The 68,220-nt window shown below is 42.0% G+C and overlaps 1 protein-coding gene across 2 annotated transcripts; it reads right to left on the reverse strand.

Moving 5' to 3' along the window:
- Positions 1 to 19,316: 19,316 nt before the first annotated feature.
- Positions 19,317 to 60,162, reverse strand: CDC42 (cell division cycle 42). Of its 2 annotated transcripts, none has more exons than XM_082858107.1 (6): positions 60,054 to 60,162; positions 37,904 to 38,058; positions 35,411 to 35,483; positions 25,199 to 25,308; positions 24,879 to 25,076; positions 19,317 to 20,276 (listed from the first exon to the last, which is right to left on the reverse strand). In XM_082858107.1, exons 2-6 carry the CDS (start codon positions 38,006 to 38,008, stop codon positions 20,187 to 20,189), a joined length of 576 nt encoding a protein of 191 aa, XP_082714233.1. In that variant the 5' UTR covers positions 38,009 to 38,058; positions 60,054 to 60,162; the 3' UTR covers positions 19,317 to 20,186. The 2 variants fall into 2 exon arrangements, with proteins under 2 accessions (XP_082714233.1, XP_082714234.1); XM_082858108.1 differs by lacking the exon at positions 60,054 to 60,162 and adding an exon at positions 59,083 to 59,533.
- Between the last annotated feature and the right edge of the window lie 8,058 nt (positions 60,163 to 68,220).

Raw genomic sequence — 68,220 nt, forward strand, 5'->3', positions numbered from 1 at the left:
CAAAGCTGACCCTCCCGGCGTTCTGAAGGGTGTAGCCTCGGTGAAGCAGACTAGATTCTAGGAACCTCTGCCCAGCCCTACCACCACTGCCACCAGCACCCCAAAGGCCAAAGGGATCCACAGCTGCAGGAAGAAGGAGCTTCCTTGGACACACCCAGCTCTAAACTGTCCAGCAGAACAGTTTAAAGAGGAACCAGCACAGGACTGACATAGCCACGCATCCTGGAAGCTGGCCAGAGGGTTCAAGCCCTGCCTGAAACCCTCTCCACTGGTCTTACCGCAAGGCAAAGGTGCCCTCGGAGGCCTTGGGCTGGACAAGCCCCAGCTCTGGATGCTGCTACCCCCTCTGCTGCCCCCACCTCGTCCCGATTTTTATACTAGGCTCCTTGCCTTTGTGACATCCCCATGAAATAGTCTGGTGCACGATAAAATGATTATTTCTTTATCTTGCAATTGTGGCAGTGACTTTTTTGTAGAAGAGGGAGAAGAGCGACTTGGGGAAGGACATGGGAAAAGCAGATAAACATTATCAAATTCTAGAAATGGGGACACCCTTTGACCCCTCTCCTTCTGAATATCTAGTTTGAATTCACCTTTAACACCCAGAGGCTGTATCCGCATTTCACTGAGCCATGCATGATCAGCTGTTCAAACCTTGGCCTAATCCAAGGTCTCAGAACGCTTCTTGGGCATTGATTTGGAAAGGAGGGGCAGATACGATGACAGAGGAGGGTGTGGTAAAGTGGATGTCGATTGAGGAAGTGGGGGACAAATAGAAAAGAGTTTAGTTCCTGCCCAAGGACACAAGGATTCAAGGCCTGTGACTAAAAGTAAACTCCAAGATTGGAGCCCAGTCAGAATGAGGAGTCTGGATGGAAAACTCCATATAACTCAAGTCACAGCTGCTGGGGAGACCCAAAGTGGCTTCTCAGGAACCTCAGTCTAGTGGAATGAAGTCCTCAGCCTTACCAAGGGGGCCATGGTCCCACACCCACACTCCGCCCCTACTGCAGTAAACCCACACCAGCCTAGGAACAGTTAGGCTACTATGTGCTTGGCTTTCCAAAAATTAAATGGGGTGTAAAAGGGCCAAAGCAAAGTGCTTTCAGGATAGCAGTGGTACACACAAATTTGTGAAGCATTGGGGAAGGGATGGAGTCTAGAGCATGGGAGGATAGAAAAGGACACATCTGCAAATCAGGGTCAAACGCAGAGAGAAAGAGACTGGTGATATAGAGGGTCCAAGATGGTAGAGCAAAGAGGTGGGGATGTCCGTGCCCAACCACCTTCCAGAACTGGGAAAAGGACCTAGGCTTTGCAATCAAACCGACCTGGGTTGGAATCCCAGCACTGCCACTTCTTCACTATATGGAACCTTGAACAACTCTTTGTCCCTCTCTGGAACTCATTTTCTTCATTTGTAATATGGGGCTGCTCCCCCTGCCCCAACTCCATTCATAATTTGGGGTTAAATAATAATAGAATCTATTTCTTGGGGATGTTAAATAAAACGTGTGAAGCTCAACAAATGGCAGCTATTACTATAAATATTATTTTTCCCTTTTCAGGAGTGCAGTGGGCAGTTAAGGGAGCTCTAAGATTCAGGGGATCCGAGGGAGGATGAGACGAGGAGGAAAGCAGACAGTGTGGGATAGGTTAGGGGCTGAAGGCAGGTGGGCCCCAAGACTGTGGTCCTACTTTGGCCCCATCCCAGAGATCAGAAGCAGGCGGATGTCTCAGGGCAGAGATCTCCAGGCACGAAACCGAGAATCCAAGGGATCGGGGTACCCAGGGAGCAAAGCAATGGCAAAGCTGCCCCTAGGCACCAACAGGAGAGGCTGAATCCAGGCTCCAATGTGGGTGAGAGGCAGGACTAGGACAGAGAGTGGGGGTGAAGGAGGCCATAGTCAGAAGTAGAGGTGGGTGAGTCGGAGCTGTGGGAAGCTTATGCAGTGGGGCCCAGGGGCTCCGCCTGTGAGGGTGGAAGGTTTCCAGGGCTCCCAGGCCAGGTCTGCTCGCAGAGAGGCTGTGTCCAGATCCATCCTTGACAATGCCCTCAGACTCAGGCCTGAAGGTCTTTGAGAAGGTTGTGAAACCGTGTGATAATAAAGTGGACCTCCTTCTCAGCTCCTTTGTGATAGCCAGTACTCCAAGGAAGTCTTGGGGAGACCAGAGGCAGGGTTTAAAGTGGATCTTGGGCCAAGAAAGGGCCAGAGAACACAGGAAAGTGAAGGGTAGAAGGAAGTATAGGGAGAGTTCTGGGCAACTGACAGGGGCTAAGAAAGGCTGAGTGAGGAAAAGGCAGCGGGTAGGAGGGCAGACACAGAAACAGAAAGATACCAGAAGAAAGAGAGGAAGGTGCTGAGGGACCAGAAGGCATCCGGGCAGAGGAGCCCAGCAGCTTCCTAGCAAGAGGAAGAAAACGCTGAGCTTCAGGAGAAGGCATCTGACTCGAGAAGGTCTAAGGGATGGGGGGAGGGGGCGGAGTGTGGCCTGGCCTGGCCTGGCCCAGGCGATGACTTCATAGGCATCTCCCCCCATTCCTTCCTGAGCCGCCAGCCCTGCTGACCCCCTGCCCGCATCTCAAGGGTCTAGGCCAAGCAGGCGCTGACAGGGGAGAGAAGGGGCCCTTCTGGGCCAGGTCCCCAAGCCTGGCATAGTGCCTGCTGGGGAGGAGGGGCCTAGAGGCCCAGCCCTTGTCAGCATCCCGGCCGGCACTTTGGAGGCAATTAGCAGCCCAGCTGAGCTAATCCCCCGCCTGGCGAGGCCAACACAAACAGGCCCAGGCCGGGTACACACTCGCCTCCCTGTTTGCTGAGGGGCCCGGTGGTCTGCCAAGAACAACACCAATAACCTGGGGCCTTCTCGAGGTTAAGAGGAGGACCGGGGCTCGCTGAAGAGCGGACAGTGCCTGACAGAGCATACTCTGGCCAGGTGCCCTGGCTGCCCCAGAAAGGCAGCCACTGTTCCCAAGCCTTTGGCCAGCCAGGAAGAGGAAGCTGGACACAAGGAGCCATATACTCTGATTCAGTGCCCACCCCCACCCCCAGCCCTGCCACCTGTGAGCGAGAAGGGCCAGCCCGGGCTTGTGCTGCCTCAGCCAGCCCCACAACTGAGGCCGGCAGGGGCCGGGCCCTCTAAGCAGGACTCGAGGATTACATGCTCCACGCTGGACACGGGAACCCAGAGGCAATTCAGACCTGGACCCTGCCCTCAGGGGCTCACAGTCTAGCGAGAGAACAGACTGCGTAGGACCCTGCAGCAGGGCCAGTCTCTAGCCGCACTGGCCACTTCCCCAACTTGGAAACGCCATGGCAGAACTCCCACAACTGAGAAGGCAAAGGCGGACCCAGAAGAAACAAACTGAGGCCCAGAAATTGATAAATGGGGAGACAGGAGGGATCCAGAACCAACTTTGGCACAGACTGGTCCCGGTTCAAGCCAGCAACCACTGAGCGAGCCCAGAGACAAGGCCCTGCTCTGCATCCCCGCTTCTCGAGTCCAGCCCAATTTCACCTTCATCAGCCCGTGGCCTGGGAGCATCTCTGTTCTGAGCCAAACCCTCTATCCTCAGTTTGGTTCCTCACCCCCACAGGTATGCATGGACTTCGCAGCAACATCAGGAGCCACAGCCCCTTTGAAGGGTCTACTTGGGAAAGCGACATGGCCTCCTGCCTGGCCAGGCCCCTTGCGACACTGCTGATCATCAATAGCCAACACTATCACCGTTTACTGAGCATCTACTGGCTGCGGGGTCCGACCCACACCAACACTGCCTACCAGCACTATCCCGTGTCATGGTCACAAGCGAATAATGGAACAGGAACACTTCCTGTCGGATAAATCAGCTGGGAGGCAGGTGCACGATTTACCCCCACGTTACAAATAAGGACACTGAGGCCCACAGAAGGGAAGACTTGCCTACAGCCAGAGCCCAGACCTCCAGGCTCCTGGTCAGGATGTAGTGTGTCACCAGGCTCCACCCACAAGCCTCTTCATTTTTCTTCACCCCACCCTGGCCTAGACCCTTCCGGGTCAAAAAGCCTCAAGAGTCTTGAGCCCACCCCTCCCCATAAAAATAGCATTATCTGTCTCTGGCTGGGCTATGCTCAACTCTGTCACTCTGCTGGGAACCTACACATGGCTATGTAGACAGCTTCCTCTAGGGCAGAGGGTGAGGAAGGCTGGAGTCACTCTGCTAAGGTGGACAAAGCCACATCTGGAAACAGCAGCCCTGCCTACTACCCCCTGCCCTGGCTGGTGTGGCAGAAGACTAGGTCTGGTTCCAAGCCTGCCAGACAGGCTGTCAGGATCCTGCCCACCACAGGAAGGGGCTGACATTCATGATGTGAGCTCCCTTTGGGCTGCTCCCATACCTGGCTCTAGAGCATCTAGCCTTGGACCAAGGTATAGATGAATAGATGAGTCCTTTTCCCCTTCAGTTCAGCCAAAAGGGGAGGGATTTTTCAAAAAGATCTTTTACTAGGAAATTGAAGGAAAACAAGTAGATTATAAGTACACAGAAACAAGCAGATTCCTAAGCAGGACTTTAACCAGCACCTAACCAGAGCCCTGTGGACGCCACTTCTCCCTTCTCTCCTCATGAAGCCTCCTTCTAGACACCGGGACACGGGGGTGGGGGTGGGGTGTCATTCTAGCTCCACTGCTGGCAGCCTGTGGAATCTGAAGCAAGTTAGTAAACTCTAAATCTCATCGGTAAAAGAGAGATGAAGATAACGACAGAGCCAGGACTGAGCTCGCTTCTGACTCCAAAGCTTCTATTCTGCACAGCCTCCCCACCCTGCCCCCACCACTATGGCTTTCAGAGGACCACACAAAACACTGAATGGGGAAGTGCCTTGTGGACTGGGAAGGGCTGTAAAGGACATTGACGGTTGTCATAAGCCAGCACCCTGGCTCTTTAAGAATGAGGGAAAGCGTTCTATGGGGGTGTGGGGATGGCATCGTAGGTTCCCGTCCCATGAGGTTTAGATGACAGGAGAATTTTTGGGGTCTCTCTTCTCCTGGGAGTCTTCCCACCCCTCCTCCTCCCTCCTTTCAGCACCTCTGGCAGCCTGCGCCTCCTGCTCACCCCCTTCTTGGACCTGTGGCTGGAGCCACCTGGGAAACTTCAAAAATAGCTGACGGTTATCACAGCCAGGACAGGGCGAGCTGCTGCCCCTCTGATTCATCACAGAGCTGGAGTGGATCCAGAGAAGTGACCAAGAGGATGCAGGGCTGCTGCTATGAATTCAGACTGCTTCAGTCCACAGAGAGCGGCAGAGGGCTCATTCAAATCATAAGTGGATAAGGAAAGGGGACTCTGGAACTGTTCTTCAAAAGAACAGGCACGCGGGGTGCCGGAAGAAGCCTGAGCTGCAGTTGCACAGATCCGGGACTGAACCTCTTCTGGGCCTCTCGCTAGCAGGGTGACCTCGGATACGTTAACCCCTGTGAGTCTCAGCTTCCCCATCTATGCCAACTCAGAGGCTACTGTGGGAACTGGACCATAATGTAGGTGGCTGTCCAGTAAAAAGTTCTCTGTCCCAGTCCCTTCACTTCGACCTGGGACACGTGTTCCCCCCTTCTCCCTTCCCACCTAGCCAGGTACCAAAGCCACCAGCCACGCATACCCCAGCCCTCTCCTCTCAGCACCAGGGGAAGCTCAACGTGCCATATGATTCCTAGGCCCCGTGCTGCTCGGGTTCCCGTCTGCAAGCCCCGCAGGGTTCAGTTAGATAGCAGGCCCCCAGCTCGGTGAGGAGAAAGGCAGGTTATTCCCCTCCAACTTGCCCTCAAGGGTAAGAGCTCCGTCCAGTTCACCCAGCAGAGGCTTCAGCTCATTAGCAAGAAAGGGGTTCTCAACCTTTAACCTATGCCCCCTGCCTTTGAGCAACAAAACCCTTGCTTTGTTAGTTCTATGTGACATTTCAAAATAAATCTTGTGACTGAAACAAGCACTTCAAATCACATACACCATTTGTCCCCTGGCTATTCTGTTGATAATACTTCCCTCAAGGGAAGTGTAGTGGTCAAAAGCTCTGGAGTCAGATAATCCCAGCTCTACCATGTCCTAGCTGTGTACCTTGGGTAAGTCATTTAACCTGTTTCCTCAGTTATAAATTGAGCTACCGTGAAGATAAAGCACATAAAGCACTTAGCACGTTGCCAGTCACACAGCTGGTGCTCAGCCATTAGCCATCACTACTGCTGTTAACAGCAGAGGAGGCTCCCGTTGCTGAGCCAGATGCGTCACGGTGCGCTCCCCAGACTTCAGCTGGCAGAAGATACACTGCACAGAAAAATGGGTGGGTGCTCCCCTGAAGTACCTGTCACACTGTGCCACACACACTGTTGCTTCTAATGTTCACATGCTCCTCCTCAGACTGTGAGCTCCTTCAGGGTGGGATCTGCATCTTCTGTTTTACATGGCAGGGAGCAGGGGAGTGTCAGGAAGCATTGAATAAATGTCAAATGACCCGAGGCATGCACTCTAGAAGAAAATGCAATGCAGCCATCTGCCAAGCACTAGATGGCACAAGGTGAGCTATTGGACCGATAAAGGGCAGCAGAGGAGTGGGCTCGAATCCTTGAAAGCTCTAAAACACTACAGCTGTATGGCTGCTACTCTAGATTCCTTCTCTAGAACAACGGAGTCAGGAGAGTAAACTATCTCCATCCACTACTACCCCTGGATTACAGGACCCCACAGCTCTTTCAAGGCCCCGGAGAAAAGCCCGGCCTGAGCCCACAAGCCCTGGTCCCTGTGCAAGGCCCCCCGGAGAGCCAGCTCACATGGCTTTATTATAAATGATGCCCTGACAGCCATCTGACCCACTGTCTCCTGGTCTCCCCATCTCCAAGTTCCTGAAGCCTCAGCCAAAGACAACAGTGAGGACTCTTTTCTTCAGGGCCCAGAGTGGAAGGCTCCCCAGCACCTGGGAGCAGCTGGAAGTTGGAACTCAAGGACTCATCGCTGCTGGTCTCTCCATCTCGAGCCAAACACATCTGTAAACAAACCTTCTCAGTGGCTCCCTGCAGCTGCTCCCCAGGAGTCAAAAGGGAGAGAAGCAGGCTAGAATCAGGGCGGCCCAAGGCTTACAAGTGAGAACTGAACCAGGCGGGGCCTGGTCTGAAAGAAGGCCCCTTGGTATGGCCAGGCCTGCGCTGGTGGCCTTGTGCCCAGATCCTTGGATGGGTTCACCACTGCCCAGGACTGCTGCCCTGTGCCAGGCTGCTGGGACCCCAAGAGGCATAGGATCTGTGTCACACTGCTGTAGGTCCCACTGTTTTACAAGCTGGCAGAGAGAAAGAACTTGCTGGGGCGGAGATGCCTGGATGCTGGGCTGTTGTGCGTGATCCTGTTTGCTATAAAACAGCCAGACATTCCTAGGACCTGGAATCGCGCCGAGGCCATGGAGCTAGCCTTCCCGACCATATATCTCCAGGCGGGGGACAGGCCTGAGACATCTGAGATAATAAAGACATGATTGTCTCAGCCCTGGGGCTTGTCTCCCCTTTGTCCCAGGGCCCAGCAGCCAGCAAGAAGTTTAAAGACATCCACCCCCTTCTCCTGGGAAAGTACAAATGCATCAGATTCTATAGCCCCTGGGGTGAGCTTCCCAAGAACCAGGCCTGGGATTCCTGCTCTCAGCTCACCAGAGCAGAAGACAATCCAGGGTCCATCCCGTGGCAGCACACAACTAAGTGGAACGTACAGCACTCATTTGGGGACTAGGCCATTCTCTGTGCATACATCTCAATCTTCACCAGCCCTACAACAGAGGAACTCTTCAATTTTAGGGATGAAGAAACTGAAGCTGAGAGGGGTTAATGCACTTGTCCACAGTCACAGGTATTCAAAAGCAGATGGTTTCAAACCTAGATCTGTTTTACTCCAAAGCCTGCAACCTCCGTGTTAACTCTAAAACTCCTCCACAACCCCAGACTTCTTTTTAATGCTCCTTCTTCCCTAATGTCCAATTGCTCAATTCCAAAGCAAGAAGGTTTACCCTTTAACATCTGAAGGGAAAAATTCATGAAGGAAGCAAAACCCAGACTCCGAATCTAGAAGCCAAAACAGCAGTTGCCGGCCTGGCTTCCCCGAGTCATTTCTACCTCAATCTGACCAAGTGACAGCCACCTCCTATCCCAAGGGAGGGTGGCTTCACCAGGGAAAACAGACGTGAAGAGGTGCCGAGGATGAGCCCCAGCCGTTTTGTGAATCAGTGGAACGCCAGTCCTAGCTTTCCTGACCACAGGACCCACTGAGTGGAAAGGGGGCATCATCCACACGGAAGGGTGGGCTCACGGAGAGGGAGCACTGGACGCAGAACCAAAAGACTCTGATTCGATCTATGAATCTTACAGACGCTCAACTCTAAGCCAGTTTTCCCATTTGTAAAATAAACACCTGTTCTACTTGCCTCACAGGCTTTTCTGAAGATGAACACAAAAGCATTTTATCAACAGCTTTACAAATAGATGGTATTATGACCCATGCGTGGTTTCTTCCCCTGTTGGTTTCTTTTGCATTCCTGGCTCCCCACTCTTCTTGCTGCCTTTCTCCCGATCAAACATCTGAACTCACTATGTGCTTATTAACACCATGCTGGATACAAGGATACAAGGAGAGGCTCACACACAGGGTAAGAAAAGATGACAGAGACATAAGATCAGACAGTGTGAGACCACAGCCAACTGGCTCCCAACAAACTGAAGAGCCAGGCCCGCTGAGGAATGGCCAGGGTCTTCTTAAGCCTCAGGCCTGCCCAAGGTCCTCTCAGCCTGGCTGTGGGGCCCTAGGACTAAAAGTTTAGCTTTCCCCTAATTCAGACCTTCATCTGCCCACAGGCAAGGATACAGACATGATCTTTCAAGGATACTTCCAGCCCCAGGATCCCACCAATCTGCCACTAAGTCCTCGATTTCTCCATCCTCTATTCATGGGCCTTACCAAATTAAAGAGCCTCAACTCTATTAGATATAAACTTCCCTCCTTGGGAGCAAAAGGGCACTAGGCAAAACCAAGCAGTAGGAAATCTTTCAGAATGCCCCCAGGGAAAAGCTGAAAATCCCCCTTACCCACCCATTTTGGCCATCTAGGCTCAGAACTCTTAAGATGACGTGGAGGTCATCTCATCTGATGGTCCCAGTGTACACCCTTCAGGAGTTCTCTGCTTACACACATTCCAACCAAGCCCAACAGCCCTGAAATAAACCAATTCCCTCCAACTCCCATGCCACACACAGATGTTTCACTCTTCTCTGGCAGCCCAAATTCGATGCTGCTGCTTGTAGGGACAGAACATATCTGTCTATACAGAACATGTCTGTCTATACATGTCTGCAAGGTCCCCAAAGACAGCCTGCACAAAGGCTTGGTTCATGATCCAATTTAAAGAAAATACTTAGGGAGAATGAAGACCTGATGCTTGGCTGAAGGTTAACTGAAGGATATTCAGTTATTTGAGAAATGAGAGGCAAGATCATTGGCTCTGGAGGGTAGTAATGGGTCTCAGAATTGAAGTACAGGCTGCAGGTATGGATGACAAGACACTGCGGGCAGTGGGCTCTTTTCCCAGCAGTTTGAGAATTTGTACTCTCTTCCCAGGGGCAATGAGAAAGGCAGAAACTCAAGAAACCTTGCTAAGTCTCAGGTGCACAACCAGCCAGACTCTTCTTGCTGTTCCTCTGCCATCTAGTGGCTCCTCTGGAGCACTACAGGTCCACCTTGTGGCCATTTCCCTCAGCCCCTCCAATATCTTCCTAAATAATGGTACCACTTAGACAGCCAGGCATTATGCTGATGCTGTATCTACATTACTCCTGGTCTTCATAACACTGCAAGGTGGGTATTGATTCCACTTTTCAAACAGGAAAACCCAGGCTTACCAAAGTCAAGTCACTTGTCCAGGGTTACACTGAGAGTCAGTGGAAAATATGATGGCCGTCCTCATGCCTCCAACCCACCTGGAGGAACAGAAGGCCCCAGAACTAAAAATAATCTCAGTTCTTCCATAAATCCCTACATGCTCCAACTTCCTCAGAGTTAGTTACCATCCTGGTCAAGTAGATGGTACCACAGCCTCCTCCAGCCCCAGGATACATGGGGCACAGCACTGGGAATTGAGCAAATCACCCCACTTAATCTGTCTGCAAACTGAGAGGCCACACAAAAACATCTACAGAAATGCTCACAGGATCGTGACACATAATAGCCAAAAGGCAGAAACAACTCAGGAGTCCATCAAGTGATGGATGAATTAATTAGACAAAATGTTATCCATACAATGGAATATTAGCCACAAAAGGGAATGAATTCCTGATACATGCTAAAATATGGATGAACCTTGAAAACATTGTTAAATGAAAGAAACTAATCATAAAAGACCACAACATCGTATGATTCCATTTACATGAAATGCCCAGAATAGGCAAATCTATAGGAACAGAAAGTAGTATCAGTGGTTGCTTAGGGATGGAGGAACTGGGGGTGGGGGGAGGAGGGTTTAGGAGGTGATAGCTAAGGGGTACAGGGTTTCTTTCTGAGGTAAAGAAAATGTTTTAGGGACTTCCCCAGCAGTCCAGTGGTTAAAACTCCATACTTCCACTGCAGGCTGCGTGGATTCGATCCCTGGTCAGGGAACTAAGATCCCACATGCCATGCAGCACAGCCGAAAAAAAAAAAAAGAAAATGTTCTAAAATGTATCATGGTCATAGTTGCACAACTGAGTGAATATATAAAAACCACTGAAACTTCCAGTTATAAGATAAATAAGTACTAGGGATGTAATGTACAACATGATAAATATAATTAACACTGCTGTATGGTATATATGAAAGTTGCTGAGAGTACATCACAAGGGAGAAATTTTTTTCTATTTAATTTTATATCTACATGAGATGATGTTCACTAAACTTATTGTGATAATCATTTCATGCTGCATGTAAGTCAAATCATTACACTGTACACCTTAAATTTATACAGTGCTGCATGTCAATTATATCTCAAAACTGGAAGAGGAAAAAAAACACTGAACTGTACCCCTTAAATAAGTAAATTGTATAGTATGTGAATTATATCTCAATTGTTGCACCACCACCACCTCCCCAGAGTAAGAGGGCTGGTCTAAATAACCTCTGAAGGCCTTTCCAGTTGTCATTTAGGGGACAGAATCATCTATCACTGTCAGTCCAGCACTGATTACTTGGCCTGAACAGATGCAACCTAGTATTACCACCAGTCCCATCAAAGGCCACCACAATAACTTTGCTTCATGCCCTCCTCCCAAGCCCTGAGCAGCCTCTGCCTCCAAAAGGTGGATGCCTTCTCTTCCTACCTTAAGGAACCCAAACCTTAAGACATCTACACACTCACTGACTCTAGGAAAGAAAAACAGGGCAGATGCGGCCCACCTCAAGCTCTGGTCCTTTCTCTTTTTACAGAGGTCCTCCAAAGGTGTGGCTCCATTTTGAGCTCAACCTTTCTGAGAATGTTCATTCACACTTGGAGGAGGCAAGCATGTTTTGTAGGAAACACACTGGCTTTGGATCAGATAGCTCTGAAGCTGAATCATGGTTTCACTATTTTGAAGCTTCATCTTGGGCAACTTACTTAGCTACTCTGAGCCTAAATTTTCTGTCAGATGGTTCTGAATATTAGCTCCCACTACTGTTATGGAAGTAGCATGTATATCACTTGAGGATATCATTCCATAAGCCATGTACACTGTACAAGACATCAGGAACACCCTCTCCTGTAAGCCTTGGCTCAAACACTCTACCCTCTGAGAATTCCTACATGACAGCCCCACCTCACTCATTATCCCCCTGGCTTTCAATGGTGCTATTCTAAAGGCCCTTCTGTGAGTTGGTCAAGAGAAAAGAGGAAGGGTACCAGGTTTCAGAATTGGCACTCCCATCATCCCCCCACTGGCCTTGGATACTCACTAAGGTCCAGCTTTCTCATCAACACACCCTGCTGTGCCAACCCACAGGGATGCTATGATGAAAAAACGAGTCTCTACAGTTGAGCAGAGACTACAGGCAGACTATCGAGATTCAAAGGCACCTCAAGATCCTCTAAATCTACGCAAAGGAAAAGGGTATCATTCTCTCATGCTACAACTGTTCCTAAGGTCACCTTCCCCAAAAAGGTCCTACCCAATTAAGCTGCCAGTGTAGAGGAAGGCTTTTATACAGCTATGCTTGCCCTCAGCATTATACCATGCTTAAACTGTACTTTTCAGCTTTGTACTTCGTCACATACATTTTATTTTCACAACAAGATACATATGGATAAGCACACAGGTTCCAGAATCAGACCTGAGTTCCAATTCTGGTTGGAGATATTAAGCAATCATGAAGTCTCAGAGTCCTTATCTATAAACAAAGTTACTTGTAGCATAAATCCCACAGGGCTGTTTTGAGTACTAAATGTGATAATACTGTGGGTTCAACACAGTGCAAAGCACACAGAAAGTACTCAATAAACAGAGCCATTCTTTTACCAAAGAATATGCTCCTTTCTTCTATGAACCTCAATAATTAGAGCTGAGCCCTCCCTGAGTGTGGTTAACGTTCCCTCTTTAACTCACTCATTTGTTTATGGGGGTCCCTAAGAGCTATCTTTCTTCATACTACACCTATCCCTCAACAGGGCTCCTGACTACTCCCCGAACACACCAGGTATCTCTCATCTTTGTTCACTTTCCAGCCACCCAGACATCCATACTCATCCACCTGACCCCACCTCCACCCCTATATATCTCCGCATGTCTAAATCAGACCCACCTTTCACCTTTTTCAAGAAGCCTTTCCTGATTTACTTTCACCACCCTCCCTTCCTCTCACCAACAACATACACACACAGCTAAATGTGACTTTCCTTCCTGGTATGTTCTGTTACCCTCCCTTACTTTCATTCTTATTAGAACCATTCTCATCCACCTTGCTATCTAACAGAGGACCTCTTAGTACTAAATAAACATGTAAAATTGACATTGCACAAAACAAAAGCAGTGGAGAGATTTGTGGTTCTTAACATAATAATGTTTTCTGAACAGTTCTTATCCCTTGATGTTCACAAACTGGCTCGGACCAGCAAGATCCTCATGCTAGCTTCAGGGGTTTGGCCAACCTGAGACAACAGTCCTGGTAATTCTGGGACACAGGGGAAACTGCACAGCTGACCTGATCGTCAGAGGGTTTTTTTGTTTCCCTGCCTCCCAGGGGTTCTGGAAAGAAAGCAATTTCAGAGATGAAGCATCTAAAGCTCTTTGGATACAACGTACTATGCACATGAAGTACTTCTATGCAATTAAAAAGCTTGGGAGAAACCCCATCTCTGGGTCTTGGGTTCTTCTTAAAGAAAGCTCTGAATTACCTTGAGCTCCACCATCCTAGCTCTATAAATAGTGAATCTGTACTCCTATAATTACTAAAACACAAAATCTCCAAATACACCCAGTAGCATGTCACAATGATGTTAGTAAGTACTTCCTCACACAAACCTAAATTCTTCCCATTGCAAAGCAAATCTGGTAGCTGTTAATATTTGCATTGCACTTCTTTGTTTACAAAACATGTTCACACATATGATATCATTTAATCCTCACACTCACCCCCAAGACGTAGAAATTAGCATTATTCCTATTTACAGATGAAGCAAGTGTAGCTTAGGGACATTCACTGACTTATCCAAGATCACACAGCTAATAAAGCCAGAGTTATAACTTGGGGCAATTATTTCCCTACAGCACATTGGATTTTTATATTTTGACTGACTACAAATTCTCTGACTGACTCTTAACCTCTCCTAGATAATTCAGAAATCCCCCTAGTCCACAAGTGAATTTGCTCAGCCAATATTCCTTTCTCCCTACCCTCTGCCATCAAGACCCCACATAGGAAATCCCCTGGCAGTCCAGTGGTTAGGGCTCCACGCTTCCACTGCAGGGGGCACGGGTTTGATCCCCGGTCAGGGAACTAAGATCCCCCATGCTGCACAGTGCGGCCAAAAAAAAAAAAAAAAAAACCCACAACAAATAAATAAATAAAACAAAAACATACGAACGAAACACCCACATAAAGAGTGGTGTTCAGATATTAGATAAAGAGCACCCCGGAGTCAACTGGCAGTTCTAACTTAGACTCACCACTAGGTGGAGGTAATCTCAACAGTCCAAGAAGTTCATGGGCTAGCTCACTGGGAAAGAGAGAACAGTGGGGCCGGATTTCAAACTAGCTCAATACTGCGCTCTAGAGCCGGCGACCACCACTGCTGAGCCCGCATGCCACAACTACTGAACCCGTGCTCTGCAACAAGAGAAGCCACTGCAATGAGAAGCCCGTGCACAGCAACGAAGAGTAGCCCCTGCTCGCCACAACTTGAGAAAGCCCGTGCACAGCAATGAAGACCCAACGCAGCCAAAAATAAATTATAAAATATAGAAATTTATTTTTTAAAAAAAGTAGCTCAATAAACTGTTTAAAAGAAGAAAGAGATAGCTCGATACAGGCACAAGTTTGCCCACTTTTGTGAGGGTATGCCCCAATACCCAATAGCCCATTATCAGGGAATTAAGAATTTCCAGTTCAGAGCTTATGGCTCAAAAGCACTGAACATTTGCAAAACCACACAGGTCCTCTGCTCCAGTTCCTGCCTCTGAGAAGACTGGTCACATGACTGCATCAACTACAGCTAAACCACAAACCAAGACACAGAAACTAAGACCCCATCCAATCAAATATTAATGCATCAGTATGAGGCTAATACAACGAAGCAACTCTCTGTTTAGTCAGACTTCAAAAAAAAAAATCAATCCACCTGGAACTATACTCACTGGCGAGAAAGAGGAGGAAATAAAGCCACGTGACACTGGCTCACACCCTGCCCAAAGGTCTCAAAAATAACCAGGGTGTGTGTGGCGTTGGGGATCTGCAGCAGAGAAACAAAGTGACCTTGTTTTTAACTTAGCAAGAGATTTCATCTCCTAGAAGTCCAATTTAGTCTGTTGGAATAACTTCAATTTCATACTCATTTCTAGCACTAACTTACACTTTGGAATTTGGACCTGTGTACTCTCTGCAGATGAATTAGAATATTCCTGGGACGAGTGAAGAGGATATCCATCTCCAGTGAAATCTGTATAGTACACTTGTCTTGAAGTTATCAGGGAAATACAGCCTTCCTCTACATTCTAGCTTTGACTTAGAAAACCTTAGCTGAACTCAACAACTCAAATACCTGCCCCCTTCTCAAATTGCTAAGTAATTTAATTACTTAGGTGACTGCCCAAACTATCTCAGTGCCAGTCCAGTAAAACCATATGACTATGAATTTTGTAAACCCTCTTTCTGATTAAGGGTAAGAACTGAATGCTGGTTTGGAAAACCTCCTCCTCAAAGGAAAAATGCTGTAAAGATTTGTAGCCCAAAATTACTCTAAAATTCATGTCAGACATAAATGAAACCTTAAGAGATCATGTAGTGCCACAGTTTTCAAACCTGGGGGTATATTAAAATATCTGATGAGCTTTAAAGAAGTGATGCTCTGGGCTTCCCTGGTGGTGCAGTGGTTGGGAGTCCGCCTGCCGATGCAGGGGACGCGGGTTCGTGCCCCGGTCTGGGAAGATCCCACATGCCGCGGAGCGGCTGGGCCCGTAGGCCATGGCCGCTGAGCCTGTGCACCGCAATGGGAGAGGCCACAACAGTGAGAGGCCCGGGTAACACATACACACACACACACACACACACACACACAAAAAAGAAGTGATGCTCCTACAAAAAAAAATTTGAAAAAAATTGTGATGCCCAGACCCTATCTCCATTATTTTCCTTTTTTTTTTTTTTTTTGGCGGTACGCTGGCCTCTCACTGTTGTGGCCTCTCCCGTTGCGGAGCACAGGCTCCGGACTCGCAGGCTCAGCGGCCACGGCTCACGGGCCCAGCCGCTCCACAGCATGTGGGATCTTCCCGGACCGGGGCACGAACCCGCGTCCCCTGCATCGGCAGGCGGACTCTCAACCACTGCGCCACCAGGGAAGCCCTATTTTCCTTTTTTAAAATGAGCTCAAACCTATTTTTGAATTTACTAAATATGAGGGAATGAATATATGAGTGGCAGACTTTGGGCTTGGCTATGTGGAATCCTCTGGGCAATGGAACGTGAGAAATTTCAAATGTGCTTGACCTTGTACCCTCTTTGGCTCACCACATGAAGTCCTCTCAGGAAGGCACTGCTCTCTGGAGCCAGGCTCCAGAATGAGAAACATGAAGCCAACCTGAGCCTAATCTGAAGCCTGGAGGCAAAGCCCAACTGACCCCTCAGCAAGAAAAATAAATGCTTGTTGGAGTAAGCCGCTTGAGTGTTAGGGTGGTTTGTAACGCAACATTACTGTAGCAATAGCTAATAAAATGTTTTTTAAAAAGAGGAGGGGCTCTTCAGAAAAAACTCAAAGTAATACATAAAGTATTGTAACAGCCCTGGAAAGAAAATATTAAGATGAGGTCTTCTGTTGAGCTATGTAGTTAAATCACCATGCTCTGAAGTTCGGGGAACCTGGGTAAGTCTTACAGAAAACAATGAGAGCTAAATTAGGAATGTGATTTAAAGATACTCCCCTCACATATTATTCAGATACACTAACCATGAAGAGCTCAGCCCTTTCTGAAAGATAATGGAGTTGCTACTTCTTGGTGAAATACCGTCCCTTCCCCAGACTGTTATATACCAAATTTGTAGTGTATGTTAGCTGTACCCAGCGGAGGCTAAGTTCCAAACCTCAAGAAGCAGGGTCCTCGTATACCAGTTTCTTAGCACTCAGCACCCCAATAACCACTAACAACATCAAAATGGGAGAAGGAAAAAAAGAAAATAGTCCAAACCTAATAATGAAGAAAAAGTATTATTTTATCCATTCTATGAAGGTATTATGAAGATACCAATAAGACACCAATGATTTAACAACAGTTTTTCGGAACCAAAAAAAAAAAGCACCACTACATTAAATGTATACACAAATTTTAAGAGGTATTCTGATCATACTATGAAAATGAGCCCCCCAAGAAAGGAAAAATACACCTCAGAATAAAGGAAATATTGCAATCATTTCTTAGATTCCACAATCAATCCTTTCTTCCCCTTAGAATATATTCCCTCTACTGGCATAAAATCCAACTGAAAGGGAATTCCCTGATAGTCCAGCGGTTAGAACCCGGCTCTTTCACTGTTGGGGGCCTGGGTTTGATCCCTGGTCGGGGAACTAAGATCCCACAATCCACATGGCACAGCCAAAAAGAAAAAAAAAAAAAAAAAAATCCAGCTCAAAGGATGCCTATTTCTAAGACCTTCAGTAAAACATGGGTATTTTAGAAAAACAGTGATGTACTGGCGTTGTATTAGCCTAGATACTGTAAATTTTGCCATAAGCTAAATCTGCTAAGGCCTGTTTCAAAATAGCGCTTTTCCAATCCCTAGATCACACTCCCTGGGCAGTATCACTCACTAAGCCAAAGATAACAGACAAGTCTGTTAAGTCAAATAGAAAACAATATTTAAACAGAAAACAATGTTAGCTTCATCCATTTGCCACCCATGTTCATCTGATATGTGTAAATCAAATTGAAAATATTTAATTAGAAAACAATGTTAGCTTCAATCAATCCTCTTGTCACCACTGCTCTTCTGACGTGTGGATAATTCATCAACACAACCATGTAACCTGCTTTATTTCATTTATTCATTCTTGAAAACATGTACCCATCCAATGACTATTTTTAGAGTCATTTCTTATGTGTCAAACACTGCTCTAGGCCAGGGCTACAGCAATAATCAGGATGGACCTATATGCCACTGTACTAAGAACTAGGGATACACATACACAGTTTCTGCTCCCCTCAGTCTCATAACATGATCCAGGTGTCTCTCCCTGGTATGGTCAACAAGGAATAAGATACATTCGTTAAAACAGCAAAGCTTAGATTTGCCTCTTCCTAACCCATTCCCGATCAGCCCAGCTTAGTTCTAGCACAGTATGGAATCAAGTCAAACATGACTCCATATAGAAAACTAACAAAATGAGGCTACACATTGTATCAACCTTATTAACTGGATTAACAGTCCTTAGTTTCTAAGACTCTCATACAGATCAGTATAATGCCCTTAAGGGAAATGAATCATTCTTGTCACCTACAGAAAATGTGTCCCATATTCAGATTCAAAGCACAGAATCTGGAATCTTTTAGAAGCAGTTTGAGGTTAACAACCTAGGAGCAGTGGTTCTCAAACTTGGCTGCATAATGTAAATACCTGGAAAGCTTTTAAATAACCCACTGCTCAAGCTCCACTCTACTAAAGCAGCAAAGTTTGAAAACCACTGATACAGAAAACTTGGAGAAAAATGGCTGCTTTCCAACTGATGGATGGATTTGGAAGTATGCTGCCATTTCCTTCCAAAAATATGAGCAGTGAGCTTCCAGAACATTTCTTCACTAAGAACTGTTATGAACCCACTTGGTATTAAAGAGGAGTCTGCAGGCTACCTGCCAAACTTAGGGGAGAAGGCACAAACCTGAATGTGAGGGGAAAAAAAATCTCAAACTGAATTCCACAAAACAAAGTACATTAAACCTTTGTGCTCTAAATCTTTATCTTGAAATCTGTTAGAAATTGATATCAATAAGAGTCAAGTTCCCATTCCTAAATATCTAAAAATTAAGAGGCGGAGGGAAAATAACAACCCCCAGGCTGACTTGTAATGGGTTTTTTTGTTTGTTTGTTTAATACATCTGAAAAGAATGCATATACAAAGAATTCAGACATGAGAAAGCATTGGTTCAACACTAATGAAATCTACAAGAAGTAGGATTTGGGGAAGGTGGGGAAGATTACCTAACATTTTTAAGACTTGGAAACTGCAACCAAAATAAGCTGATAAAATCCCTATTAACACTTATGAAGAGTCTTCATAAGACTCTCCCCAGGATTTTTCTTAAACTAGAGAGCCTCACCTGGCTGCTCTAGCATTCCTCATATGCAAAACAGAAATAAGGGGATTTCCCTGACTGGTCCCCATGTTGTTAAATGTTCTCCCCACCCCCACCCTACCCCACCCCACCCCCAGCTTCTTAATGAAGCAGGTCTCCATCCTCATAACTTGAAAGAGGATGTGAATCATCCCATAGACATCTGTCTTCTAGCACCACCCCTCAGATTTCCTCTATATACCAGGTCTTCAGCTGTGTTCTAGGAACACTGTATCATACACTATTAAGCTGCACATCTATGCTAAGCATATTAAGACAATGACTGACAGGGAAAAAAAATGTTTTTTAATTACGTACTCAATCCATTTGGTGTATTTCAAAAGGTGCAATACTTTTCTTCATTTATCAGTGAAAGAAGTTAGAAATTAACTTCAAAAAAAATCAGCAAATGGCAAACAAATTTCCTTGAGAGTCACAGTCACATATATAGTGCATCCTAGAAAAGAGGAGGGGCAAGACAGGTTCCACCCACTTTCATGAGTTTCATCAAATACTGGACCTACTCAAGGGTGGAGAGAAAAGGCAACTTTCAAAAAGGAGTATATTATTAAATGAGGCGTTTACTATACTCCTTCCTAAGAGCACCAGGTGGGGAACACGTTTTCTAAACTAGATCTAGGAAGTGGAATGTGGAATCAATCTATCCTCCTCCCCTTAAGGGCTGTCCAATGGTTAATGAATTTAAAAAACATGACTAAATAAAAACAAATCCCACACACACTCCCCCGCCCCCCAAAAAAAAGAAAAGAAAAAAGAAAACTAGATATCCCAGATTACTCGCCAGAGTGGAACCCGGAAACAGCTTCAACAACCAAATTAGTCTGTTACAGAGTCATCACAAGCATGCCTTGCTTTTAAACAAAAAAAAATAATAATAATTTTTTTGAAACAACAAAACAAAAACTAGTACTGATCACTTTTCTGACAATACACAATTACTCAAAATTAACTAGTACTGAGAGGGGGAAGGGGGCCATACCTATGGGCCTTGTCTCACACGAGTGCATGTGGGTAGGTGCAGGGCATTTGTCATTATTGCAAAAACGAATTTTAATTTTTAATCTTTAGTTTGATTTAAACATTGCTTTTAGTATGATGCCGACACCAGCTGTGCAGAAAGGGCTCTGGAGAGACGTTCATAGCAGCACACACCTGCGGCTCTTCTTCGGTTCTGGAGGCTCCAGGGCAGCCAATATTGCTTCATCAAATACATTCTTTAGGCCTTTCTGAAAAGGGGTAGAAAGAAAAAAAATGGGCAGTCTGATATTCAGTATAATACAGTTAAGGATCAAATTTAAAACATTCAAACCCCCAGGAGTTGGCAAATAACGAAACATTAAAAACAACCCTGAATCTCAACACAATCATCTCACTTCACCAAGTTTTGTCCAGGCAGGGCACTGGAAGGATCCAGCAATTCAGGAGGAGAGGAGCAGATATTCATGAGTGAGACAGTGGTCCTTTGAGAAAGCTTTCTGCAGACCAATGTATGTCACAAGAAGCAAACAAGCACATGTCATTTGCTCATTCAATATGAGTTTTGTAGTATGCTGCTGGAACATTTTACATAAAAACAAGTAAGCAGCTCTGCATTCGAATGAAACAGCTGGATATGGAACAGGACTGAGAGGCTGGGCACCGGGCAGTGGCATCCTTATCATATGGAAGGCGCAGGCAAAGATGGAGAGAGTGATTACAGTAGCTGCATCAAAAATAGTCACTCTAAACTCCCTTTATCCCACCAATTAGAGCCAAGGGGATTCAAGGAAGCAAAAATGTGGGTACCTGATACATATGTAAAACTAAAGCCAGTCAGTGCAACAGGAATAAAGTTTCATCAGGCATTTATACAAACAATTGTATATTTTTAATTTCAAAATTTGAAGGTAACCATAATTGTATGTTTCCCTCACAACAATAAAATCAGAAGCAGGAAAATATAAAGATGGCAGCTTTACATCTCAACATTAACAAACCTTAAGTCAACTGTTAAAATGGATGCTACTCTTAAAAGATAATGTAACAAATGATCTCATAAAGCAGTAGCAGGTACATCAATTATCTTTCCCACCCAGACTGACAAATACTCCACTACAGCACAGACAGCCAAAGCAATAGCAACACAAAGTTTCACTACACAAAGGAAAACCAGAAAAGAATCCTCCCTTCCCCATTACACTGTACTAGCAGGTCACCCTTTTTCCATAAATTTTGTCATGCAATTACAATTAACAATTGATCGTAAGAGTAAAATGATGTTTGTGTTATTTTCTCCATCTAGAACTAAGATCTAGAAGTGTTAAACTCTTCTTATTTTCTCCAAGAGGACATTCTTAATGCCAGACCAAGTTCCCTTTTGCAATAGTAATCCAAACCAAACAGCTCTGAGCATCAGGCAACTCAAGCAGCAGAAAGTTAAACAAGTCCAACTTGACTACTGATCACAAAAAATATTCTATAAGATATTGCATTCTTGATCAAAAACTAATACAGAGGTTGCTCTAAGGTGGTGAGTAAAAAGACGCAGAGGCTTTCAAACAGGATGGTTTTATTCCTTTGTTTTTAAACGATCTTTCTACAGTAGTGGGACAGGAAGCAGCAGCAAAGAGGGGAAGGAGAAAACAGTTTAGAATATACAGCACTTCCTTTTGGGTTGAGTTTCCGGAGGCTCGAGGGCAGCTAGGATAGCCTCATCAAACACATTCTTCAGACCTCTCTACAAGACAGAGGGGAGGAGAGAGAATAGCAGCCAGGTTAGAGGATTAGAAAGACCAGCAGATACAACAGCAGTCTGGATTAACTGGGCTGAATTCACAGAAGCAATGTGCCTTAAGAAAAATAACTGCCAGAAAGCTAGATCTTAAGCCCATTAGCAAGACAGTAAATAACAGAACAAATTTCTTACCTCAAAAAAGGTTAACTGAGCAAGAAAGCAATTTTTGTGAAAATGCCATATGTTGACTTCTATAACAATCACACTTTGAAATCTAAATTACAACATTTTAATGAAAATAATGCCAGAGAAGAGGAACGGATATGTAAGCACAAGATACATGCAGTGAATAATTAGGCCTTGCAGAATTCCCTAGTACTTCTAATGACAAGAATGGCACACACATTTTGGAACTACACCTACTACAACTTCAGGCTTCTGTGAATTCATCCCCTGAATAACTGAAGGACACAAATAGCAGGCTAACAGGCATGCTACATGTTTCTAGATCCAATGACATACCTGGATGGGATTAATCAGGATTTCAGAGTAAACCAGTTTCCCAGAACAAAAGGTTCAGACACTTAGAAAAAGTGTTAATTGTTCAGCAGTACCAACTGGGCAAAGTTTAAACAACAGACTCTAGAAACAGCATACACCTCAGTTATTCAGTAATGTTATCAGAGCAAGTAACCACCACCCAATAGGAAAACAAAGAACAGGGTCCTAGAATGAATTTTAGCAAGCAGTCCAATGCTTTTAGATGTCCGCATGGTTATCAGAGCATAAAGCATGGAGTGAAAAACAAAGAATATTCTCAGATCTACAGGGATTAAGATGCAGAAATACACTTACACCTCAGCCAGAACTCCAGCGTGACAGTGCGACTCAGTAGTACTGGTACCAGGTCTACAGACTCACCTAAACTCACCTAAATCTGAAGCCACAGGTATACCTCCCAAAGAAGTTCCACATATTCTTTAGGTCAGTTGGATCCCAAGTAAAACCATTCCCCAAAGCCCCAGAGCACGGCTCCGAAAAGGAGCGCCAGGCCCAGATTACCCCAGCCGCCCCCACCTTGCCCTCCCCCCACCACAGAAGCCTCGAGAACTGGCACTCACACATTCCACTAGGGACAAAATAAATGAGAAATAACAGTAAGCACTTGGAAAGAGGCAAAGAGGTTAAAAAGTTTCCTTCCTTCTGTGTCTTTTACAAAGTAGAAATGATGAAAGTTAAAGTTCCTCTGAAATTCTTTCTACACATCTAGGAGCAAACTCTGGTTGTCAAACATAAAAGGAAGGAGGGAAGATAGAAAGAAAAATAAATTTTATAAGGGAAAAAAGAGGAGGACGACAATCAGAAACCAGGGCATCCCTTAATAAGAAGCAAATAGTTTCTTGCTTATTGACAAAGATCAATTAATCCCCTACAAGACAAAACTAACCCCTGCTTTAATCACACTATCTGATTATATTAAAAGCTCAGTTTTAAAGGAACCAACAAACAGAATCTGGAATCCTAAAAAATTATAGCTCCCAAACAGTACCCAGGGACCCCATTTTCTATCTTCTCTTTTGATTTCTCCAAACTTCAAAATCTGGTAAGAAAAATGTAGTTGCTAAGACCTTTTCAAATTTCTGTTCTCTGGAAAGTGACTTACTATATAAACCTGTTCAATACTGTAAAAAACTTTATATGGAAGCATCCAATTCTCTAAAATAAGCTTCACTAGTGACCTAAAATTGGATCCACATGGCCTACTTGCCTCCATTTCCCCCCAAAGCAACCTGTATTTAGAGAATGGGGATATGTAACAGTTATCTGACTCAAATGTTCCACACACATCCTTCTTCAATACACACACACACACACACACACACACACACACACTTTTCTGGGGATGGTATCAAAACACAAAAGCATCAGGCATTTAAAAAAATCTCAGTTAGTGCTACATGTGAGAAGATGTAAAATCTTCTCAACTTTTACATATCTGCAATAGCAATACAACAGGACTAAACTGCCAAGGAAAACTGGGTTTGGGAGAAGAAATTAGCCCTTGAAGTCATCCTGTGAAATATCCAGCTAAGAAAAAAAATTTTATCTTTGCACATCCAACCCAGGGCTAAACTGGAGATTATTAAATTATGTCTACATGCTACATACTATATACTTAGTACATGTTTTTTTTCAAACTTCATAAAAAAGAAAAATTACCTGAAAAAGTAGCATGAGAAATATGTGAATTTCATGTAATTATAAGAAATCTCCACCCTTCAGTCTTGCCTTATTTTAATTAGGCGTGTTTGCTCATTGTTCAAATGTCAAAGTAGAATAAAAGAGTTCTGTGCTAATTATTTACATAATATTTTCCTTTGGTCCCCAGAACAGTACTCAGAGGGGAGAACTGGTTGGTGATACCATGAAGGTAGAGAAAATGAAATCACACAGGTCACTTATAACTCTCACTCTAAATACCCTAACACTGCTCCCTGTCCTCAGAATCTGAAGTTTCCCATCAAACTATGAGAAGAGTTCCAATTAAATCGTTCAGAAAGAAAAGAGGACTGCATAAAGAAGGAATGCCTCCAAAAACATAAGAATAGTGACACTATATAAAGGCATGCTTGAGAAATGGCCTAGGTAGCTTTCTCTGACATGAAAGTCTCAATGATTACAACCAATTCCCTATCCCAGTTGAATTACCCCAGAAACAGTATACCATCAATTGTCAGTACTGATAAAAAATCAGATTTATTTAGATGAGATTTTAAGTTGGGGGGGGAGGGAGGGGAATCATTCACAGACTCTTGTAAGTGTGTGCTAATCTGGACCTTTCCGTTAATTTTTGTTTTTAACACAATCCCTGACCACTACAAATGATTCAGTAAAACGTGGGAACTCACCAACACAAGAGCTTTATTTAGAAACTAATAATTTTCTCCATAAAAACAGAGACCTCTAACAAAAGAATATATACTGTGAAGCTGGTCACAGTCTTCCTGGGCAGCTTTCTTGAGCACTGCAGACCGCTGTCAGAAATAAGCCCTGAATCCTACTGCTGCTCGAAACCACTCCACTGTAAATAAACGTGGGGTTCCACAGTCCTCACCTGTGTAAGTGCAGAACACTCCACATACTTGACAGCCTTCAGGTCACGGGCCAGTTTTTCAGCAGTCTCTGGGGTGATAGGCTTCTGTTTATTCTTGGCAAGTTTCTCAATAGTAGAGGGGTCATCTCTGAGATCAATCTGGGTCCCAACAAGCAAGAAAGGAGTCTTTGGACAGTGGTGAGTTATCTCAGGCACCCACTAGAGAAAAGATATTTTAAAAAATACACCTGCATTAATCCACAAGCCTCCAAAGCTATTTACAATCAACAGAAGTTCTATGACAACCTTTTTTTCAGGACAAGAATATCTGACTAACTCACCTTTTCTTTCACATTTTCGAATGAGGATGGAGAGACCACTGAAAAACAGACTAGAAATACATCTGTTTGTGGATAACTCAGCGGTCGTAATCTGTCATAATCCTCTTGCCCTAAGGGGAAAAAAAACTGGAGAAATCAGCAACTGAATCTTGGTGCCCTCAAGGCATTAAAATCACAAATCAGTCAACAGACTAAGCATGCAGCTAACAGCACACTTATCATTAATAAGAAGGCAACTTATTTAACAAAATATATGGCTTTGTAATAGAATATTTGAGCAATATTCTCACTCAGCTAATTCTAGTTAAAAGGTACAAACTATCAGTTATAAAATAAATAAGTCACAGGGATGTAATGTACAGCACAGGGAATACAGTCAATAATATTATAATAACTTTGTATGATGTGTAATATATAAAAATATCAAATAACTGTTATACAGCTGAAACTAATATAATATTGTAAGTCAACTACACATCAGTAAAGAAAAGCAAAACCAAAAACCAAAAAAAAATTTCAGGTCCTTAGAACAGCAATGAATTTGTTATGTATTAATTATTTGCTTTGTTACTGATTTGTAGTTTTCAATCTTTGTGTCTACTAGCAACCAAACAATAATGTAACAAAAATAAACTGTTGCTACAGAAATAGTTAAAAATCAAATCTACTCCGATCTGATTAAGAAACAATCACAGTGAAACTATCTAAGGGAAGAAAAATCTCAATGAAACCCAGCTGACAAAATCCACTGCCCATGACTACCAAAGCAGATTCACATGTTTAGTTAATGTGTACATGTAAGACCACTACCTGAAACTGAAAACACACAGAAAAAAATTCAACAAGAATCAATGGATGCTAAATCAATATGGAGGAAACTCTGGTGAAAAGGAGAATATTTGTATGGTCTTAAAGATTATTAATAAACCACAAGGGGAAGAACATAACTACATTGTGAAGAAACAACATCACCTTGACTGAGTGATCTAGATTGCCATCACCAATGAGTGGCAGATGAGTATCATATGCCTCTACATTTATATCCTGAGAAAGACATCACTAAGGTAGTATTCCAACCAAAATAGCATAACTTGTATCTAATCATGAGGAAACAGACCAAACCCAAAATGAAGAACATTTTTATAAGGGGAAGAGGGAGAGAGGATTCCTGGGCCTGTATTCAATAAAAACATCATGAAAGACCAAAAAAAAAAGGGGGGGGGGGCAGGAGAGCTGAAGAACTGATCCAAATTATAAGAAACTAAAGAGACATGACAATTAAATGCAATACATGGTCCTATGCTAAAAGCAGAAAAAACTGGACTTGGATCAACTGATAAAACTGGAATATAGATGTTAGATTAGAGTATGGTATCAATGCTAAATTACCTTAAGTTGATTACCATTACACAAAAATGTCTCTGCTCTTAGGAAATACATACTTATTCAAGGCTAAATGGCAACTTACTCTCAAATAGTTCAGGGGGAAAAAATTATGTATAAATATGTTGAAAGAGAAAAATACAGCAAATAGGGTAAAACATTAACAACTGGTAAATTTGGTTAAAGGATGTATGTGGGCTCCTGATACTATTTTTGCAACCGTTCTGTAGGTTTGAAATTATTGCCAGATAAAAAGTGTTTTAAAATATCCATACACATTTCCAGAACTGTGAAGGGAAGGGAAGAGTCACAGAGGAAGGATTTAACAGTCCAATTTCAAAAGTGAGCTACAACAATCCTATGTATTAAAAGAATAGCCCTAAAAAACAAACAAACAAACAGAAAAAAAACAAAAAGGGAATTCCCTGGTGGTCCAGTGGTTGGGACTCTGCACTTTCACTGCAGAGGGCACAGGTTCAATCCCTGGTAAGGGAACTAGGATCCCACATGTCACACAGCCAAAAAAAAAAAAAACCAAAAAACAAACAAATAAAAGAATAGGTAAGTAATTAATGACACTGAACCGTATGCTAAAAATGGTTAAAATGGTAAATTTTATGTTATATTATTTTACCACAATAAAAAAAAAACTTTAAGGGGAAAAAAGGAAAGTTAAATATTTTGTATGCCAGTGATTTTTTTTGTTTTGTTTTGTTTTTGCCAGCATTGAGAGAGAATACAAGAATTTAGGGTAGCTATCAAAACATGATAATTAAAGATGTCATTCTTATTGCCACCTAAATAATACAACATAAGTAGACAATAAAGGTACTGTCAGGATAATACTCTATGGAAAGTGAATAAAGGTTGAAGGAGAAGTCCAAACAGCAGATATTACAAAATAATAAAACCACCATCAGTACCTCTAGCATTTACTGAATACTTACTATAGCAATATGCTAGGGTTAGAATCAAAGGAATTCAAAGGTATGCACTAAGATGTGTAATTCTCACTTCTTAAATTATTAATATAATGTATAACTGTAGACATAGAAGGGATTTGGAAAAGAAAGAATGGGGAAAACAAAATCAGCCAAACTCTAACAATTGTCTCAAACTGCCTGAGCTCTAACGCTAGCTGGAGCTTTGAGGCATCACAACCAAAGCTCCAATAAAACAACAAAACAAAAAGTAAATGTAGAAAATAAGACAACAAAACAGTTAACCAAGCTGTGTAAAAAGTACAGACATTCACATACCTTTTCTTAGCCCTAGACCCTATTCAAATGGAATATATTTCACAAAAATTAAGTCTGGCATACTAGAAAAGGCTTCATTTTTAGTCATTCAGCCCCTGCAACAAAAACAGATCCAAGTCTGTATTCCTGAGCACCACTAGGGGCATCTAAATAAATGCCCAATGTTTTACATGCAACCAACCTTCTATTCAGATGGACTGGTGACAGAAAACAAATACAGTCATTCTTTTTTTTTTTTTTTTGCAGTACGCGGGCCTTTCACTGCTGTGGCCTCTCGCATTTCAGAGCACAGGCTCCGGACGCGCAGGCTCAGCGGCCATGGCTCAAGGGCCCAGCCGCTCCGCGGCATGTTGGATCTTCCCGGACCGGGGCACGAACCCGTGGTCCCCTGCATCAGCAGGCGGACTCTCAACCACTGCGCCACCAGGGAAGCCCCAGCCATTCTTTCTTAACACTAGATCCAAAGCTGTACTGGTCTGTCCATTTACTTGCAATGAACAAGCCCTCAAAGCTATAAATCTTTTCCTTTCCCAAGGAGAAAAAAATTAAAATTGTTCGATAAACAAAAAGTAGGCTACCTTACATCTACATTTGCTACAATTGCTACATTTAAGGAAACAGAATGAGTACGATCCCTTAGATGAGCAAGATTCTTCAATATCCAAGCATAATTTATCCAGCTAAAATCTATCCTCTAAGTATGAGGCAGCACTATCATTTAACATACTTTAAGGTACACAACATGATCAAGAAATTTTCACTCTACTGCGTAAGACAGGTTTTGACTACAAGTCTTAAATTATATCTACTCTAACAGTACACCAGCTCATCACTTAACTTCTAATACTTGACAAAAAGCAAGGATACATCTCATGAGTTGCTGGTTTTTTTCCTTCCTCCATATTCAGAATTTGAATTCAAGAGGAACTAAGTCAGTTTGAACTGAGGGCTCTGGTCCATATGAAAAATCTGAAGTGATCTCATGGTATGAAAAATAAGAATACTGCTAAAAAACAACACTTTCAGAGAATTCCAGTAGGACATTGTAAACCCAAGAAGACAAATTAAAGATTTCACAAAATTTACCGCTACAAATTAAAACCTAAACATTTTTTCTACAACCAAGTACTCAAAATTTAATGGCCCTTAGTGATCTCTGCTTCCTCTGTGCTATGGAGCTTACTCCTAAATAATTCCGTACCTTTTATATCATAAAAGAAAAAGAAAAAAAATCCAAAAATAAATGAGGACACTCTGGAACCTGAGATTCCTACCATGTTATGTATAACATCTGTAAAAATCTATACTATTGCATGTTAATGCAGAATTTACTGAAGATTCAAATCTTAGTCGTAACGCCTTTGGAAGGTTCTACAGTAGCACTAAACTAGAGACCAAAGCAGCTATAAATATCTCTATGGAGAGCGTTGTCATTCCTGATAATGTAATTGATCAGTAACTGCAGAAGGTTGCCAGATACTAGAAAACACCTCAATGAAAGGAGTTTATTTTTAAAAAACACAACAAACAAAAAACAGAATCAGCTAAACCAGGTCAAAGTGCACCACTATGACTTGTTCTGAATATTCTTCTGCTAAGGAAGAGAATAATATTAGCTGTACACCAAACACATTCCAGTCCCTGTGCTGGGTTTTTTAAATAGTAAAGTGTGTGAATCATAAATACACAGCTCCTGAGTTTTTACATATGTATACACTTTATTAAACTATCACTGAATCTTCACAACACCTCTAAAAGGAAAATATTTTAAACATTTTACATATCAAGGTAATTAAGCCCCACACAGTTAAGCAACTTGTCAACTATCTAGCTAACTGCTCTATCTAGCATCAAAGTCCAACCTTTCTCTTGTTTATTACCATGGTAAGCCCGGAATGATTGACTGTGATTACAATGATTAAAATTTAAAAATGAAGCTAGCTTTTGAAAATTGAACCTAAGAAAACAATTAAGACTATATATAAATAAATGAGAATGGGGAAAAACAAATTTAATGTAAACATAAATGAACCCAACTGTATTACAAATAATATAGCCACACTTTGGGGGGGGTGGGGATAACAAATCCAAGTAATTTTTGAACAAGGAACTGTGTATGCTATTAGACCAAAGAAAAAAATTACTGCAAACAAATCTTGAACTCTTCTTACATATTTGTTTTTCACAGTGGTATGGTATAGCAATTCTGAAACTATTTTGTGTGTATTGCAGGACTGAAAACAGGTACATCTTTTGGGGAACCTAGCTTCTAACTATAGAAGAAATGGAGATGAAAATATGGAATTGATGAAGGTAAAGAAGACTGCATGAGTTGGACTAAATTGGAGGTATCAACAAAAACTCATTATCCAGAATAAACGTGTTAATATTTTCTTCCCTAGTTGAATGAATGATATTCAGGACAAGTCACTGTGGTGCAAAACAAGTCGCTAGCATGTTACAGCTGTTTGCTGTCTTATCTCTGTCCAGACCTCTGCAGCAATGAGCATATCTAGCACCTAGATTCCCATTTTGCAACAACTGTAGGAAAAATTGATTCAGGCAAGAATTGTCAATGGTTATTAAATCTAGAGGGGGTGCTATTTAATGACAACAGAATATTTACACCATTTTAATGTATCTCCTCACAAATTAATTATTAATTATAAAAGGAAAAATTCTAAACATATAGTAGGAAAACTGGACAACACCTTAATCAAGTGATCAGAATTACTTTTACCAAAAGGTGATACCCTGAGATGGACGTAACATTACTGATCTGGTATTCTAACCAAATATGCAATATCCTGAATCTACTCATGAGGAAATGGACAACCTCAAACTGAGAAACATTCTGTAAAATAAGTGGCCTGTTTGCTTAAAAAAATGCCAATACCATAAAAGGCTGAGGTTCCATACTAAAGGATACTAACCAAAGAGAGCGACAACTACATGCAATGTGCGATCCTAGGTCAGAACCTATACAAGAAAAATTGCTCTAAGGGACAATATTAGGACAATTGACAAAATTAGAGAGTTGACTACAGGTTAAAGTTTAAAATGTTATATATAATGTCAAATTTCCTAAATTTGGTAAGTGCACTATAAGAGAATATCCTTGCTCTTAAGAAATATACAGTGAAGCATTAAGGAACAAAAGGCCATGATGTATGCAACCTAACTCTCAAATGGCGTAGAAATAAAAGCAATATGCATATAGAGCTGGAGAATGTCACAAAGGTTAAGAATTGGTGAATCTGGTAAGGAGTTCTTTGTATTAGCAACTTTTCTGTAAGCCTGAAGTTAAATCAAGACAAAAAGTGACAAAAAAGAATGTGTGTCCAAATACTAAAATGTTTCTGTAGTAAAGATCATAATATGAAAGAAAACTGCAAACAGACCCCTATATTAACAAAAGAAGTTAAACAAATTGTGGTGTGAACTGCCACACAACGGACTACTGTGGAACCATGAAGACTATGACACACAAGTACAACACTGAGAGGTATCACCATGCTTTTCTTTTAAGAGATAAAGTCAGGTACAGAGAGAAGAATATCCTTTTTTTTCCTATGTATAAATACAATGAATGTATAGGAAGAGCTCTGTTTAGGACATACACTAAGATGTGATTGTCTCTGGATATAGATGCTTTTTCATTTTCTCCTTTAGCTTATCTATATTTTGATTTTCCTGTAATAAGCAAAACCTGTAATCTCTATAATAAAGAATAATATTTTTAATTTTGACATAGAAAGGAATTGGTGGTGGAATTGGAATTATTCAATATGAAAAAGAGCCTATGATAAACATATTGTGAAAAAATTTAAGTATAGAACTATATACACAATAGTAAAACATATGAAAAAAATAAATAAATAACTGTGGAAACTCATTAAACAAGAATTTGGGGGACTTCCCTGGTGGTCCAGAGGCTAAGACTCTGTGCTCCCAATGCAGGGGGCCCAGGTTTGATCCCTGGTCAGGGAACTAGATCCCACGTGCTGCAACTAAGAGTTCGCATGCCTCAACTAAAAAGACCCCGCGAGTCACAACTAAGACCCAGCGCAGCCAAATAAATTTAAAAATATTAAAAAAAAACAAAACAGAATTTGGTGTTGTGACCACAGGGGCAGAAATAAAGCTATGAAACAGAGGGAGAGTCCTATCTCTGGTCTTAAGTGATATTATTTTAATATATCTATAAGAGTTTCAGCCAAAGACAGGAATAGTATAAAAAGAATTCAAAACGACTATATTCAATATCTTGTAATAACCTATAATGGAAAAGAATCTGAAAAAGAAAAACATATATATATATATATATAAAACTGAATCACTTTGCAGTACACCTGATATTAACACAACATTGTAAATTAATTATACTTCAATTTTAAAAAGGTTTTAAAAAAGAATAAATTAAAGAATTCAAAATAAAATAACACAATCAACAGGTTAAAAGTAACCAAACAGTTAAAGGAAGTCAGAGGCTATCTCAGTGGGGATGAAAGCTTTAGCAGAAAGAAAATTGAGTTAATGGCATGACTTGAACCAGGACTCTGAGATTAAGGCCTTTGGAGAAAGACACAGAGTCTCCTTGTAGGTATGTCAAAGATAGGAGACTCAATCTGGATGCCTACAGTCCCAGGTCTCCAGTGCCTGTCAAAAAAGATCTCTGGCTTATAGCGACCTTAACCAGTTGAGGTGAAAACTCCCCAATTTGCCTGGTAGAGTAAAATAATTTCCTTAGTGAATGGCCTTTAACCCCTAGAAAGATTCAGAAGCTAATATAGAGATGAAATAAATCAACATTATTATTGTTAATTTTCAGTTACATTTAGGAATAACCTATTCTTATTTAACACTCAGTGTCTATAATATTTAAAACAATCACCATGGGACTTTGCTGGTGGCACAATGGTTAAGAATCCGCCTGTCAATGCAAAGGACATGGGTTTGAGCCCTGGTCCAGGAAGATTCCACATGTCGCGGAGCAACTAAGGCCATGTGCCACAACTACTGAGCCTGTGCTCTAGAGCCCATGAGCCACAACTACTGAGCCTGCGTGCCACAACTACTGAAGCCTGCTTGCCTAGAGCCCATGCTCCACAATAAGAGAAGCCACTGCAATGAGAAGCCCGCGCACCGCAAGGAAGAGTAGCCCCCACTCGCCGCAACTAGAGAGAGCCTGCACACAGCAACGAAGACCCAACGCAGCCAAAAATAAATAAATAAATTTATTTATTTTTTAAAAAACTATCACCATGTTAAAGAACACAATAGATTAGTTTTCTGATTCCAATTTAAACTGTGTAATTGAGTAACTGATCTTGAGGTTTTTTTGTTGAAAATGTTAAGAATTTTATGAAAGTTGTAAATAATACTGTTTAAGATAAATTAAAACAAATACAGAAAATCATAAATTATCAGGTTTATTAAAGTTACATATGTAAAAACTTGGAAATGTTTCACTTGTCAGGTCAAGCAAACTGAATTGCTCAAAACAGAAAAGTAAATACATTAAGTTTATAAATGCAATCTAAAGTGCTAGAAGAAATTTAACAGTTGTAAATGAGGCTGACTGGGATTAAAGTCTGACCAATCCAAATTAAATAAACCAATATTAATCAAAGGACCCTAGGCCACCTTGAGAACAATCTGTCAAAACCGACTGTTTTAATAAAAGATTTAATAAGTGTGCAACTAAACTTAAAGGCTTACCCACTCCCAAACTAACACTGTACAAAGACCTGCATACAAATGTTCATAGCACCATTATCCATCATAGCTTAAAATTAGAACCCAAACAACCAGCAACTCGTAAATGGATAAAACAAACTGTGCTATATTCATAGACTGGAATACAACTCAACAATAAAAAGAAACAAACTACTGATACACATAACATAGACGAATCTCAAACAAATTTGCTAAGTGAAAGAAGTAAAACACAAAAGGCTACAGACTGTATGGTTCCACTGATATGAAATTCTAGAAAAGCAAAATCATAGTGACAGAAAGCAGATATGTGGTTGCCTAGGGCCAGGTCAAGGGAAGGGACTGACTATAAAGGACAAAAGGAAACTCTTTAGGATGATGTATATTGATTATGGTGGAGGTTACACAACTATATGGTCAGCAAAAATAAACTGAACACTTAAAATGAGTGAATTCTATTGTATTATACTTCAGTAAAGCTAAAAAATTAAACACTGATTAAACCATAAAGGTTTATAAAAATAAGCTTTGAAATTTGAAAATAAAATTTTAAATTAATTTTCAACCCCAAGTAGCCATAAATTGTCTTCTCTCTGTATATAGATTGCCTCCAAGGGCACACAGAAACACAAAAAAATCCCTCACCTACCACGAAATGTAGGTCATTATCTCATTTTGTCTATCTTCCAAGTTTCCTCTAATATACCATTACCCCTAATTTTTAATTCATAAAAACTTTAAAGGCCTAAAACACCATTAGAAAGCCACTGATCTCTGGGGCTTCCCTGGTGGCACAGTGGTTAAGAATCCGCCTGCCAATGCAGGGGACACAGGTTCGAGCCCTGGCCCGGGAAGATCCCACATGCCGCGGAGCAACTAAGCCCGTGCGCCGCAACTACTGAGCCTGCATGCCTAGAGCCCATGCTCCACAACAAGAGAAGCCACCGCAATGAGAAGCCTGTGCACTGCAACGAAGAGTAGGCTTTGCTCGCAGCAACTAGAGAAAGCCCGCGCGCAGCAATGAAGATCCAACGCAGCCCAAAATAAAAATAAATAACTTTATCAAAAAAAATAAAGAAAGCCACTGGTCTCTAAACTTAACTGTTTACTATTGTCTCTCCATTTCACCCTCCCAATTGAATCTAGACAGTTCCTTAAAGTGGGCAGTATGATACACTCCATAAGAGCAATATGTCAGCTGACAGACAGTGAGAGGGTAACTCATAAAAAGTGAAAAAGTTAGGATTCCTACATACCAAAAGGATACCTTTCTGAATTTTTCCTTTGCCTAACTGAGCTGATGACAACAGAAACAACAGAGAAAAGTCAGAAATGAAGATGTGCAGCTACTGTTAAAACAAGGAAAAAACACTGAGAAATTGGGAATACTTAAGGAAGAAAGAAATCTGTTCCTTAAATCTGAAAAGTTGACCACAAATGTCAATACTGTGAGCTAGATTATTGGTTTGCCCTCAAAATATTTTCAAATATAGTATAAAATAACAAGCTATAGTATAATATAAGAAGCTATCTGTACATATAATATGCAGACACATATATTAAGTAAGTCTTCAAATATCAGAGTGATAGTACAGCCTGTCTAAGGTACTCTGCTCTCATCCTATTTTATCTCCTTCCACACCATTCATCCAGGGTACCCCAAATGCCTATTTGCTATTCCAGGTCTGGGACTGCTTCTTGGTCAAGCATCGACCATCATAATATTCAATCCTGCTATTAACAAAAGGCAAATGGTTTGCTAATATTCTAGTTTCCCAAATGTCCAAAAAAAGACAACCACCAAGTGTTATAGTTACAGACCAAAACATTGTAAAAGACATCAAGTTTTCACCTGCAGTATCAAAAAGTCCAAGAGTATAAGGCTCTCCACCAATCATAACTGTGACTGCATAGTTGTCAAAAACCTAAAACATAAAAATATGACATTGTTAGCGTGCAAGGGGATGGTCAAAACAGGACAGGACAACTCTTAAGCTAAGACAATGTTTCTTTCCCAAGACTCAACCATCTCTTAGTCCATCTTTCTTATATGACCAACCTTGCCAACTAAGCCCTTGCATGACCTAATAGTTCTTGAAAAAAGTGGCAGGAGATGTATTCTGGGATGTCTGCTCTACCCCAGCAGCTTGGATAAAAATCCACAGAAGGCTTAGAGGTGTCACAGGAGCAGAGTCCCCTGACTATACAAGATGATCCTATTCAAGTCTGAAACTTCTGAGACAGTAGTTTAAAGTTTACCTCAATTTTCAACCTGATTTCTAAGAAATTATTTCTTCATAGACCATTTCCTTTTAATCTAGTATTAAAATCTCCTAGATCCATGATAATCTTTTTCCTTTCAGGGTTGAAGACAGGAGCAGCCTTGTTGCAAACATTCCCATTAGAGAGAAATGTAGGTTCCCTCAAGGTACTCAAGGAAAGTGTCTTAAGAAACGGCTGGCAGATTATTTGTTGGGACTTCATGAATAAAACTCATGTTATTGGGTACAAATCACATGACCTAAGATATCTTCTTTGAATTGGGTATACTTAAGGATAGTATATAGGTAGGGGGGTGTGTGTGTTTATGTACACTTAAGGATAGTGAATAGGGTATACTATTTGTAAACAGACTGTAAAACCCATTAACAAACTTAGTATATACTAATATTGGTTGTACTAAGTTATTTGTGAAAATGGGAGCTAACAGTGCTAAATGAAAAAAGACCCAACACTAATTCATGGACTCCTGAATTAATTTACAATTGAAAACCAAGGCTTTGCAACCAGGAGAAGGATGTTACATTTTAAGATCAGCTCTGTTTAACACTAATTTTCTGGTTCATGTTTTAGTGGGTTGTTGGGAGTTTGTTTAAATGTAAGCAAGAGTGGATTGGAAGCAAGGGCTTTGGGGGAGGTGGTAGTTAAGGGAAAGTCAGTTCCTGATAACAAGAACAAGGAAGTGTAAAGAATGTGGTTAAGCTCTCAAACCATTCAGGTTATTTTCTTAAGTCATACCTAACCCTCTTCCAGAGATCCACATACAAACATATACATAAAACACCAATAAGCCCTCCTTAAATAGAAAGCCTAGACTCAGAAACCATGTTTACAAGAAAACAACTTTAAATGGAGACTGAAACACAAATAATCTGACAGTTGCCCTCACTCAAGACCTACAAAATCGATGTATCTCTAAAAGTCCCCTAAAAGTCCTTTTCAACCTCAGAACTTCTTTCACTTATGAATGTCCCCAAATGGGCCAACTCAAAAATACGATTTCGTATTTAAAAATATGATTTCTCCCCCTCAAAGAAACCTAATTTTTCTTCCAAAAGCCTGGGCCTACCTCAATCACTTTATATGCCCTGGGACATTATAGACTTTCAATTACAATTTAACATAATTACCAAGCCTTTAACCTGTCACCCTCTTAAAAATGCTCTCATCTCTGAAGATTAACCTAAAGTAATGATACATTTTCTTCCTTTTTACTTCCAAACAATACTAGTTCCATATTAATCATACATAGGTGCTTCATAACCCACCCCTAAAAGAGCTCACTTCACAGAGGTGGTTACTGCCAGGCCAGGCCAACCCTAGCTCCTCTCTCACCACAGAATAGACATCTATGTTTAATATAATTACACCACTGGATTGGTCAACCAACCTGGGACAAACACTGGATCCCCAAACACATTCACAATGAGTGTTACTCTAAATAACTGTCTCTCTCACTTCAGTATCTTTGTTATTCCCATTTTCCCTCTACTCTTCCAAGGAGCTGATAAAAAGCATTTGTGGGAGAGAATCCCCAAAGGCTTCTTCTGTTGATGTACTCATAAGAAAAACAGGTCTTCTGTGCCTCTAAAAACCAGTCTGGAGCTCCATTACTGCTAGGACAACAGCTCCATAAGCTTTCCTTCTATTCCCTAAGGAGAATAAGTGGAGACACATACTACTTTCCCTGAAGTTATAAGACCCCCAAAATCATCCCAGAAGACCTCCAAGCACTGATTAATCATTGGCCAAGATATCAAAAAAAATCACCTCTTTCCAAAATGTAGGGCATACTTCTCCAGACTGAGACCACCACTCTTTAGAATCTTGTCTATTGGAGTTTTGCCTCCCAGCACTTCTTGCAAACCCTTGTATCACCCCTTCTGACTTTCCACTGATTTTTCAGCTGTTTAATTTTAAAGTGTATATAATTTACCCATGATAAGTCAAGATCTTTAAAAACAGGAAACAAAGGCAGACAACAGAAAAATTTCAGTACATAAAGTTTTCAAAAGGATATCAAATTATAATATATTTCACTAATAGATGGAAGCTTTATACTTACAGTCGGTACATACTCAGAAGGAAATTTGTTTGTTGTGTAGGATATCAGGAGACATGTTTTACCAACGGCACCATCGCCCACAACAACGCACTTAATTGTCTGCATTGCTGAAACAGTTTTGTATCCACTTTAAATATTTCAAATTTGATGATGACCTACAAAAGGATTAAAGATATTTCTGTTAATTATTTGTACTTATACATGTGTTTTTTTTCCTTCAATTAGCAACAGGCTCTCTCATTCAGAGCAATAACAGAACCAGCAACCCAACTACTAGGGCTAAAAGAACCTAAAAAGAGAAATAGTGACTTGCAAATAAGAGTCAATTTTCTAAGTTTCTGATCCTTGGCTGTTTTCTTTTTTCTTTTTTTAATTAATTTATTTATTTATTTATTTTTGACTGTGTTGGGTCTTCGTTTCTGTGTGAGGGCTTTCTCCATTTGGGGCAAGTGAGGGCCACTCTTCATCGCGGTGTGCGGGCCTCTCACTATCACGGCTTCTCTTGTTGCGGAGCACAGGCTCCAGACTCACAGGCTCAGTAGTTGTGGCTCACGGGCCTAGATGCTCCGCGGCATGTGGGATCTTCCCAGACCAGGGCTCGAACCCGTGTCCCCTGCATTGGCAGGCAGATTCTCAATCCCTGCGCCACCAGGGAAGCCCGGTTGTTTTCGACATAAGTGTTTTTTAAAAAATCAAAAGTAGCATAAAGAGCAGCATGTCTTTGTATAATGAAAGAGAAGAGGCTCTTCGAAAATGAATCCCACGTAGTGTGTCAAGTTAATTTGTGCAACTTTTCCTTCAGTTGTACATGCCCACACATGTGTGTGTACAGGTATATGTGTACTAGACTGCAATACAAAGACCACTGCTTCAATGAATGGTCCATTTACCCAACCTTAGAGCTATAGTTACTCAGGCTATAACCAATAAGCAGCAGAGCACCACCACCTCCCGTCTGTAATAGATGAGCAACATGAGGGACGGGACAAAGATCAGGGTGATCCCTGGTCTCAGTAGCTCTTTTAGCGCCAAGTTGCCTAGTTACTAATTCAATATTCATGGCATGAAGAGGTCAAAACCTAGATTTTTATAATGAAAAAGTCAGATCACTCTAAAGCATTCTAACTTACAAACAGATACAATTACTTTAGCTTCTCTTACTGTAGTCCTCCATTCTAAGAAGCTATTGATTACAAATGTGCCAAGGATTTATTACATTTCAATTCTGAATGCTTGTTTTTACACTTAAACGTTTCTAAAATCAGAACATATCTTTACCGAAGGTTCCTTACCCTTGTTACCAGCCATTTTCCCCCACATTTTGACATCTACGAAATTGGGATATATGACATCTTAGAGTCAATGAAAAATTATAACAGTTTTTCTGGAAGAATAAAGAAGAAACACCACACCCTCTATACCTATATTTTAAGATAAAATCCTTTTTCAATTATAATTCTGAGGGATTACAATTTCTTGTTAGCTAAAGCTGCCACCTTATTAAACATAAAAATGTCACAGAACCATCTAACTGTGGATTGGATGCCAGACCTATATGATCGTACAGTAACCTTCACAACTCTTAATCATGACTTATAAGTCTGTTAACATCTCTGTATCAGGGCTTCCTTGGTGGAACAGTGGTTAAGAATCCGCCTGTCAATGCAGGGGACACAGGTTCAAGCCCTGGTCCGGGAAGATCCTACATGCAGCGGAGCAACTAAGGCCATGCGCCACAACTACGAAGCCTGCACTCTAGAGCCCACGAGCCACAACTACTGAGCCCATGTGCCACAACTACTGAAGCCCTGCACACCTAGAGCCTGTGCTCCGCAACAAGAGAAGCCACCACAATGAGAAGCCTGCGCACCGCAACGAAGAATAGCCCCCGCTCGCCACAACTAGAGAAAGCCCACGTGCAGCAACAAAGACCCAATGCAGCCAAAAATTAATTAATTTCAAAAAAAAAAGAAAAAAAAATCTCTGTATATACAAGTGAATAACCTAAAGGAAATATACATTCTCCTGTTCCTCATCAAAACCATCTTGACTACATTTTCCCTGTAATGCACTAGAGGAGTACTCATACTAGGTTAAGGATCTTAATCCCTAAACTAAATCAAATTACCTATCAAAATAATCACACTAAACCAAGCACTAAATTAGTTCTAGAGAATTATTCTAGAAGAATGTCTTTTACTTAATAATAAAAGAAGAGAAAACAGGAATAGCTGTCTTCTCATGGTTCCTCAGTCCACCTCTGAAAAACAGGATAATATTCTACTAAAAAACAAGGTCTTCTGTAAAATTTCTTTCCAATTCAGAGTAAAGAAAAGAAAGGTAAGCAGAGAGAGTTCTGATCATCCTACAGAATATTTTCCAGGTGCCTAAAAATCAGTTTCAAGTTCAGTTCCTGTATCTTCTATTTCTCATGACCATTATTATGGGGCAATTTTTTTTTACAGAGTTTAATCATAAGCACTGGACAGAAAGTAAGGTTTGATCACTGTGGCAGACACTGCTAGTGGTCTTCCAATTCTTCCTCTCTTCTTTAGTAACAGAATTTTACTGAAGCATATGGCTCTTAGTAAAGACTACATTTCCTAAATTCTTTTGCAGCTAGATGTGACCAAGTTCTGGCAAATGGGAATGGAAGCGATGGATGCAATTTTCAAGACTAGCCTTAAAAACAAGGGGAATAGTTTCTCCTATCCCGGCCTTTAGGCTGGAATGCAGACATGATAATGGAAGCCGAAGCAGTCACACTGAACCAGAAGACAGAAATTACATGCTAAGGATGAGTAACACAATAGGAAGGGCCAGCCCTGTATTGCCTTCCAAGACTTTTACATGAGAAAGAAACTTCTCTTTCATTAGGCCCCTATTATTTTGGACTTCTCTGTTACAGCAGCAGAACTGAATCCTAATTACTATATTTCACGGATGCTAAGAAGACAACAATTTTTAAAATACATCCTAAATTTAGAGGTGTTAAATGTTAAGAGAAAAAGTCTTAGAATCAATAAAATTATAATAATATTTGGATTTATCAAGTAACTTTACAGTAAACTTGACCACTTTTGAGACTTTGTCTTAAAAACGCCTAAAATAAATGCTATTATTAAATTTTAACTATGGTTAAAATCAATTGTCATCCCTAAATATGAAGATCCTTATCGTCAGTCTACCTACGGTATTCACTTTTAAGACTTGTAACCCATACTACCTAGCAAATACAAAATCATCAGGCCATTTATAAACTTGAAACTTCTAGTGAAGGAAGAGCTACCATTTCCTGAAAGTTTCATTAAAATTCTCTAGGAAATAAGGAAGAAGAAATTGAAAACAAAAAGTTTCCATAATTAAAGACATGAATATGACTGCCACATGGTTAAGTCACAACTATCACAAGCTGTATTGAATGTCACAATATTGTTCTGTTTTATGTTTTGGTTTTTTGATCATGAGGCATGTGGGATCTTAGCTCCCTGACCAGGGATCGAACCTGCACCCCTTGCATTGGAAGGCAAAGTCTTAACCACTGGGCCGCCAAGGAAGTCCCAAAACCTCTCTGCATTCTTAAGAGCAAAATCACTACAACTAAATGCCAAACTTTCTGAGGAAGATCTTTAAGCTTTTCCAATGAAAGATAATGGGTGACTAGAACTCTTGTGAGAGAAATGTGGTCCACAAACAGTTTGGCAAGATCACTAACATTACTACTTTGAGAACTTTCAGAAGTCTGGATCTTTTCTCAGCAGGAGAAACAGCCCCCAAGCCAATCAGGCCCTTCTTGCATGTCCTGCTTAGTAAAGCTGGGAAGAATTTCCGAACTACAGAAACTAAATACATAACAATAATAATTTTCCTAACTCTGAAGTCAGGAAAACCCTGGGTTTTAACCTCTGCTCAGCACTTACTAGTGACCTACGCAAGTTTCTTAATCTCTTTTTGCCTCAATTTTCTCATTTGTAAAACAAACTAGTTATAATTTACACCAACACCTTGCAAAGTTATAAAGACTAAGTAATATAAAAGGACCTGGCTCCTAGCACATACTCAATATACATGAATTCCTCTACCAACTGTGCCAGTTAAGTCAATCCTACCATACCTATTTTCGTCCAGAGGATCAAAACTTGCACTGCACTTTCTTCTCTCTTTGGTGGACTATTACCTAATCAAAACTTCTCACACTTTGCACAAAGCAGGTGCACCAAAAACATAGGCTAAAATGAACTGAATATATTTGCTGCTATTTAGCTAATGACACAAAAAACAAGAAATCCACCCAAATATTTCTTCTTCACTTGAAGACTCCTGTATTATTTTTTTCCTGTATTTCCTGCATTTCCCTGTATTTACAGAGCAGTCCCTAAAACCAAGCTACTTAACAGGTGTTAACAATATAATTTAGGTATTGGAATAGACCCTATCACTATCTTTAAACACCAAATTAAATGCTTTTTTAGTTTATTAATTATCACTGCCTACATGCAAACTACTGAAAATGTGACAGTTGTTAACCTAAAACAATAAAACAGCCAGTTATTTTACCTTCTCCCTATTGGAGATACAAAGGTACTTCTCAGGTCTACAACTAAAGTCTAGTGGTAGGGTGTGAGAGCTCCCCCTTCTGGTCACCTGACTCCATCTTAAATGAGGTTTCTGTTTATTAATGTTCACATTGTTATTGATAATATTTTTTATAATCTCTTTTTCCTGTTAGGCTTGAATTCAGCCTCTACATCAGCAATTCCAAAACTATCACTTAGGACAACCAGAGTCAGAATTACCTGAAATGAGTCTGTTAACAATTCAGATTCCTGGGCCCTCACCCCAAATCTAATAGATCAGAGCGCAACACTTCCTATGAAATTCTAATGCACAGTGAAGTTTGAGAACCACTGCCCTATATGATAACAAGACAAAAAATACCAGTAACAAAAGAATCTAAACTAAGATAAACACTACTGACATTTAGATCACCCAGAAGTGAGTTTCTTAAAAGTAGAATCCAAATTATCACTGTGAATTATCTGTATCAACCAGGCACTTTACATATTTAGTAATGAAAAACTCATGTTGTATACTGAGAGATCACGAACCAAGATACTTCAGAGGTGCTTTAAAACTGGTTCAGGGCTTCCCTGGTGGCACAGTGGTTGAGAGTCCGCCTGCCGATGCAGGGGACACGGGTTCGTGCCCCGGTCCGGGAAGATCCCACATTCCGCGGAGCTGCTAGGCCCGTGAGCCATGGCCGCTGAGCCTGCGCGTCCAGAGCCTGTGCTCCGCAACGGGAGAGGCCACAACAGTGAGAGGTCCGCGCACCGCAAAAAAAAAAAAAAAACTGGTTCAACCCAAGTGTTCTCAAATAATAGTGCCAGTGGCAATACTTATATAGCACTTACTATATGCCACATACTGTTCTAAACATATTACACATATTCATACATTTCGTCCTCTCAACTCTGAGACATGTACTATACTGTCCCCATTTCACAGGTAAGAAAAGTAGGGCTCAGCGAAGTTAAGCAAATAGACCAAGATTACTGAGCCCGTAAATGGCAGAACTGGAATTTAAACCCAAACAGTCTGTCAAGGCTCTGCTCCAAAATTCTATACTATACTACTTTCTCCTAAGAAGTGACATTAATCAAAACAAATATGATCACTACAAATGGAGAGGCAAGTATATACCTATGACAGTTGCCAGACTGGGAAGAGGAAGGCAGAGGAAGAAGCAAGAAACAGGGGTTAAGTTCATTTCCTATTTCTTCACCCTGCAGACAACCACTCAATCTTATTGGGGAGAAGGGAAGCGAGAAGAGAGAATTTTTAAGATAGAGTTCACTCTTCCCCTTTCTATCTATATACCCACAAATCTTCCATTTCTTATGCTTCCTCACCCGACAGTTCAGCAATCTATCAGAAACTGGTTGTGGATCCCCAGTTAAGTAAGAGCACTGGTTCAGGAGTCAGACTGGCTCTACCACTCTAGCTATGTGACCTTAGGCAAGCTGTATAACTGCTCAGTTCTCCCTTATCTCAAAAATGAAAATAGTAATACTTTTCTCATAGGGTAAGTTGATTGAATAAGATAAAAGATGTAAGGAATTCAAAACAGTGCCTGGCCTCTGGTAAATGCTTAGTAAATGTTTGCACCTACTCTTAAATGAGTAAAGGTACTTTTATAGTACTCATTGTCTTTACTACAAATGTAGTCAAATTTAGAGCTATCACTACAAAGGTGGTCATTTCAGAGTCAAGTTCCAATTTAATTAGGATTATTCTGCAAAGCATCTGACATGTATTATTAATAATTTCATGTACTAAAAGGTCACCAGATGACCCACAGATGGGGAGGGAGTAGGGGGGCCAGGGGAGAGACTTTGTTCTTGCAATATATACAATGCCAGCTTCAACAACATGGAGGAAACTAAGCCAGACATATTTGTAATTCCTTATGTTAACTTCCTATTTAAACAACGTCAAATCACTATAACAGCAAAGAGGCTATGTAGTACCAATGTACCATTCTGCTATCCAGAGTGGCTAGAAAAGTTATTCTGCACCAATAACTAAGCACTATTTATTTTAATAATGAAGTTCATTTGTACCAGAACTTGGAATTGGTTGGTGTTGAGCAACTTAAGGCATAAAAAATGATTCTGCCAATTATAAGGAAGATAAATTGTGAAATAAGGTGGATCTTCCACACTCCTTCCCAATACCTATCACTCCTCCTGACAGCCACACCAAAACCGTTATCTCCTACATTCTTAAATGCTTTGGAGGTCCAAATTACCCTTTGAGAATCTCAAAACCAAAGCCCCTTTAGTTTTCTGGGGTTCTTGAGCTCTGGATTTAAAGAGGCTATGGAACTCTTAGTATCATTATTATTATTGGCTGGATGCCAACTAAACTCCACCAAACAATGCAATCCCTGAGGAAAAGGATTTGTATGTGGGGAAGGGAAAACGCTCCCAGCTACAGATGCCCTATCTTCCCATGCCCCACAGTTCATTCTAGGCACAAGGCACAAAGAGCATATGAAAAGATTTGGGGGTTAGGTATTTGCTAATAAGCTTGTTTTGCAAAACATGTACATTCTCAATCAGACTATTATATCCCTTATAAAAAGATGTCAAATATTAACAGTAAACAGTGTGAATAAAAGCCGCATCCAATTTTTGGTATTCACTGTGGTGAAAATAAGTGTTTGGTCTTTGTCCAGGACTCCACAGAGCTCCTAAAACCCTTGCAATTCCCCTAAATGGTAGCAGTACCTTTTGTCATTCATAATGAGCCCCTTCCTAATAATGACTTAGGATGGGGCCTCTGGATAGCCTTGGGATGGGACTGCTCACCAGAAAGACCAAGTGATGAGAGCGTTAGAACTTTCAGCCCTACCTGCCAACCTCAGGAAGAGAGGACGGGGAGGGGAGCACTGGAGATTGAGCTCTGTGAAAACTGGCGAACAAGATTTAGAGAGCTTCCAAGTTAGTCAACACGTCGTGCTGGAGAGTGCCTGCCTGGGGAGGACACGTACTCCATACCCCAAATTTGCCATCAGCCATGCAGAAGGGTGGATAGCCTGGGTACCCCATCTGCAGCTGGTGCCTGAAGTGGAGGCAGTTTTGTGGGGCTGAGCCCTTAAGCTGTGGGGTCTACACTAACTCTGAGAGTTAGTGTTACAATGGAATTGACAGAAGTGATGTCGGAAAAAGACACTACATTCACACTAACACAAAATACACTCAAAGTAATGCTCTTTTCATTTGAAACACATTTCCCCCTGAAGTAATCCATTTTCATACTTAGGATACAGGAAAGAGATATGGAGAATCAAGAGAGTAACAACCCGGAATAACAAGCCTTCCTTACCTATCCAATGAAACAGCTGGTCTGCTTAAAGGATTAAACAGAATAAATAAAATCGGCATCACCTGTCTCTCCTATCAAATCCAGTCACTTTAGAGAATATGGTTTATATAACCTTTTGCTGTCATTACACCTCCACCATAGTTACCTTTCTCCCCCAAAACAAGCAATACACTGTAAGAAGAATGTTTTTAAACCTTGAAATAAACATTTAGCTTCAAAAAAATTTATGAGAACCAAAATTTAAGAGTTCACCCAATATTACTTTAAAAAAACAAAATAAAGAATAAGATTTCTTTTCCGAATTGGAATATCCCTTAATGAACTAACTAAATCCCATCATTTTGCAGATATTCTGGTCTAAATGCAAAGAACTTGCCCCTATGCCAGACAGTTAACACTCATGTATCCTGACATTCTTTCCCAACTCTTCAGAATTCAGGCAAATACAGAACAAGCCACATAAACACAGTTCTTTTTGAACTTCATAATTTGTTTTCAGAGTCCTCAGTAAATAGGAAATAATCTTAGAAAACTTTGGCACTCATTCCGCCTGCCAGTGCACGGGACAAGGGTTTGCTCCCTGGTCTGGGAAGATCCCACATGCCGCGGAGCAACAAAGCCCGTGCACCACAACTACTGAACCTGTGCTCTAGAGTCCTCGAGCCACAACTACTGAAGCCCGCATGCCACAACTACTGAAGCCCGCAAACCTAGAGCCCGTGCTCCCCAACAGGAGAAGCCACCGCAATGAGAAGCCCGCACACCGCAACAAAGAGTAGCCCCCGCTCACCACAACTAGAGAAAGCCCGCACGCAGCAATGAAGACCAAACGCAGCCATAAATAAATAAATAAATTTATTTTAAAAAAAAAAGTCAAAGCAATTCAACTACTGCTCAAACGTATTTGCCCTAATAAAAATCCAAAAGAAGCTTAATATGATCAAGTAGTTTGCCTCCGTTTCGAATAATAAATGTATGCATTCCAATTGGAAAAATAAGTTAAAATTGGAATTCTATAAAATAACTTTCAATTATTAAAAAGTAGCCAACCCTGTGTTGGAAGAGACCCCATAGGTCTCTTGTGGTCCTACCCATCTTGCTAGGTATGCTAAGAATGCAAGGCCCTGACCACTCTACCCAGGCCATGTCATAGGGTTGTGTTTGCAGCAAACAACCTCGAAGGATACAGTAATGTCTCCCTCTGGGACAAAGAGCAGGGTTGCCTTCTGCATGCTATTAAATAGTAGGTTCCCCAAGCTCGGTGTTCCTCAGCTATGACACAAACCCACTGCATCTCCCACATGGAAGTCTTAGGGATAAGGGGAAGCAGCACACAACACACTGATCTCCTGCTGCTGGCTGTGGCTTAATTAAATTCTTTGTCTCTGACCCTAGAGTCTCATGTCTTCTGCCAGCAGCCATAAAACAATATCAGGCTAACATATTAGCTTGTAAGGAGAGTAAAATAAAATCCCCAAACCTGTTTACTTAATTGACTGAGCTTTGTGAGACATAATGATTTTGTTGTGGATTTAAGTTGTATAAGTAAATAATAGAGCAGTTAGATGGTTTCTTAGAATTATTAGAGTAGAGGCTAGGTAAGAACACCAGGTCTCAAATATTTCATTCATTACCCAGAAGTTTTCTTTATAGAAAATCCTCCTGAAATAATTAACATTTTTTTGCGCCTTGTCCTCCTCACTCAAGCCAGCACATGTTCCCTAGGAGCTGATTGGCTGTTTCAATTGTTTATGTTCCATCTTCTAGGTGTCTATTCTAACAGGAAGAAATTGGTGAAGGCCAGAATCCTATCATCAAGAAAGGTGGTAGGGACTTCCCTGGTGGCACAGTGGATCCTCCTGCCAGTGAAGGAGACACGGGTTTGATCCCTGGTCCAGGAAGATCCCACATGCCGAGGAGCAACTAAGCCTGTGTGTCACAGCTACTGAGCCCATGTGCCACAACTACTGAAGCCTGAGCACCTAGAGCCCGTGTTCCGCAACAAGAGAAGCCACCACAGTGAGAAGCTCGCACACTACAACAAAGAGTAGCCCCCGCTCACCACAACTAGAGAAAGCCTGCGCACAGCAAGAAAGACCCAACGCAGCCAAAAAAATTAATTTTTTAAAAAAGGTGGTAAAATAAAAATAAGAAATTAAGTATTCACTCGTTTTGCTTTAAATAAGGCTAATAAAATTTTTAACTTTTCAAAAACCAAACCTTATTTTGTTCTTTCCTATCCTTAAATAGCTGTAAGCTTATTTACCCCAAAAATTCCACTTACCTCTAGAATTAAGTCATTATAGAAAGTTAAAGGACAAAGTCTCCATAGTACATGTCCAAGAGCCCTGTTGTTGATTTTTTGTTGATTTTTTAACGTGAGACTGGCAAATATATGCAAAATTGGTAGATATTTCACCAAAATATCGTCAAAGAAATCAGGGAAGTAAACTTGGGCAGAATGTAAGTGATAACACTACTGCAGCCTTTGCTTTTTGGGAAAGATACTGGGTTTTTCTCCCCTCCCCTAAATGTACTTTCCAGATGTTTCATAAAACAAAAGTATCTTTGGGCAAAAACATCTCCAATTCTTCATGTATCTCTCTCCCACAAAATGGTTGCAAAATTCCTAATATCTCCAGCTGCCAATTAAATGCATTAACATATGCAAAGTGATGAAAGGCAAACATTAGGCACTCATTAAAGCAATTATTCAATTCTTCCATTTTCTGTCATTTGTGAAAGAAACTGATAAATACTGTGAAACCACAACCTACATGAAAGAGTAGAGAAGCGGGTGTCAAATTAAGGTTCTATGGGTCCTTGAGACCACAAAAATGAAGCGACTGTCAGGGAAAAGAGTGCTGACAGTAGCACTTATAAAATGAAAGATTATGATTCTATGTGGTAAAAGATGTTTTCAGCAGGGCTAGAAGTTTGCTGAGTCAGCTTCATTTCTGAAAATGACTTCATTCCGAAATGTCTGATCCAATAAGAACGTGAGTCCTTATTTTTACTACCATGCTGAGTTTTCCTTCTTCAAATTGGCAAAAACTAAGGGATGCTAGCCAAAGTAATCATTTTATATTGTCTTTGTGACCAAAAAAAATTGTAGTCCAATTAGTAAATATCTACATAAGCTATATAACTTTTGAATGTAATATTTCAAAACAATTTGGAAGAACTGAAGAGTATGCAATAATGTATAAGAGTACTAAGTATCTGATTAGAAGAGAATGGATATTACAATAAGATTTTCCCTCAAAATATTCAAGACTTGTAGATTTATTCATTCAGTCAACAAACCTTTATTAGGCACCTAATAAGTGGCAAGTATTGTCCTATACATAGCCATATCCCCCTCTGCCTGGAACAAAGCTCATGTCCTTTTGGGGCAACAATCCAAAGTGGCATATACAGACAATAACCAAATAAGCATCACCCCCCCCCCCATATTCTTCCTTAATGGTATTACTAATACTGACACCCTTATAGGCAATTTTCCCATTCTGGTCTCTTAATTAAGGGCAACATAATTCTGTTCTCTTAAGAAAGGGCAAGTAGATTTTAAAACACACTCAAACCTCCCCTCAGTTTCCCGCAAAAGACCGGATAACAAAAGATAGAGCATTTCACACATCCCAAATCTCAAGCCTCAATCTGCCACAGCTCTGAGGTCTTGACAACCTGGGGAATAGGACTGAAATTGCACAACTAAGTATGCGTCTTACTTGGCCCACCTAATCAACTGCCAACTGTCTGACACTATTTAAATTATCCAATATGGTTTGGTGCTTATCTCAATGTCTATGCCTTTATCCACATCATATCATCTCTCCAAACCTTGGATGTCTAGCCTTACAACTCATCCTATTTCTATCCTAACTTACCACCCCCAAATCCCACCTTAACTGAAACACCTTCCCTAACTATTCCAGCTATCAAAAACTGCCCAAATGGGGACTTCCCTGGTGGTCCAGGGGATAAGACTACACATTCCCAATGCAGGGGGCCCACGTTCGATCCCTGGTCAGGGAAATAGATCCCACATGCCGCAACTAAAAGCTCCCACGTGCCACAGCTAAGACCCAGTGCAGCCAAATAAATAATATTAAAAAAAAAAACTGCCCAACTTCTCTGAACTTCCATAGCAAGGCCCTTCTTAGATCTTAAATCTCATATTTCATACTCCTATGCCTAACACTCACCATGCTCTAGCCACACAAGTCTCATTATATTCCTCAAACATGCCGAGCCCTGTCCTGCCTGCAGGTCTTTATACATGCCAAATATGCCTTCCCCTGCTCCTAACGCTGTTGACTTCTCATCCTTCAGATCTCAGCTCAAATCATCATCTGCTCAGAAAATTCTTAAAGCACTCTTGTGGTCCTAAGTCTATCAAGGATGAAATCACGTGCCAGTCTGTATCAGAAATCCCACATACAAGCATACATTTGCAGGAAAAAAAAAAAGTTACTATATTACCTAGACAACACACACACAGTAAAATGAGTGACAAACTGAGAACCTTTCTTTGAACAGGTTACCAGGTGAGATGCCAACTACAAAACTAACATGATCATTTAGAGTTTGTTATATCTAATGAGGCAGAGGTACCTACATTCAGATCATCATACAATCTAGTTTACAAACTACAAGCCATTTTTAAACCAGATTACCAAGATTCTGAATCAAAGCAGTCTACCAATTTTGATGTAAAATCTGTTAACGGGGTGAACTTCTACAGAAGCATTCAACTGTGTGCTTGAAGAAATAACTTGACAAAGAATAAGAGATGCTATAACATTTGCACTAAATTCTATGTCAATGCAGTACAGCTGGCATGACTGCAGGCTGCATAGCAGTGAGTAACAATATAGTTCTATTCACTAAAAGAGATCAAGAGAAACAAAAACAACAAAGATAAGAGTTGCAAAGACTGAAAAACAACCAATATGTGTTGGCAACAAATCTGCCTTTTAAAGCACACTTTGCAACCAAAGACAACACCATCAAAGCACAAACTTCTACCTTGATTATCAATTGTTTCTATGGAAATTACATACATACGCCGTATTTCGAGAAGCTAAGTTCCTATAATGATATTCCAGATGTATCATGGAATACATTTGTTTAATGTCTATTTTTAAAGACTTCATATAAAATTAAGCAAAACAGTACCTGTCACTGATCAAGAGTGACTACAGTAATTTCCTCTATCCATAATGCTCTTCCCTGGATGACTCATTCAGTCACATCCCCTACAGATCTTTGCTCAAATGTCATTCTGCAGTTGAGAACTCCTCTGACTACCTTATTTTAAATTGCAACCCAAGTTCTACAAACCCAGAAGCACTGCACTGTACCCTGCCTCTCCTTCTTCATTTTTAGTCAAACACTTATCTCCAACTCACACATTAGTATGTCGATTTCATGGGGACAGAGATCTGTTTTGGTCTACTGTATTCACTGCTATATCCCCAATACCTAGAACAGTGACTTTGCACACAAAGGGTTGCTGAATTCACAAATTAATAAAATAGTATGGGTTAGAGATGCAGCAAGTCAAAAACACTTGTTCTTTGGACTCAGAATATACCCGTTAGTGGGTCCTCTAATCTCCTAAACCCTCATCTATTACTATCTGGATCAAAACAAAACAAAACAAAATTTAATACCCTCTGAGAGAGAAGGATTCTATTCCTAAAGCTTAAGTCACTTCCACAGTCTGAATTAGCTAAAGTAGTTAACAGCAAGTGTTTAATAGCCACCCAGCATCATTTTTGGGAATAAACACCCTGTATCATCTCTAGCAACTCTATTCTCTATTCTGTTCTAGTAATGCACAATTCTACAGACTTTTTTTTTTTTTTTTGGCCTCATGGCATGCAGGATCTTACTTCCCTGACCAGGGATTGAACCCTCACCCCTTGCAGTGGAAGCACAGAGTCTTAATCACTTGGCCACAAGGGAAGTCCCTCTACCAATTTTTAAACTAGCAAAAAAACGATACTTTCCTAGAAGCAGCAGGATCCCCACAAAGTATGTGTATCACATTGTGTTTGCAACTATATCAGAGTGACACAGTTAATGTAACCAATCTTACATTGTCATTTTATAATTAAAACATGCTTCTAATTTTGGAACAATTCACTCAGATTTAAATCAATTAAAATAGTGTATAATAGCACAGGGAGATCAGCCCGGTGCTTTGTGACTGCCTGGAAGGGTGGGATAGGGAGGGTGGGAGGGAGGGAGACGCAAGAGGGAAGAGATATGGGAATATATGTATAACTGATTCACTTTGTTATAAAGCAGAAACTAACACACCATTGTAAAGCAATTATACCCCAATAAAGATGTTAAAAAAAAATAGTGTATAATGAACTTAAGGAATCACATAATTGCCAAAAAGTTATCTCCAGAATCTGCATCTTCAAAAAATCTTTGCCATTGATTAGTTCTATTTTAAAAGCTGCTTCTATGTCTTAGGTTTCTTTTTTTAGAGTGTGTGTTTTAATATTTGTAAAGAATCATCTCATCTTCATATTTAAAAAAAGAGAGGCAGAGTGCGAGACAGATTTTTTTATAAGAGCAGAAATTATACCAATTTCTCCAACTGAAAGTAGCAGAGGTAAAGAACATGCCAACAGAAAACAAACTTTCGTATTTTCAACATATGTGTCACATCCAAGACATGAATTAATCTTGCTCCTGAAGAAAAATTACTAAATTACCAAAAAACAATAATTTTTGAAAAAGAACTAAGACAGCCCAACCTAAGTCCTTAACCCCAATCATGATACACAAAATGATGTCTTTTCCCCACACCCCCACCTCTCTCAGATAACTATCCAATAATAAGTAAAATGATTTTTCTGTTCCTGGCTCTGATTTAACTAGAACCAAGGACAAGTTTTAAGGCAAATACATCTTCATTTCCATGTAACACATGCAACCAGGAAAAAAAAATTAATGTAAAAGATGGGATCTGGGGTGAGTTTTTATTCTTGTGAGGGAGAACTGGATTGGGCAGTATGTATGACAAGAAAAGGAAATATGTCAAATTATAAAATACAAAAAACTTACAGATTACTACCACAAACTCCTAAAAAACTTCTCATGTACATTAACAATTATTTTTTTTTAACATAGAAATTCTTTGGATCGCAAATAAAACAGTTAAAAATTATATGACTTTCAGAGCTTTAAAAAAATGGCTTTGAAATTACTGCAAGCTTTTCAGAATACTGGAAAACAATAAATACCTAAACTAGGATCACTGATCCAAGAACAAAGGAAACTGGAGACAGTGACTCCATTTCAGAAATTTCCTTTGCAGCCACTGGACAATCACTTCCCCAGTCCCTAATAATGGTCTGCTTTTCCCTTCCAATACCTTCCCCATTTTTAAGTTGAGATGGAGTTACTCCCCCACAGACACCCCAAAGATGGGTTTTATATGTAAAATGCTAAATTCCATCCCAAGGAACTATATATTAGCAATTTCTTTACAATAGCTCTTGAGTGGGGTTTAGGCCACAGGAAGAATAGATAATCTATGGCCTCTGCTGAAGTCTTTACCTTTCACGTGCCTCAGTAACTTGAGAAAAATTATCCCATTTTTCTACCCATAGCAAAGCCACACCAACAGCCCCTGAACCTAACAGAGATTAACAAGCCACGAGACACCAGCATCTCCCAGTTCACTTTCTCAAAGCTTTACAGGGTGTTCCATGGGTGGGGGAGGCAGGGCCGTCATCAAACAAGTTTAAGAAACACTGAATTAGGACTTCCCTGGCGGTCCAGTGGGTTAAGACTCCGCACTCCCAATGCAGGGGGTGCAGATTCCATCCCTGGTCACGGAAGATCTCATACGCCGCATGGTGCAGCCAAAAAAAAAAAACACTGAATTAAACAGATTCTCTGACGATCTAACTTCTATGAACCTTTAATAAACTTACACACATCATGAATTTCCAAGATGGGGATATAATATGTAGGGTTTCCAATTTATTTGATACCTACCCCCATGGAAATCTCTTCCAGGTATTCTGAAACACACCAGAGAAACAATACCGGCATTACTCTTAAAATTTAAATTATCCCTTATCCCCATCTCCACTGCTTATTATAAACTCTTAGGATGAACTAACATTCCCTTTGGCCTTATGAACAAATAAATCATATGACCTAAAATAATTCAAACATTTTCATAGCTTATATTTTGTAGTATGTATACTATATGTACACTTTCTGAAACAAATGAGGGTATTAGATATTGATTTAAACCCCAGCACTCTAATATTCACAGGAACTATCCATTCGTTCCTAATTATCTGATAAATGAAAATTTGCATTTTAAAATCTAAGTTTATTTTTAAATCTTACTGTTAATCTTAAACTTCACAATAAAAATATAGTTCTCTGGCAAGTAACAAGTGATATAGACGGTTTAATTCCACTTCAGAAGATTCTAAAATTGAGCTCCTCTCAAATACCATTCAGCTGGTGAAACAAATACTAGTAACTATAGTGAAGTTGTATTAGGAATGAAAATCCTTGAAACCACACATAACAATGATTCTTTGTTAAGAAACTTTATTCTTTCACTTCCTACTCCTCTTCATCTGCTTTTAAACAGATTTAAAAGCAAACCAAAAAAAAAAAATTACAAATATCCTTAAATTGCCTACCAACAAAGCAAATGGATTGTAGCTGAAATCTTGCTTATGATTTCTTCTACAAAATTTATCATCTCATCCTCTTTAACACTAATTAACATGGTATTCTTTCACTCCACCTCCATTTCTCCCTCTGGTTTCGTTTGATCTGTTATTCTCAATCTCTTCTGTTTACACAAGGAGTAACAAAAAGTGATCACCTTTTTAGCTGAAAACAATGACTGTGGCTTAATATCCAACAGTAGACAGCTTCATATTGCCATTTGGGACACAGAGAATGGACACAGGTGTTCTCTGAGACATTGATCCCCCAGCTCTCCTGGGGCTGCAGCACCTCTAGCAAGCCAAGAATAGTCTTATCCATTTACTCCAGTGTAGCATACAATATTTTTCCGTCTGCCTTGATTTGAAAAGGGTTAGGAAACATTGCTCTAGAGCATACACTGCTACATCAAATAGTGTAAGAAAAAAGAAAAATTAAAGAAAAATTCAATCAAGTCCTTTAAAAGTAGCAATAATTTTTTCAGGATGGTAGCTATATTAAGACTAGATTTTAGTTATTAGCATTTTCCCTTGGGACTTCCCTGGTAGTACAGTGGTTAAGAATCCGCCTGCCAGTGCAGGTGACATGGGTTCGAGTCCTGGTCCAGGAAGACCCCACATGCCACGGAGCAACTAAGCCCATGCGCCACAACTACTGAGCCTGCCTTCTAGAGCCCACAAGCCACAACGACTGAGCCCTTGTGCTGCAACTACTGAAGCCCACGGGCCTAGAGCCCATGCTCCACAACAAGAGAAGCAACCACAGTGAGAAGCCGGTGCACCGCAATGAAGAGTAGCCCCCTCTTGCTGCAACTAGAGAAAGGCCACGCACAGCAAGGAAGACCCAACACAGCCAAAAATAAATAAATAAATAATTTTTTTTAAACATTTTCCCTTGAGATTGGAGATATGGTTTATTTTAGTAAAAAAAAAAGCTGAAAACATTTTTTACATTTGATCAGCTAAATGCCAACTTTGAATTTCACCTGTTTTCATAACAATCATGTGAACGATCCTAATCATATGCTCTTCGTAACAATTAGTTTTCCATAAAAAGTCACTGCGTTCAAACATGTAACTGAACTCAAGTTCAAGCAGTTCTAAAACTAGAATTTAGGATTATTTAGTTATTATTAAGTGGGTAATGACTCTTTAGTAACTAAACAACACATTAGTTCCTCATAATGAACACAGACATGAGGCGATTCTACACAACAGGCAAGAAACTATAATTCATTCCTCTAAAAGCCAAATAGGTTTCACATTCACTTCCTGATTACAATCCTTGCAATAAATTCTGATACGCTGCCTGAAAGAGACCAGGTTATACTTAAGTGGGGGAAAAACAAAAATAAAGCACTCAACGCTTTTTGTGAAATCCAGCAGTCTTAAAGAGGGTGCTTCAAACATCAATGTGCATAAAAATCACTTGGGGATTTTGTTAAAATTCAGATTCTGATTCAGTAGGACTGGGATGGAGCCTGGTATTTCTAAGGAGCTCCAAGCTGATGCTTACGCTCCTGGTCCACAGACTACATACTGCATACTTGACACCCCTACTTCCATGACACTGGTTAAGATAATGGATAAAAATTTAGAGCAGGGGCTTCCCTGGTGGCGCAGTGGTTGAGAGTCCGCCTGCCGATGCAGGGGACAAGGGTTCGTGCCCCGGAAGATCCCACATGCCGCGGATCGGCTGGGCCCGTGAGCCATGGCCGCTGAGCCTGCGCGTCTGGAGCCTGTGCTCTGCAACTGGAGAGGCCATAACAATGAGAGGCCCGCGTACCGCAAAAAAAAAAATAAAAAAATTTAGACCAGACACCAATCCTCACCTCATTTAATTTTTATGGTTTCATGAGATTAATCTGCGGGGGGATGGTTATTAAACTGTTGATGTTTGAGAGAAACGCAGATAACTTCTGAAAGGTGGGGGCATTGAGAGGCTGTAATAATAACAAGGGCAAACACCTACAGAGCACTTACTATGTGCCAGTGAAATGTCTTAAGTACTTCACTTAGGTTAACTGATTCTCCTAACACTGTGTGGTAGAAACTATTGCCAGCCCTATTCTACAGAAGGTAAACTGAGTGACAAAGACTTTACTCAGATTGCATGTAACTAATAAATGCCAGAGCCAGGATTTAAATCCAAGCAGTCTAGTTCCAGAGTGTACACTTTTAATCCCTATTCTAACAGTGTCTCTCCCAAGAACATACAACAACAGAATTAAAACAGCAAATCCAAATGGCTTACTCTTAGAGAAAATGATGCAAGTGTTAAAAGTGTAAAGTGTTAAAGAACAGAGTGAGCAACAGAGGTTCTCTTCAGGTGACTGACCACTGAGGCTTGGTGAACACCATGACTTAACAATATGTAGTATTTTGCTATATTAGAAATTGTTCTGGACTTCAGCATAATAGCTAAATAGTTGAAAAACACTTTTTTTAAATTTTTTTTTAATGGGAGACCACTTCAGTGGCAAAAATGGGGTTTCACTTCATGGAATAAGCAGTTTGAGACCAATGTCCCAGGGGCGACTAGTAACGAAGAGTTCTGACACCCAGGACTTATAATAGCAGCAGTGGCAGACATACCTGAAATGACAAGTAATGAAAATTGCTTTAGCAAAAATATTTTGGACTGAAGGGATGAGTAACTAAAAGTAGAAACGTAAGGGACAAAGCATAACATGACCAGGAATTTGATACTGTTGAGTTGAGGGGAAGAAATGGAAAAATTAAACTGCTATTTCAAACAAAGAAATACAGGAAGGAAACAAACATTAAAGTCTGAATAATTTTTAGGAGAATAAGAACTGGTCATCAGAAAAGATTTTCTAAGCAATGGTTGACTGTTCAGACAGTACAGCTGCAGAAGATATAGGACTAAACAGATGGATATGGTCAAACAAAAGTAGATGAGTAATCATCACTTCAATGAGCCCAAATATGAATATGGCTGACCAAGCACAAAAGAGGTCCCAGGAAACACAGTACACAGGCCTACAGAATATGCAGAAAGTGAAAATATTAACCTTCAGACATCACATTCATTCATTTGACAAACATTTCTTGAGACACATCATAAGTCTGGCACTATTCTAGGTGCCAGGGATACGGGGGTGACCATACCAGGTCAAAAGCCCTGCCTTCATAGACTTACATTCTAGTGGGAGAAACTAATAGACTTGGAAGAGAATACTGAATATTGAAAGCCTAGAATGAAGCCCTTTAATACAGGAGAATATACAGATCTATTTATGGGACATAAGTTAACAAAATATTAACCCCTCCTTCCCCAGCAGAGGAAGCTCTGTAGCCTGAAGTGTTCCTCATTAAGCATTCTTTGTCCTCTCAAAAAAGACCCTAAAATGATACATGCATTTAAAATATATCTACAAATAAAGTACAATATGACTTTTACTTCCAAGAATGGCTATAAGTACTACTCCCAGACAGGCAACACAATAAATTGTACTTCAAAGTTTTCCAAATGCAACACTTCTTGGATCAAAACATTTTATTAGTGTAACCATTTTTAAAATAACTGGAAATGCTTCTATAATATACCACAAAATTATAAGTGGAAAAAGTATCCAAATAAAAGAAAACAAATCTTGAAGTTACAAAAAAGTCAAGATTTGGGCTTGGTGGACTTTAAAAGAATCTCACCAATATTTGATTTTAGCCCCTGACTACCCTAGGCTGTAACACCTGCCTCAGACTGCCAAAAAATTAAGTTCAACTGAGTACAGGTGTCAGTTATTACGTGCAAAAATTTTAAGAGGCTGTGACACCTTCTGGGTCTTGTCTACCAACACCTACACACTACAGAAAGCTGATTTAAACCTACCACTTCTTTTAAGTGTTTCTTAACGAGCAATCTGTTCTCTCTATACAAATAAGGAGAAACAATAAGAAAATATTTGTTTCAACATGAACTTTCCTTGTAACAATGCATTACACAGTTGGATCTCTTTGGCTTTACAATGCTAACATTTTTCTGTGCTACAGTACCCTGGATGTACCTAACATTCTGGAGAACAAATACTGTGATCCCCAAAGTCTGAAAACGTTACTCAAGTTTTTTTGGTTAAAAAAACCAAAACCCGTTTTTAATTACAAAATTAAAGTGACTAGCAAGCAAAGATTAGGTGTAAAATGAACTGATTCTCTTTTCACCATACCCTTGCCACAATACTGCACGAGTGTAGACTTCGGTACATACTCTGAATCAGTAAGTCATATGGGACAAGTGAAACAACCTGGACCAAAGAAATGCTTCCACAAATAAATTAACTTCATTCCAGTACTCAAAGGGATCTTTAAAGTTACTGCCTACGCAAGTGTTGTCTTACGCTTTATTTCCTGGCACAAGCTCATCCTGAGATTTTAAACCTTCCTGGCTTTTAGATGCATATGAGATGGCCAGGCGTTCAAAAGATTATCTCTGAATACGATGAGTTGGGAAACAGGCAGGATCTGATACTGGGTGACCCAACCGAGCCAACAAAATGCTGTCTTAATTTAGTGAGTCCCTGACTTGTAGGAGTTAAAAACTCTCACCCCTTATATTGCGATGACGTAATCTTCCCCACTGCATTTCTCTTGGACTTAAAGGGGAGGACAAAAAAAAAAAAGAACAAAGAAAATTTCCCCCTAAAGAGAGGAATTAGGCAAACGGCAGAACGACAGTTTCGGGAGGTGGTTAGGTAACTCCCTGAAAGGGAAGCTTCAACTGAATAGGCAGGGCGAGTTGGAGAAGGAAATGTAAATGGTATTAGGAACTCGACCTAAGGCAGGAATAAAGGAGACCGGAGAAGCGGTGACCAGGCCCACCCCGCGGGACAAGGCGTCGGGCTGCGGGACCGCTGAGGAAGGCGCGCGGCAAGCAAAGCCCCGGGCCGTCAGCGAGCCGCGCGCCGCCCGGCCGCCACTTCCCCGCCGCGCTCGCAGTCCGCTCCCCTCCCCCCGCTCGCCGCAAAATGTCCGCGGCGGCGCCCGGCGAAGCAGGAAGTCGAAGCCGGGGCGCGGGGGGCAGACCCGGCCAGGGAGTCCGGGTCACCGCCACACCGCGCACCCCAGGCGCCCGCCAGCCGCTCCGCGGTCCAAGGCGCCCCAGACCGCCGCCCGCCCTAGGGGTCCGCGGCGCCGGGGGGAGGGGAGCAGGGCGGTCGGGATGGGTGTGACCCTTTCCTTCCGCTGCTGCCAGGTGACAGCCCGGCCCCGGCCGCGCCCTCGGCCCTGCCCCGGCGTCCCGGCCGCACACCTCTTGCCTGACCTGTGCTCCCCCAAGCCTTGCCCTCCGCGACCCCCTCCGCTCCGTCCCCCGACAGAACCCGGACCCGCGCGAGCCCGGACGGCGCCGCGCGAGCCCGGCACCCCACCCCCATCGCGCGCGCCCCACGATCCCAGGCTTCCAGGGATCCCAGAGATGGGGTGTCCCCCCCCCGGACGGGGAAAGGCCAGGGGCAGCGCGGCGGGGACCGGACTGTGGGGAGGCCGCTCCCGCGGGGAGCCTCGGGCCCCGCACTCACCTCAGCTCCTCCGCCGGGGCGTTGGCAGCAGTGCGCGGGGTCTCCTCAGCTGCCGGACAGGGGCACGCGCCTGACGTCAGCACGCAGGACACGCACGGTTGGGTGCCCGCGGAAAAGGGAGGGACCAGGAGGCGAAAAGAGGCAGAGCAGTTCCGGGCGGGGCCTGAACTCATCCCCTGCCCGGGTTCTGGCCGCCTAACGCGCACGCGCCAGCCAGCGCCGCTTGCTAGTTGGTGGCTGGTGTCGGTAACTCTCCACTGGTTCCGCGGAATTTGTAATAATGCTATAAACGGTCGTTTGCGAAGCGCTTCCACTAACATGTCTTTTGATACTTGCAACCTTACAAAGTTTTATCATCCCGATTTTGCAGAGAAGACAGTGGCTACTCAAACAGGGGCAGTGACTTGCCCGAGATCACACTACAAGTGGACGGCCTCCTGACTCCCCAGGCCTGTATTCACTCCGCCTTGGCATGAGAGCTGAGGGCTCGCTTCTCATCTCTGCCAACAACCCACTATCCCTCGCTCCAACCACATAGGTCGTCTTTTGGTTTAGAGACTTCCTCCCCACCGAAAGGCCTTGCACTCACCGGTTCTCCTGGCTTCCTCCTCTTCAGCCCTTCCTTTGGCTTTCAGCCTTCAAATGTCACTGCCTTCCTGATCATCCTATCCACACAGCACCTGTTTATCATGTGTCTTTCCGGCTAGTGTGCAAACTTCGGGAGAATAGGAACCTTCTCTGTCTTTTCTCAGATGTTTCCCAGTGTTAGAGGGAAATAGCTTATCTTAATAATAGTTCGTTTATTGATAACTACCACAGTTATTTGGCCAAGAAAAACACCTATTTCCAAGATACTTAATAGTCATATTTTCTTTTGGACTTTCTAATTACACAAGAAGAAAAACTACATTTTTTGAGTGTTTACTATAGGTATGGTGCTAACAGGTTTGCACGTAATAGTAGGTAATGTAAAATTCATAACCACCCTATAAGTTAAGAACTATTACCCCCACTCATTGATGCATGAAGGTGTTAAGGGACTTACCCAACGTCACCGAGCCAGGCAGTAGCAGAGCTGGGACTTGAACCCAAGAGGCTGGCTCTAGTTCACCTACATACTACCTAGCAGGTTTATTGCAAAGAAATCAGAAGATAAGCTTCAACTGTAGTCCTACCCCTAGTGATGCCAACTATTAATATTTTGGTGTACACTTTTCCAGATATTCATAGATATAGATACATGTATGCACATTTGTTGCACAAAGATTGTACTCTGCATTTCTCTCTCAAAACTACATTGTGAGCATCTTTCCATGTCAAATAAAGCATCATTTTTAAAGGCTGCATTCTACTATATGGGCATTACAATGTTTATTCAATCAATCTCCTACTGTTGGAATTTAGGTTATCTTTGGCTACTGTAATTTTTTTTTTTTTTTTTTTTTTTTTTTGTGGTACGTAGGCCTCTCACTGTTGTGGCCTCTCCCGTTGCGGAGCACAGGCTCTGGACGCGCAGGCCCAGCGGCCGTGGCCCACGGGCCCAGCCGCTCCGCGGCATGTGGGATCTTCCCGGACTGGGGCACGAACCCGTGTCCCCTGCATCGGCAGGCGGACTCTCAACCACTGCGCCACCAGGGAAGCCCTCTACTGTAAATTTTTGACTCTTGTAAAAATGCATGAGCTTAATTTCTTAAACTTGAGGGAAAACTGGTTGATTTCTCCCCCTGCAAGACCAGTTGGCAGTGACCTTTCCTCCATCCCATCTCACAATTCCATCAGTGTCCCCAGACAGTGTCTGCCCTTTCCCTCAGCAGCAATATCTCATGAGGTGTCACCCAACCCACTTGGCTTTTCCTGCCTTTATTCTGAAGACAAGGACTCACTTAGCACTTTGTCTATCGTGTTGTCAGGTTTTTGTCAGAAGGACCCTCCCCAACATTTTCACAGCCCCCAAGGCAATAGCGTTACTATTTGACCCCAGTCTACACCTTCCCCTGCTGCCAGCCCAGACCCCCACCTCCTAGTGCCCCTTCCCCACCACACCACTGGCTGCAGCTGCTTCATATTGGCAGAAGGCGCAGCCTGTGGGTCTCCAGGCCTCCTTCCCCTGTGGTTACCAACCCAGGGTCTGTTCCTTCTTCCTTTGGTAACAGCACTTCCACTTCTCCTGGGGCAACACTTCCCCCAGTTCTCAATCCCTGTGGCTCTAGAGGAGATGTCTACCCCTAGTTGCAGGGATAGACATGTGACCCATGCTTGGCCAATGAGCATTTTAGAGAGCCCTCTTGCCACAGCATCTCAGCAATGGGCGTATGACACAATGAGAACCACTGAGTCTTAGGTCAATTCTGAGCCTTTGGTCAGCACTGTCCAGTTGAATGAATCTATCTTTTGAGGGCAGGATGTACTCATGACACTGCTGGTGGCCATCTTCCCACTGTAAGGCAAGAGACTACCTGAGAATGAGTCCAAGACAGAGGGCAAAACAGAGCTGAGAGATGGGACAGTGAAACCAAGTCCTAGAAGCATTGTTTGAGCCCTTGGATCCATTCTTGCTTCAATTTTCAGTCATATTAGCCAACAAATTCCCTCTTCTCCCTGCAGTGGAAGCCCAAAGTCCTAACCACCAGACTACCAGGGAATTCCCTGGATCTCAATTCTTATTAGGTCACTTCCCAGTTCAGGAAACCGTGTTTTCTCCTTTGCCTTCAAAATAAAATTCAAAGTCCTTTAGCCAGGTATTCTATGTCCTCCACGATCTGGCACCAACTTGCCTTTTCAAAGTTATTTCCCTTTCCGTTCTGTATTAGTCAGAGTTCTCCAGAGAAACAGAACCAATAGGAGATTAGATAGATAGATAAATAGATAGAGATCTACATCTACCTATATCTATAGTATTTATCTATATTTCCTATTAGGTATCTATCTATCTACCTGAAGAGATTTATTATACACAATTTATCACACAACTATGGAGGCTGATAAGTCCCAAGATCTGCAGGGTGAGTTGGCAAGCTGGAGACCCAGGAACTGGTATAGTTCCAGTCCAAGTCCGACAGCCTAAGAACCAGAAGAGCCAATGTTTCAGTTGCAGTCCAGTGGCCAGCAGGCTTAAGACCCAGGAAAAGTCAATGTTTCAGTTTGAGTCCAAAGCCAGGAAAAAGTCTTCCTTACTCAAGGGTGGGTCAGCTTTTTGTTCTATTTAGGCCTTCAACTGATTGGACAAGGCCCACCACATTAGGGAGTGCAATCTTCTCTACTCAGATATTAATATCATCCAGACACATCCAAAATAATGTTTGACCAAATATCTCAGCACCCCATGGCCCAGTCAAGTTGACATACAAAATTAACCATCACGGGACTTCCCTGGTAGAACAGTGGTGCAAGAATCCACCTGCCAATGCAAGGGACACACGCTCGATCCCCGGTCTGGGAAGATCCCACGTGCTGTGGAGCAACTAAGCCTGTGTGCCGCAGCTACTGAGCCTGTGCTCCAGAGCCCATGGGCCACAACTACTCAGCCCACGCGCCACAACTACTGAAGCCCACACGCCCTAGAGCATGTGTGCCACAACTACTGAGCCTGCGTGCTGCAACTACTGAAGCCCGCACACCTAGGGCCCGTGCTCCGCAACAAGAGAAGCCACTGCGATGAGGAGCCTGCGCATGGCAGCAAAGAGTAGCCCCCGCTCGCCACAACTAGAGAAAGCCTGGGCGCAGCAACAAAGACACACGCAGCCAAAACTTTTTTAAAAAAGAAAATACTTTAAAAATAATAATAAAATAAAATAAATAATCACAACTTCTGTCACACACCTTATGCTGAAGCTAGACTAAATTACTTAGTATTGCGCATGCAGGTACCATGATTTCTGGTCTCTGTGACCCTGCTCAGGCTGTTCCCCTTGCCTAGAACAGCTTTCCTGATCATCCAACCTACCTGTCAAGTCCCACTCTCCTTTCCACCACGAACTGTACCTTTTGCCAACACTGTCCTTGTGTCCCTTCCCACCTCTGTGACTCTGCAGATTCAGTGGTTCCCGTCTGTTTGCCAAACTCCTTTTCTTCAAGGACTAGCCTAGATCTCGGCTCTGAAAGCTTCGCTGACAACCCCAGGCACCAATTATTCCCATTACACTTGGTATTTAAAGCATACATATTGGAATCATCTGTATCTGTACTAACTAAACCATTAGGTCATGAGCAGGCAGGGGCCTTATCTTATTCACTGTTGTCTCCTTTTACCTAATTTCCTGGCACTCTACCAGCCCTCAAAAATGTTTGGTAAATAATGAATGAATGAGAGTCATCCACCTCTTCCACAAAGCCTGCTCTGCTTCTTGTCGCCAAAAGTGATCTCTGCCTCTTCTAAACTCCCATAGCACTTATCTGAGGATTTCTTTGGGCCTCACTCTCTTCTGTGATGTTTACCCATGCTTTCTCTGCCTGACTGTAAGCTCCCAGGGGCAGGCTCAGTTTGGGGTGCATCTTCATGCCCCTAAAAGTGCTCTTCAGGTGCCTTAAATGTAGTGAGCGCTTAAACACCGGCTGAATGAGAGAAGCCTCAACACTGCATTCTCTGCCAAATGCCAAAGAACTCAAATCCTCTACCTCCTCCCCAGAGCCTGCCAAGATTACTACAGGAGACTCCATATTAAAGAGGCTCTCCTTTGTGGTCTTCAGTCTTAGGATTTACATGAGAAAATCCTAATTTAAGACTTTCTATGCGGGGACTTCCCTGGTGGCGGTGGTTAAGAATCCACCTGCCCTCAGTGCTTTGTGGCGGCCTGGAGCGGTGGGATAGGGAGGGTGGGAGGGAGGGAGACGCAAGAGGGAGGACATATGGGAACATGTGTTTATGTGTGACTGATTCACTTTGTTGTGGAGCAGAGGCTAACACACCATTGTAAAGCAATTATACCCCAATAAAGATGTTAAAAAAAAAAAAGAATCCACCTGCCAATGCAGGGGACAGGGGTTCAAGCCCTGGTCCAGGAAGATCCCACATGCCGCGTGCGCCACCACCACTGAGCCTGCGCTCTAGAGCCCGTGTGCCACAACCAGTGAGCCCGCGAGTCACAACTAGTGAGCCCGTGTACCACAACTACTGAAGCCCGTGCGCCTCGAACCTGTGCTCCACAACATGAGAAGCCACCGCGATGAGAAGCACGTCCACCGCGACGAAGAGTAGCCCCCATTCGCCACAACTAGAGAAAGCCCACGTGCAGCAACGCAGGCAAAAATCTTTAAATAAATAAATAAGGAAATTTATTTTTTAAAGAAAGACTTTCTGTGCGATTCATAGGCGATAAAATTATCAAGAAAATCGAGGAAGTGATTATTGTAAAAATCCGGCTACTGGCTGCCTCTAAAGGAGGTTGTAACCTGGAATGGATGGGGGAGTGCAGGGTTGGGGGGATGGTGTTGACAATGTTCTATTTCGTGACCTGGGTGACGATTACATGGATGTTTGCTTTATAAGCATTCATTGTACTGTACATGTGTTTTACGTGCTTTTTGCTCACGTGTAACATTTCATAAAAATTAAGGTTAGAAATAATTAAATAAAACAAAAATAAAGTCTCGCTGGTGTTACTAGAAGGCTGATGTTGTTGTGTAAATTTCTATCATTCAGACGCAAGCCTTCCCTTCCATTCTGATTTACTGGCTGCTCTTTCCCTCCTCTGACTGGTCACGGCCCAGGCCTTGCCAGCAGCTCCATTTTGCTGCTAGGACTCCAGGTGGGCTCCTGCTTTGGCCTGCCACACCTTAGGGGGCTAGAGCTGCTGCAGCTGAAGCCTACTCCAAAGGCTTCGACCTCACCTCCTGCCCTTTCTGCAGCCCCTCCTGCCGCTCAGCCTTCCTCCTCCACTTTGTGCCACATCATTATGCTTGTCTAGGGACCTGGACCCTTCTTGGAGTCAGAGAAAGGAGAGGAACTGACCGAACCTGTTTCCTACTTGCCTTTTCTCTAACCGGCCCAGGCTTGCCTCCTTCCCTTCATCTGTTACACATCTCTGGTGGAGATAATCTGGGTCACTGAAGAAGGGTGGATGAGACGAGATAGGGAAGAGAAAAATCTAGAAACAACTGAGCGACTTCTTCCCCATCCGGTAGGGTTTGGTAAGAATCCAGAGGCACATGGCACAATGATGAAGTTTTAACTTGAAAATGACCTGAGAATCACTCATGTGGGCTAACTGGTCATGGGCACGTTGTCACCAATATTCAACAGTCAGTAGGTGTCTATTATGTACTAGGTACCTTGGAGGCAAAGGTGAACAATAGCCCCCTGCTTAACCCCTTCAGTGGCTTCTGGCTCCTGCCCATCTCTCCGACCTCCTCTGGACCACCCACTCACTCACTCACTGGGCTCCAGCTACGTTGCCCTCTTTGTTATTGCTCAGACACATCTGAGCTTCCTGTGCCTACCCCAGAGCCTTGCGCTCGCTGTTCTCTCTCCTGTTCCGCACGTGCCTGCTCCTTTCCACCCACTGGTCTTTGCTCAAATATCACGTCTTCAAGACCTCCTCCCCACCCAGCTTCAGTGGCACCTCCAACCCCCTCTCACACCACACGGCTTTACTTCCTTCCTAGAGCTTATCACTATCCAAAATGATCTCACCTCTTTATTTTTCTTATTATCTGTCTCTTCCCATTAAAAAGTAAATTCAAGGCTTCCATCACCACTGTACCCTCAGTGCTAGAATATAGTGCACACTCATAAATGACTGTTGAAAAAAATACAGTGAATGAAGAAGATACAATCCCTGCTCAAAGAATTAAGATCACGTAGTGGGACAAACAATAATCAAAATAAGTGCTACTATGAGGTATGTACAAGGATCTGGGGGAGTAAGAAGAGTATTCACAACAGTTATATGTAATATTTATTAAGTACTTCCTAAGTTCCAGGTATTGTGCTAAGTATTTAATATGTATTATCTCATTTGAAATTCACAAGAACTCTGGAATATAGAAACCCTGATCTCCAACAAAAATGAGGAATGGAGAGGTTAGTAACACGTGGCCAAAGTCATACAGCTGGTAGGTGGATTCAAACCCAGAGGTGATCAAGAAAGATTTCCCAAAGGAACGAGGTTTAATCTGAGTCTAGAGGACTTGCACAGGCTGGTCAGGCCAGGGTGGGGCGTGCTGACAGAACAGAAAGATTCCTAGTAGAAAGAACAGGCATGTCAGGTTCACAGGCATGGAAAAGCAGGATGCTCAGGGGACAGATGAATTGCACAGACATAATGTTGAACATAAGAAGCCAGACACAAAAGCGTATATACTGTATTACTCCACTCGGTTCAGAAGCAGGCAACACCACTCTAGAGCAATAGAAATCATAACAGAGTTACTTTTTGGGGGGTTGATGACCAGGAAAGGGCATGAGGGAGACTTCTAGGGAGCTGTTTAAATTCTGTATCTTCATCTGGAAGGTGGTTAGAGGAGTATGCCCACTTTGGATAAATTCATCGAGTCATACAAAAGATTTGTGCACTTTACAGGATGTGTGCTATATTTAAACCTTAAAAATTAAAGGTCACTACATCAGTAGTATTGGCCTAAAAACTAAAACACCTGGGTTTTTTTTAAGAAGTGTGGGATTTTTTCAATGATGAGGTTTAATGTCTGTGGATAAGGTAAGCAATAAGGAGAGAGATTGGGAGGAGTGGGAAGATAAAAACAGGATTTTATGTGGAGAAATGAGAAGACAGAGCTGTTTGAGAGAGGGGCTCAGAAGGAAAGAACAAGATCGAAGGGACGGCTGAGAAGGAGTCACTCACTGAATCTTCCCTTAGCCAAGCAGATTCAGATACAATAACATTTATTGAATATTTCTGTGCTTTCGGTGCTGTGCTAGGGTGACCCTAGCTGGGAATGAGACAGAAGCAAGACAGGTGTGGGAACTGGAGCTCAGAAAGGTGACATGACTTGTCTGAGATCACGCACCTCATAAGTGCTGGAGTTACCCTTGCTAGAAACATCCCATTTGTGCTGGATCCTAAGACAGGGCTCCAAAACACTAAGTACTGGCCCCAACTGAAGGTGGAGTTTTAGCTCAGAGGAAGTGAAGGGGAGGCCCTGGCTGCTTTGGTGGTGTTGGTGGCTTCCTGCGCAGAAGACACACCCAGCTTCAAAATCACTATTCTGGGCA

The sequence above is a fragment of the Leucopleurus acutus genome (assembly GCF_964270905.1).
Source record: "Leucopleurus acutus genome assembly, chromosome: 2".
NCBI classification, from domain to species: Eukaryota; Metazoa; Chordata; class Mammalia; order Artiodactyla; family Delphinidae; genus Leucopleurus; species Leucopleurus acutus.

Coding starts and splice junctions, on each gene's coding strand:
- CDC42 (XM_082858107.1), bottom strand. CDS start 38,008: ATGCAGACAATTAAGTGCGTTGTTGTGGGCGATGGTGCCGTTGGTAAA. Junction 25,309..35,410: donor TGGACTTTTTGATACTGCAG/GTGAAAACTTGA, acceptor TTTTCCCCTTAG/GGCAAGAGGATTATGACAGA. Junction 25,077..25,198: donor TCGAAAATGTGAAAGAAAAG/GTGAGTTAGTCA, acceptor TCTTTTCTCTAG/TGGGTGCCTGAGATAACTCA.